At 41.6% G+C, this 72089-nt stretch overlaps 1 protein-coding gene, 2 long non-coding RNA genes and 1 pseudogene across 7 annotated transcripts; 2 read left to right on the top strand and 2 right to left on the bottom strand.

The window, feature by feature from the left end:
- Nucleotides 1-15720: 15720 nt before the first annotated feature.
- On the bottom strand, nt 15721-20037 carry LOC111852546 (uncharacterized). 2 transcript variants are annotated; one of them, XR_002840257.2, is made up of 4 exons: nt 19882-20037; nt 17753-17930; nt 15972-16097; nt 15721-15826 (listed from the first exon to the last, which is right to left on the bottom strand). It is a non-coding gene; the product is annotated as an uncharacterized lncRNA (long non-coding RNA). The 2 variants fall into 2 exon arrangements; XR_002840256.2 differs by having other exon boundaries at nt 15972-17930.
- Nucleotides 20038-20055: 18 nt separating this feature from the next.
- Nucleotides 20056-38654, top strand: LOC111852544 (protein bicaudal D homolog 2-like). Of its 4 annotated transcripts, XM_023828590.2 has the most exons (8): nt 20056-20573; nt 24151-24363; nt 32839-32991; nt 33296-33715; nt 33809-34711; nt 35073-35224; nt 35511-35736; nt 35918-38654. In XM_023828590.2, exons 1-8 carry the CDS (start codon nt 20343-20345, stop codon nt 35918-35920), a joined length of 2301 nt encoding a protein of 766 aa, XP_023684358.1. In that variant the 5' UTR covers nt 20056-20342; the 3' UTR covers nt 35921-38654. The 4 variants fall into 4 exon arrangements, with proteins under 4 accessions (XP_023684358.1, XP_023684357.1, XP_023684361.1 ...); XM_023828589.2 differs by having other exon boundaries at nt 35511-38654; XM_023828593.2 differs by lacking the exon at nt 20056-20573 and having other exon boundaries at nt 24329-24388; nt 35511-38654.
- Nucleotides 38655-54368: 15714 nt separating this feature from the next.
- LOC111852541 (uncharacterized) lies at nt 54369-55375 on the bottom strand. The gene is made up of 3 exons (XR_002840254.2): nt 55320-55375; nt 54801-54947; nt 54369-54446 (listed from the first exon to the last, which is right to left on the bottom strand). It is a non-coding gene; the product is annotated as an uncharacterized lncRNA (long non-coding RNA).
- A 10919-nt stretch (nt 55376-66294) lies between these two features.
- On the top strand, nt 66295-68881 carry LOC140592171 (uncharacterized; annotated as a pseudogene).
- The last annotated feature ends 3208 nt before the right edge of the window (nt 68882-72089 follow it).

Genomic DNA, 72089 nt, shown 5'->3' with positions numbered 1-72089 from the left:
TTATTTGAACCTTTTTCTCATATCGAAATATCCAGAAATACAGTGAACAAATTTACTGTACACAGATTATATTATTTGAAAACTCTCACCTCCACTGTTGAGTCTACGTTGCAGTTTTTACAGGAAACCTTCAAGCCTCACTGCACCCTCTAGTGGGCACCATGCTTATGCCTTCCAACAATGGAAGCTCAGTGTTGAGGGAAGTAGTAGTACAGTATGTATTCCTAGTTAGCAATGGCATAGATTTGGTTTCAGGGACAAAATCAGGCCTGAACCCCCTTCCCAGGGTCCTTAAAGTAGTCTCACGATATTGGTATAATATTACTTATGCCCTAGAGGCTTAGCCTGGTTCTTGACTTAACTTTGCTGACCCATTAATTGAATTTAGACCACAAGAAAACCAATGAATCCAACTGTTGATACTTTTTCTCATTCACTCGAAATAACTACTCACTGTGCCTAACACTGTAAGATCAGGACTGCCCATTTCAGGACAAGCTGCCTCAGCAGTTGAGTTGAATATGCATCGTTATAAAGTGTCCAAAAGCCAAATTCTAGCACTTTAAATGGTGTTATGTTAATGTGCAGGTAAAACATCTTCCAAGACACAGTAATATGTGTAGGAAATTTGTCCAGCATAGCCAAAAGGTCCCTAGCTGCATATAAGAAGGTAGCTCATTAGTAGCATGTGGTTATTTAATAACAGCAAAGCTTAATGGGATATCTTTTTATCCCTAAAGTGTATTTGTGGTTTTTGAAATGAGGACATGTGGAAACAGAAATATAGGACATGTTGCATTCAGGGAGGGAGCTGTTGCAACAGCAGATGCATTTGTGCTGACCAAAATCTACCAGTAGGGAGTACTTTTTCCAATGAGCATCACTACAGCCCGACACTAGAAATAGCTATTAGAAAGAGGGCAAACAGTCAGTAAAATGGTAATTCCTCTTAAAGTTTGATTACAGCACCCTGTAGAAATAAGGAGAGAGCGACTGCAGGATTAAAGCAGCAATTGACAGGAAGATCTTTGTGGGGACTTCCATTCAGGTATACTGTATGTAAGTGGTGCTATTGCACCCTGTGTATGTAAAATACTGAATTTCCTGTTTGCTTAATTCAGTTCAATTCAATTTATTTTTATATAGTGCCTTTCACAACAGAGTCACCCCAAGGTGGTTTATATGGGTGTGCTATGATACGTAGCATACAACATGATTAAGACAGAATAATACAAAAACAGGGAAATGGAAATACAAAGAAGTGGAAATACAAAGAAATTAAAAGACGAAAGAAAGAAAGAAAGAAAGAAAGATGATGATGGAGGAGAGGAACCAGAAACTCCCAAGTAGGGAGAAAAAAAACCTGGGGGTCAAAGGTCAACAGCCTGCCCCCCAGGTATGCTAACATTATAGAGAAAAGAAAAGAGTCCAAAAATGAGTAAATTTTCCATGCTGGCCTGTGCAGAGTGCAGATTGAAGTCTCCATCCATGATGTTACAGTTCGTAGGTCACATCCATGATGTCACCCTTCCATGGAACTGAACTAGCACTCCAGCTCAGATGGTGCCCACCATCTGGACATGTGAGTAGGAAAGCAGAGACTATGGGTGGTCAGAACATGCATAGACACATTAATGGACAAGCATAATAGATAAAAATGGCATGTACAGCAGCACCGGCAGCCATGGTTATAGTGTGTTACAGCAGGGGTTCTCAACCTTTTGCAAGCTGGTCCCCCCCAAAGCTGGCTCATTGCAGTTGGGGCCCCAGTGCCCCTCCCCCCCCCCCCACATCCCAAACACCACCTTGCATAGATAGATAGATAGAGATAGATAGATCTAGGCTATTATTTTTAGGCCCACATTATTATTATTATTATTATTATTTATTATTATTATCATCATCAGTAGCGGTAGGTAGGCCTATTATCATTACTAGGCTATTGTTATAATTGGCAGTAGCACCAGACTTCTAATGTGAGCTTGCAGACATTATTATTATTATGAGTAGTAGTAGGCCTATCATCATTACTAGGCTATTGCTATATAATAATGAGGTTACATGCTTTATTGTTGTTGTTATTATTATTATTATTATTATCATCATCATCATCATCATCATCATCATCATCAGTATAGGCCTATTATCATTACTAGGCTATTGCTATAATTGGGAATTGACACCAGACCTCTGATATTAATTTATGCTTTATTATTGTTATTATTAATAGGCCTAATAGTAGGCATCATCTGCATTTTTTTACAGAAGCTTGCAGGTAGGTGATGTTAATGTGAGACCTGAGCCTGCTTTGCCTTGCAAAGATCCTCAATTCTTGGCTCAATGTTTGATAAACATAGCCTCAAATCATCCTCGATTTGTGCACGATTGCGGTATTTAGTTTGAGTGCAGTCATTTTTGAGAATCCTGCCTCACACAAATATGTCGACGTGAAAGGAAGGAGAATCTTAAAGGCGACGTCACAGAGTTCAGGATATTCCTGCATCAATGCTGCCCAGAATGACGAAAGAGGGCAGGAGCTAAAGAGTTCCTTCAGTCTACTGTCACTCTTCAGCTCAATAAGCTGTTCCTGCATATCAATTGATAGCTCGTTTGCTGTGCACACAAACGGATCTCGAACCCACGCAAAAGAGCGATAATCCTCTTTAAAGTACATCGCAAATTGTTTTCACCACAAAAGTCTCCAAAAACACCAGTAAAAGTCACTGGATTTGTCGCTTTTGACAAAAAAAAAAAGTGGTCAGGAGGATGATTTGTTTGTGCTATAATCAGTGCTTGAAGTGGGGGAAAAAGGTGGCGGTACTCACTTTGCATTGGCAAATCATTACGTTTTTACAGTGAAAAACAAAACTTGGAGATATTGCTGTTACAACAATTTATTGTTGTTTATTTATTAACATAAATGTATTTTTTTATACACACACACACACACACACATATATATATACTATATACATACATATATAAAACTAAATACGACCTCACGTTTTATACGTTTGCAGCCTCTGCAACTTCCGTGCGTCATAAAAATTAATTCGGATGGTTCGATTTTCTGCAATTTTCGTATCCGTAGCAAATATTTTGAGGGGTGTTTTTGACAATTGAGAGCCACCAAATGACGAATATGAAAAACAAATACGACAGCTTCGGACTCAGTCAGGGTGCAAGGACCCTTTTGAGGCTTGCGCAGCTTCTCGAGGAGAAATCAAACAAATGAGCGCCGTTTTCTAAAGTCACACAAATAAACTAAATTGACATACTGCAGTTAAATTTCAAAATGTGGTGTTTTTATATTTATAACATTTGAATACAGTTCAGCAACATACATCACACAACCGGACGACCAAGAGAGCTGACAATTGACCATCACTTAATTTACCATCACCTCACGATTGAAAATGTGACACTGATTTCATATAACAGTTCAACAAACAAGTTAATAATATTAAGTCACTTACATTTTTGATGAAATAATGACCGTTTTGGTCTCTTTTAGCAGCGAAAATAGATCAGATGAATCCAAACAAATCACAAATTTTCAATTTTTTTTTTCAGTTTTTTTTTCTCCCATCCTGTAGCCTACTTGCGCCCCCCCGCGAGAGTGTCCGCGTCCCCCCGGGGGGGCGCGCCCCACCGGTTGAGAACCACTGTGTTACAGTATGTGTTAAGTTGCAGGTAAGCTAAACTGAAGTAAAATGTGCTTACACATTTTTGCTGACATTCTTGTTGCCCTCAAGTTTTTGAAAATAGAAATGGAAAAATTTGTATCAACTAGGGCCCTGTTTACATTGTCATTATTTACTATTATTATTATTATTCTGGCAACTATTTTTAACTCAGTGTTAACTCAATGTTAAAAATTTAACCTGAGATTATCAAAGACTTTACAACATTTGAAGCAATGCTAATTTACATGGTGTCCGAAATTATGCCCATCTATATTCTTATAGTTTACAGACCACTGGGATCATACGCTACATTTCTCACAGAATTCGAGGAACTTTGATTTGACTTCGTGATTAACTTAGAGAATATCATAATACTTGGAGGCTTCAATATAGATGTGGACATAGAGACTGATGCCTTCAGCAAAAGTTTCCTGTTACTCCTGGACTCTGTTGAATGTCACCAACACATAACAGGACCAACTCATGTTCACAATTATACACTAGACTTGATTATTACTCATGGAGTTTATGCTCATCATGTATCTGTCTGTCCACTGAATAACTCCTTTTCTGATTATTTTCTAATCACCTCTGTGATTGAGCCACCCTCTTTGACTATGGCAGAAAAGATTATTAGGACACGTCACCTAAATGATAGAAATTTGCTACGATTTGTTAATGCAGTAAGTAATGTGAACTTCATGTCTAGTACAGATGTCAATGAAGTCACCCATGACTTCAATAGAGTGGTTAGTCAGATTTTAGATGAAATAGCTCCTTTGAAAAATAAAGTGGTAAAAACCACCAGACAGAGTCCTGCATAGGTCCACTTTTGGAGACCTGCACCCGCCCGCACCCACACAGTACAGCACCACACCCACCCGTGCACCCGTGATTATTTAAAAGTTAAATCCGCACCCACCCGAGCCCGTTAACATTCCGCCCGTTACCCGCCCGTACCCATGATAAATTACACACAATTATTTTTTTCTATGCACCTCTCAACATGACAAGCGCTAGGCCTACATTAATTTTGAATTGAAACGAAAAAGTCCATTTAACACAAAATCAAATCAGATAGATCTAAGCTATCCATACTGTGACAAGCGTGAAAGAGAGAACTCGACGACACGCTTCAGCAAGGATTCAGACGTGTATGTGAATGCTTGTCGAGGCGGTTATCTAATGGTGCATTCGTTTTTCTCTTGGAACTCGGAAATTCCGAGTTGAGTGACATCATGTCCGACAATCTCCCGTTCGAGCTACCACATCTCGGAACCAACATGGTTGTCTCCATGAACACGCTGCTGTGTGTTGTTGCTTTATATTTTAGCAGATTTGGAGTGAGATTATTTTTTCAGAGAGACAAACAAACAAGAAACACGAACTAGTCAAACAACATTAAAAGCTTTATAAAATATTTTAACACATTCATAGCAATATTCTTTTTTCGAGAGGCAAACAAACTACAAACAAACCAAAGACACTAACAAGCCTGGTAAAAATCGCATGATAGGATACTGTTTACAGTCATGATATGGTATTCTCTAAATCTAACATGTGCAGTTACATTTATAACTATTAATACATTTAACAAAATAAACATTTTTAAAGATTTATAAAATAGAAATACTGTTGAGTGTGTAAGTCACCATGAAATTACGTCACAGGGGCAACTCGGACAACAATCTTGTACGACATCAACGTCATAAAAGAGGCGTGTTTCCAACGGGAAGTGACGTTTTTCATGACGTCAATTTGTACATGATAGTCTAATACATAGATATTTTCACCTATGTTATTTTTGCAGGCTAAAATACTGTTTTGATTGACCTGCTACCCAGCCGTGTGTAATGAATTACCCGCCCGCATACCCGCCAGTAAAATTCCAGAACATTAAAATCCGCCCGTCTCAGCAACTATCTGCAGGTACCTGACTCGGTGCAGGACTCTGCCACTAGATACTCCCCATGGTTTAGTGATCACACACGCTCTTGCAAACAGGAGTGCTGCAGATTGGAGCACAAATGGAAATCCATGGGCTTAGAAGTGTTCAAGCTGGCATGGTCTGACAACCTGCAACAATACAAAGTAGCCCTTTTTAAAACAAGAACTCATCTACAAATAAGCCTGAACCTTTGCTATTGAGTAATTTCATCAGACAACATTTTATGAACTTCTTTAATGATAAAATTACAATCATTAGATTTCAAATGTTCAAATGGCTCACAATTAACTTCAATGCAAAAAAAATCCCCATCAGCGCCATAAAAGGGGGGGACGTGGCCAGGTGTCAATGGCTCATGCATACATATTCAGTGATAGGAGCCAGAAATAGTGACATGAGTTAGGTTTTTCTTATTTATTTATCCAACTGAATGTTGCAACTACACCATTTAGTCATCTTCATGTAGCCAAGACTTTGGTGATCAGATATCTGGGATCAAAACAAACTTCCACCATTGCTTACAATGTACTTTTATAATGTTTGCTCAAGTGTTCCACACTGCATTTTGCAATGTCTATACTTTGATGTCAAATTACAAACTTCACATAAATCTGACATATTTACAAAGTACACTAAGATTGAGTTTTATGCCAAAACAAATATATAAGAAATAATTTATTTATCATGAATTAAGTTTATAATATTGAATGAAATGTGTGACCATGCCCCAGTCAGTGAAAGTGTGTTCCCTACCCCTAGAATCCAGAGGGATATTTTTTTTCCTTCCTTATTCACATTCTGTATTTCTTTCTAACAATGTTTTATGTATCACAACACATCCATGTAAAGCTCTTTGCGACCACTTTACAGCTGAATACAGAAAATCCTCAAATTTCATATAATTACATCATACAAATACCTGGTATTTCACGGGCCTTATGGATGTGACAGACAGTCCACTTTCCATTGAATTGCCCAGATATTGTTAGGAACACCAGCGCGCTGACACACAGGTGTGCACACAGGTGCTCACGGACACGTGCTCACGGACACACACTGTCCTGATCGGCTGTTGTTTCTGGGCATGGGTTGTAAGGCTGGTTGTGTGTGCTGTTCAACAACATTTAACGTTTGATGGTCGTTGTGATTAGTACAGATGTTGTATGTTGTCTTTCTCTTTTCAACAGACATGGAAGCAGATTATCTGTTTTGTTTTTTTCTTGGTTTTTTTGTTTTTTTTTGTTTTTCTTTTGTTTTTTTTGTTTTTTTTCTGTTTTCTTTCCATTCCTCTCTCTCCCTCTCTCTCTCTTCCCTCCTTCTCCTTTGTCCCCCCCCCCCTCTCCTTCTTTTGAGGAAGTAAATAAAAATATAAAATAAAATTAAAAAAAAATAAATAAATAATAATTTAAAAAAAAAAAAAAAAATAGATACAGTCCCCCGCAGAGGGGGGGTGGAGGAGGGAATTAAAAAAAAAAAAAAAAAAAAAAAAAAAAAAATTGCCCTGATATTGTTTTATCTGGTATACAGTTATGCTGGTATATGTTGTTGTATCTGTTTTGTTAATAAAACTGGATTAATTTTGTCAACAGAGACAAGTGTGAAAGACCCCCGGATTGAACGCGCAACTGGCATGTGCAAGAAAATTGTGAGCGCATTTTCTTATACTTGGAAAAGGAAAAGAACATTGGCTAAAGCCCAGGCTGAGCTACACCTGCCTCCTCACCACCTCAGACGCCGACAAGATTGGGGTCACAACAACAAATGATTGAGCGGGTGCTTGAACAGGGGAATGCCATATCACTGGTCCTGAAAGCAGATAAGAAAACCAGGCACCTGCTACCTACTTGGCAGGACCTTGATGTCTTAGAATGAGTAACCAAGACACTCAGTCTCCTGACTGAGTTCACAGATGCACCGTCTGGGGAAGAGTGTCAGTGTGTCATACCTAAAGCCTTTGCTCTATCTGTTAAATAACACAGTTCTTCCTCCAGCTGAGCATGACACAGAACTGACCAAGGATATAAAGAGGACCATCCTCCAGTATTTAAATGAAAAATATTCAGACCCTGCCACTGATGACCTGCTAGATATGGCCTCCCTTGTCGTTCCACGATTAAAAGCGTCATATATAACTGATGACCGAAGGGAATACATAAAGATCAAAGCAGCGGCAGAAATTCAGGCCCTGCTGGAGAGTGAGACACAAGCCGTATCCACTACAGAATCACTACCGCGTACAAGCACAGGAGCCTCTACAGCAACTGCACAGCCCAAGAAAGTGTAACGCAGTGTGTGCATCTTTTTCAAAAAGTCAGCCTTTCCTGGCCCAGATGCTCTTTCCGACTGCTAATAACTGAACTTTGCAGTCGTCGTCATGATCTCTACGCCATTCGAGTGCCACAATATTTATTAGACCTGCGGCATGGTTTTAATTTACAATACAAAGTTATATCACTAATAAACTGGCTAGTTGTTTCACTGCTGGCACCAGCAATATTAGACAATACTATATCAGTTACGGACTGAATCAATAAACAAAATATGTGGTATCTTATTACTGTAACCTTATAAATGCTACTTGATGAAGTGTTGTATAAATGCAATAACATACTCAAAATCATGTAGCTGTACTCCAATATGTCACGGCTGTGATTTGGTCATAGGCACGAAGCCACAGTGTTCTAAATCTGACAAAACCACACTCCTTCTTGTATGTTATTGCTTAAATGAGCACTGTACATCAGCTAGTGTTCAGTCACACATGGCTTATTTTCACCTAAACAAATTCAAATGGCAGAAGGACCAATGGCCAAGGAGCAATGCTAGCAGCAGAGTCTGCTTAGAGGCAGAGTGCTTTAGGTTTCAAAGTAGAGAGACACTAGAGATACTCTGTGTTTTTGGACCGTTTTTAAGGAGGTTTGTCTCTAGAGCCTGCGTGTAAAGACTTCTTGAAGAGATCTATATTTAGAAGTACTGTATATTTAGAGTGTGTGGTGTGTAATTATATACTGTTTCAGATGTGTGCCTCAAAGCAATATTTATTTATCCTTTTCAAAATGAGCATGCATTAGGAATGAGATTACTTGTTTAAGGGAGTGATTCAGTAGGAGTGCTGTGAGCTTAGGTGTTTTATTGTGGTGTTAGAGACTGTGTGTTTGGAATCCATGCTTATGAACATCATTCTGTGCACATGGCATTGCGTGCCGTGCTCTGCTGAAGGGTGACCCTGCAATAACACTCACATTTCTTTTTGCATCTCTCTGCTGGAGCTTGATTGATGCAAAGTGAAGATTCCAAAAATAGAACTGAGGTCAACAAGAGCAGTGAAATCTTTCCCACTGGGCTAGCAGCGGCCTGGCATGTCTCCTCACTCTACCAAACATAAGTTTGCTCAACTAGAGAGTCGGGGAGTTTCTTAAGCAGCAGTGGCTAGAGAATTTGCTGTATGCTTTTTTATCTCAGGGGGTTGGGAGGGCTGGCTTGTGTTTTACTAATCTTTAAGACTTGTTTTCAAGTAGGCCCTTGTAGGTCCTAACTTGGCACAGAGTTATTCCTTTATTCTTTGGAAATTTGATCATAGTCAGGTATGTGAGAACCTGGGAGCACACTGATGATGCTTGCCTCTGCTCTCTGGATAAGTAAGTAGTTATCTGGGACATGAGCTGCTGTGGCCAGAGTCCCACAGAGAAGGGTGGCAGAGAGCATGGCATTTCAGTACTTCTTTATGTTTAATATAAAGTCTGTACATATGTGTAATGTAATGATAATCATAAGGTATTTGCAAGTCAATGATTGCATGATGTAATTCTAATTGTGAGACACTAAACACCAGTTTCTATTCTGCTGTATATTTGAGTGTGTATTTCTGGGGAATTTCAAATCGGGTAATCTGGTAATATTCATAGCCAATTTTGTAATGGTAATAATTATTTTGTTAATACTTGCTGTTTTAATTGTTGAGTGTATAAGTTTGCAATCATCTGAATTACCCATACAGATATTCCATCCATCCATCTTCTATAATCACTTACAGTTACATTTATTTTATTTAGCAAGCACTTTTTCAAAAAGCAAAGCACAAGCGAGGCATATGGCACATTACAAACATATGGCACATTACAAAAATGAGTTGACCAGGCACAAGTGCAGCTAGGCTGATGTCATGTGACTATTTTGCAGTCAGACCAACAACTGTACAAAGTAATGAGAGTTGTAAGATTCATATGGAAGTAAATTAATGACAAAAGTCACTGATGCAAAAAAACACATTAAATTATACTTATCGAATAAAAACACTTTGCATTAATGATGCTTTGAATTTTTGGGGACTGTAATTTGACCTGATCTGACCTGACCTGTAATTTATTGTGTCTATACATTTAAACATTGCATATTTCAACTGAAAACATTTTCATTGTAATTTCATTGCTAAAATATTCAATACAAAAACATTCGGCTTCCAGAATTCAGTTCCAAAACATACAGTTTTTAAAGTGCATCTTTATAATTGATCCACATGAATTCAGTTAATTTATTTTCACCACAAAATAAATTTCAAAAGAGCACATTCAGCTGAAAATATTTTATGTGTTTTATCCGCATCTTTATTATTCAAGCGGTAATATTCAGTCCTCTAATTTTCACTTTTTTTAATATGTTGCCACAATTTCAGTTGTTTAAAATACGGTCCAAAATTCAACCTCCTACATCTGGGACTAGCAGGATAGAGTGCTGATAGAGTTCTCCTCTGGAACCGTGGTCAAAAGAGAGCAAGCAGTACTGTAAGTACAAGCACTGATTGACTTGGCAATACATTTTCTTTGATTGTATCATTCATGTTTCTTGTCATTTACTGGTCAATAAGATACCTTGTGACTCCATCTGATAGATTGTTATGTAAGTAATTTGATAGCTGCATTAAATATCACCAAAATAATCTTGCTATCATAAGCTGCATGCAAGCAACTACAGGGTCAGCTAGCTTGCAAGCTAACCAGCTTGGTAGTTACGATGAGTTTCGTTATTCTAGCAACAATAAGACGTCCGGTATGTCATTTCCTGTTCTTATGTCTGAACTTTAAAAGTTAAGGTAGACTCCTTAGTGCACACAAGATATGTGGAAAAGGAAAATAACACATAACATTTAGAACTTCGTATTAAGAATCAGAATCAGAAGACTTTATTAATCCCAGAGGAAATTGCTCAGAAAAGCAGGGGACATTTCTCTGTTGGAACAAATTAAACTATAATGGTAAAATATTTAAAAAGCTGAAGTTATATGCTGATATACTTTGATATAGTCTGTGTATTAAAAAGTACTACAAATGTATTTATCAATTTAAGGTATTTAAATTAAAGGTATTTATTGTGTAATTTTTGCTCGTACTTTAGTATAGGGGCATAAAACTCATTTGTATGCTTGTTAATTAATATATAGGTGTAGTAACATTAATAATAAACTATTTTGCTTTATATATAGGATTGCAACTGGGTATCCACACACTCAGAAACAACAGAAAACACCACTGGTTTGATCCAGGGATGTATTTAGGGATGAATGGATAGGGTGGCTTAGTCTTTAGTCTAGGCTAAAGGCGACAGTGACAAGGAATAGGCTAGGAGCGGGCAGATAGCAAACTTATATAATATAAAAAGCTATTCATGACTTAAGCCAATAAATACACATTTGTTTAAGTGGGTTAAAAAACATTTTAGGGGGGCTTCAGGCCTAATGATGCCCCTGGTTCTATCATATTTTAATACATATTTTAATATTTATATTTACAGCACTACAAATGTTGTTGTGGTTTAAACGCTGCCTGGGTACCCAATACAGCATTGTACAGAGACTGGCCATGTGACACTGCATATCCACACAATCCTCATAATAAAACCAAATAGGAAACACTCTATGTTTCATGATTGTAGTTAAAAGCCTTAACACTGTTGCTGGGGGTTGGTTCTGTGTTTTTATTTTTATTTGTCAACTAATTCAATTTTTGAATCATTTCATGCCTGTTCACAGATATAACACCATTTTCTCATAGATTTCACCTGAAAACAGCTTATCATGATCGTAGTTCTTTATTGAAACATTTTGTGCATCTACTCATTAATATATTCAGTTTAAACCTTCAAACCTTCATGAGCTCTTATAAATTATTTTTTTGCCTCACCATATCGCCAATGGAGGAACTGGATCTCAAATTCCACTAAAGAATATACTGGGAAAACAAAATGCTGAAAAACAACACAAACCCATTATAAGCAAAGTAAGGTGGTAAGGTGGAGGCTCCGTAACACAAAAAATAAAGCACACAACATTTAAGGCAGAAAAGTTAAATATAATGAAATTGCAGAGGCAATCTGATTTGAGGAATACGATAAAACTTTCAGATTTAGTTTAAAATGTTAAGATTTCATTTGCTTAATTCAATTTAATTCATTTCAATTTTATTTGTATGGTGCATTTTCACAACATTACATTGTCTCAAAGTGCTTTACATTATCCCTACCCAAACCCCCCCAGTGAGCAAGCCAGAGGTGATAGTGGCAAGGAAAAACTCCCTAGAAGGAAGTATCCTTGGGAGGAACCAGACACAGAGGTGGGTGGGGGCATCCTCCAGGGGCCGGCAGAGGACGTCAAATGAACAAGATGGCAAAGTTCTCATGCACACTGTCCAAATTTTAACATTTGAGTTTCAAAGCAGGGGGCAGGCAGGTGATGGCAGGCTGGTGCTGGTGTTGCTTCTGATGGCAAGAAAGTGTTACCCCGCTACTTGCTCATAATATCATGTTTCTTAAAGAGTTGTTCATTATGTAATTTCTTTATATTGAACTGAAGATGTAGATAAAAATTTAAATATTTTTGTATGTAATTACAATCCTGCTGTCCTGGAGTTATCTGAAACATCATAACGAAAAAAAAACAGGTGAAACACATACAAATCTTAGAACAAGGCTTGCAAAATAAAATAATTAAGGGCCATCCTAACAAAATGTACTAAATTATTGGATGATTGGTATCGATGTGCATCAATGCTCTAGGACTGGAGACAGAATATGTCCTTCAAACAACACAGCCAAGTTGCGTCGTTTAAGATATCACTCCAGCGGCCTCCATAAGGTGCATGTATGCTCTAATGCGTTCAAACTGCATGTGATGTCCATGGGCCTGTAATGCTGCTCTCACCATTCTGTATCCACAATGTGGCATGTGTTGCTTAATACCTGTCACACAAGCATCTAACTCTTCATCAGTAAAACTGCTATATCATGCTCTGACTGAGAGATTGCATTCTGCCATTTGTCTGCATACTCTGCATGGGCATACTCCTAGAATTAATGTTTGGAACAGATAAATTCATATCCATGAAATTTGCGATCTGTTCTGGTGATATAATCATATCATCTTTGCTCTTGCTGAATAGTCACAATGCACATCTCCCTATCTGTCAGGTTTTGTTGAATTAGTCAAAGAAATTCAGATGCACCATTCAAATACAGTCTGAAATTTAACCTTCTACTGTACATCCGGGACTAGCTGGATCAGTGATAGATTGCCAATAGAGTTCTCTTCTGGAACTTAGGTCAAAATGGAGCAAGCAGTGAGTACAAGCACTGACTGACTTGGCAGTAGATTTTCTTTGATTGTGCCATTTATGTTTCTTGTCGTTTACTGGTCAGGATATTTCTTGTATTGAATATTATAGCAATGAAATTACAATTCAAATGTTTTCAGCTGATATATGCAATGTTTAAATTACAATCCCCAAAAATTCAAAGCATCATTAATGCAATGAGTTTTTATTCAATAAGTGTAATTCAGTGTGTTCATTTGCATCAGAGGCTTTCGTCACTAAATTTATTTACATAGATTCAAGTCCCCCAAACTTTATAAAGGATAAATTCGGCATCATGAAACCATTAGCAGAAGTAAATAAGGACCTAACATGGAAGTGCCATTCAAAAACACAAAGGATACTTCCAACTGCTGCAGGCAGGGTTTGTAAAGAGACCCATATGCTCTATGAAGATTAATGAATAGTCTGGCTAATTCCAACAAATGGACACAATTCTATTGATTATTTGTCATGTAGCAGGGAAAAAGTGTTGTTATGCCAAGCCCTGGCAAAAAAAATATAAACCAGCAAGTAATCACTTCTTTAAAATGATAATCATTAATCTTGCACTAATGTTAATGTGAATACATTTTCTTGCAATCCGGTCACCATGAGGAGGATGGGGTCCTCTTCCGAGTCAAGGCTCCTCTCATGGTTTCTTCCTGCTAGAGGGAGTTTTTCCTTGCCACTGTCGCCTCAGGCTTACATGGTGAGGGTTCGGGCCGGTTATATGTAAAGTGCTTTGTGACAATGACTGTTGTTAAAAGCGCTATATAAATAAAATTGAACTGAATTGAAAATGAATAGATATGTGACTGTCCTTGAGACATTATGTTTTGACCTGGTTCAGACCCCTAGAACTGAGTCTGCACCCTGTTCTTATGTAGTGTCTCATTAATTGTGCAATGGAGAGTTTTAATGAACTCAAAAACCTCAGAAATAAATTAAAAGGCAATTAGAACTGACTTCGCATTCAATGTGACAAGGGGTTTTCTGCTTGTAGCCAGTATGGTGCAGTTTTCTTTGATTAGCTGTAAGTGTTTTCCAGAAAGACCTATGGATTGGAGATGCCCAGATTGTAGGACTTGGGGAGGCTCACACCCAGGGAGGTGTTGAAGAACATGCATTAGGACTGCTGCATTGAGCAAAAACATCTCATCTGTACCTTCCTGTCATATGGGTGATTTACTGATTGCATGGCTGATCATGACTGCAATGCTACATTTAAACACACATACAGTACACACATATACGTATATATGTAAACATACAAACACATTGGCTATTTTACCCATTCAACACTGCTCATTGAGGCAAATATCTAATTTGCCAATCAAATATCAGCAGGTACAGGTCAGGAGCTTCAGTTATTGTTCACACCAAGGACCATTGTTACTTTCTGTTACTGCTTTCTTCCCATTTGGCCAACAGAGGTCGCTGGTGGTGATCTCATCTCCTCCCTCTTGGGTCTCGTTCATACATGCCTCTCATTTGGTCTTCGACAATCCCTGTATATTAGTACCCGCTTGTGTTCAGTCCCCTAGATTAGTCATTGTCATTTTCTGCATCAATCTTTTAGAGGTGAATTTTGGTACTTGCATTAATGGCACACTATCACTCATTCTGCTAGTCCTGGATCTACAGTAGAATGGTGTTGCTGCAATATCTCAGTCCAATCTCAGAAGGTCTGCAAAAAATGTTTATAAATGTTTGCATATATATATATATATATATATATATATATGTCACTACTGACAAAGCTGTGATTGCTGGTGATTTTAATATTCAGATGGAGAATGACAGTGATCCTTTAACCACAACATTTGCTGCTATTCTTGACTCTGATGGTGTGCGTCAGAATGTAGTCGGGCCTACTCATGCCTGTAACCACTCCCTGGATTTGATTCTTAGCCATGGTGTCCTGGTGGAACATGTATCTATTACCCCACAGAATCCTCTACATTCAGATCATTACTTGTTAATGTCTGAAATACAATACAGGCTCCTTTGGCCCCAGCTCCGAAATACAGTACAGTCGTTTCATAGTTTCTTGACCAATTTTCACAATCCTTCAACCTTACACTGAAAATGCACTTGAACAAGTAACTGTAAACACTGATAAATCATTTCACAGCACTCTTGATCTTATACCTCAACTTAAGAAGATAAAGCATAAGGATAAGAAACCTGCCCCCTGGTACTCTGATCATATATGTATATATGGCGCTCAACTACTGTAAACTAGAAGTTTTCAGATCCGCCTGAAAAGAGAGTCTCTCTGAGTATAGACAAGCACTAGTGACTGCTACGTCTCTGTATCTCTCCAGACTAATAGAAGAATACAAAAAACAATCCTAAATTCCTGTTTGAATCTGTGTCTAAGTTAACAAAAACTTCTTCAATGTTAAACTCACAAGTCCCAGAAGCTCTTAGGAATGATGACTACATTTTTAATGGTAAAATAATTAAGATTAGATATACCACCTGGAGCATGTGTGTAGCGACATACAGCTATCAGTCTTCTCCTAGTCATATTAGGACTGATAATGATACCTTTGAATCTTTCTTTCCTGTAAAACAATCAGAATTTTTCAACTTTATTTCCTCCTGTAAATCTTCTTCTAGCCTTGTAGACCCAATTCATACTAAACTTCTTAATGAGATTGTACCACTAATTAGCACTACTTTGATAAACTTGTTAAATTTGTCTCTTACGCTTAAAGAGCTCTGCAGTGGATCCCAGTGGATGTGCGAGATTCAGTCTCTTGTGATGTCTCTCCTGCCTGCCCTCCTGCTATACTGTACAACTGTTCATCCTGTCATCAGAATCAGCACCAGGAGCTGCATGATCAAAATCAAATCAAATCACTTTTATTGTCATGTCCAACTTTCGTGAGGCTGTGCCTACTTGTCACGCCCACGGAGGCGGGTCAACCAGGTGTCGGGCATTAGGGACTAATTGCCTCCCTTATTTAAGGAGGGAGAAGATCACAGTCAAACTGCGAAGTATTGCGCTAATGACTAGCCTTACCGAGCATTCTTCTGTCTGCCGTTCTCGTCTGCTCCCGTTCCTTGCCTGTTTACCTTTTGTGAAACCCTTACCTCTTATCCCTTACCTCCTTAGTCCCACTCCCGTCCTTGATTCTCCAGTCCTGCTGAGCCCGGCTTCCCTCGTCGTCCAGCCCTCCTGTTACCCAGTCCTGTGTGTATCCGTCGGACGGACTCATCGGCTTTCGACCAACGCTCTCGTCTCTCGACCACGATTACTGCTCACCCCATTTGGACCTGGTTGCCAGATCACCACCACAAGGAGGGTGCCTCTGCCCTGCACCACCTCCCCGGTTACTCGGGCTGCAGTGCTCTCCTGCATTACCTGTGTGGAGGGGACTCTTGCCTGTAACTGCTTGCTCTTTGCCTTATTAAAACCCGGCTTTCCCCGTACTTCTGGATTTGTGTCTCCCTCGTCAGCTCGGTGTGACACTACTGTTGTGAAAATGTGCTATACAAAAAAAAATTGAATTGAATTGCCAATGCATGCTTCCCAACCTGACCTGACTGACCTGAAATTAATGGCTAGAAATAATTCATTCTTGTCACAATAATTCAATCACAGAGCTTTCATTGCCATTTTTAAAAAGAAATGCATTGTCTTTGGAATACGAACCCATGGCCACGTAAGCAAGAAATTATCATGGTGGTATCACACATGGTGTCATGTGCACCCATCTATTACACTGAACCACTAATACACTGTGTTCAACAATGTTTGTCCAGGAATGTATAGTGTGATTAAAATAAAATGAAACTAAATAAAATAAACATAATTACTGATATAACCTGTTTGACTAAATGCATTGTAATAGCTGATTGTTCTTCTATGTTTTCCTCTACAAGAAGTGCCCGAGCCTCCAGAACCTTGCCCAAGGGAGGCTGCCACCCATGCTGTTTTTATGTAGCACCTTTCACAATAGACTCGCCCCAAGACGCTTTACATGGGTGTGTTGTGATAAGTGCAACATCTTAAAGTGTCCCCAGGCTCCTGGCTCAAGAGGGGCCACACTTCCCACACCTGGTCCCACAGCAGCTGTGCCACCCAAACCTGACCTGAGAGATGTCGTTCTGACCCAGGTGAAACCATGCCTCTGACTAAGACACAAACTTTTTGGGTTGCTGTGTCTCACCTGCTGCCCCACAGAAAACCCAAGTAGTCTCATTGGTGGCACCAGGTGCCCCAGTTGTGCCCTGCTCACCTCCAGGTGCCCCAGTTGTGCCCTGCTCGCTTACAGGTACCCTGGCTGTGTCCTGCTCACCTGGAAGTTTGTTGGAGCATTCTGTACCTTTGGTTCGGTCACCTCCTACCTCATCTCCTGCCATCCTGTCAGCCCCCTCCATGCCTGTTGGTACCTCAATGGCACCCTCCTTATCGGTTCTGGCCTCATTGGGACCCTCTGTGCCTATTGGTGCCTCAACAGCACCATCATTGGCACTGTTCACACCTGTTAAGCCTGCCAGAGGTCATCAGCTCCCAACTCCCCAGCTGCTGCCTGGCCGGCTCCTGACTCCCCGGGTACTGCTTGACCAACTCCTGCCATTTCCACAAACCCTGTTTGGATGGACCCAGAGAATGTCCCACTAAAAGACTTCGAGTGGGGCTCCAGGTCGCAGGGCTCCCACCTGTGTTGGCAGGGACACAGGAGATGGGTCAGCCAAATCATTGTCTTCCAGAGAGGGAAGCAGAGACACAAGGCCAGAGATGGCTGCCTAGGCTCCCATCCACCCAAAACTGCCCTCTTGGGTTGCCCTCCTGCGTAGTCCAAAGGGACAAGATCCTCCATTCCTGCTTTCCCATCGGGGCGTTCTCTCTCTGCTACCCCACTGTGCCAGCATTTGCCACCTCTCACCCTTTGTCCAGCTGTCCTTGGCCCTGAGGGCTCTCAGGATATGCCCCACATCCTCCAGTCCCACCTAATGTTCCAACGCTCTATAGTGCCTTTGTTTTGCTCCAGTTTTTGCCCTTTCTTTCCTCCCTCCATTTTCCTAAATGAAGTTCCTGTGTCCTGTCCACCCTGGCTCTCTGTCTGGTTCTAGTGGATGTCTGGATCTGCCCGGATGCCACCAGTGCCCGAATTTAAGGAGACGCAGGCGGATCTGGCCCAGAATCACTTGCTATGTGATTGGGGGCCATTAAAAAAAACAAAAAAAAAACATTACAAATAAAAACTTCTCCCTCAAGTAGAGTATGTCAAGACCCAAACCTTAATCAATCCTTAACTGGGAGATCTGGCACTACACAAGTCCAGGTTATGTTCTGTCCAATAGGACATTAGGTGACTTGGACGCTATGCGAACATTATAACACAGTATAAATACCTATATGGCATTCTGCAATTATACCGTACCTACACTGCACCTGTACTCCCTAAAAAGTCAAGATACTTTAAATAAGAGAGAAAATACACGTTAAAATATAATCATAAAAGTGCTATCAAGTATTATTGGTATTATAAGTTAGGTAGTCAAGGTATTGTACTATCATACGGCTGACAGCGCAGTCATTTTGCTTACACTAGCTACATGTGGTGAATTATGGGTGTTATACTGTAAGTTAAACAGACTATGTACTGTAGCATTGGTTTACACCAGCTACACAAGACGCACTACAGCTGCTTACCCCTGTTGGGTCCTGTTCAGATTACAATATTTGGCATGTTTTTACTACCCAAAAAGAAAAGATTTTTTAAACACTTGTACAAAATTAATATTCTGAAATACCCACTATTTATGCTTTTACAGAGTCTAACACAAATGCACTTTTAATATGATTGACAGTGTGAGTTTTGGATATAGGCTTTCAGTGTCAAAACGGCAGTTTTTAACCCCTTCTGCCTCACGCACATACTGTATCAGTCACTGGCAGCCGAACTGTGGACTGTGAAAACAATTAACAAATCAGACTGATCAGTATGAGCTGCCATGGTTGGACCTGTTTATATGGTGAAGTTTTTTTATTATTCGCGTTTGAAAATAAAAAGACAAAGTATGTTTGCCAAAGTATATTTCTTTATTTAATTTCTTTTCTTCATTTTTTTCGTTCTGCATTTCTTTCTAATGATATTTTATGTATCACGACACATCTATGTAGACGATTCTGTTATGAATGGCGCTATATAAAAATAAAATAAATTCAATAATATCGGCAGATTTCCGGGTGGGGTGACATCATCCGAATTCACAAACGGTGAACTTCGCCAAGTTTTCTTAAAATGTGAACATTTTCATTGTTATTTAGGGAAAAAAAAGTAATCAATGTCTTAACGTTTGATTCCTTGTATTACGTAAACGTTTAACAATAAACGAATAAGCATGATTGTCTCATATTGACATTTCGTTTTATTGTATTGTAGTTTAAACAATATAACCATGGTTAAAATCTTCTTCATTCGAAAAATCAAATCAATGTCGTGATGTCTTATGCTTTGTAATAAATACATTGAGAACTTCAGATTCCAGTATTCCAAGTCACTTCATAGCAGCATAAGCAAGTTTCTACTAACCGCAAGATGCTATTTATTTATTTATTTATTTATTGATTTATACATACATACATACATACATACATACATACCAAAGAAGAGGACGTCTCTGCCGGCCTCCCGTATGTGCACAAATCCGCAAAGCACTTCGGGGTGTGAAGTTAATTTTCTCATGCTCCGAGACTGTTTTTACAGTTGCAGTACTTCCTTTCCCAGCATGCACTGTACGAAAATTGGGAGCCACCCTAAATAAAATCATTTCTGCCAAAAAAAAACATCTAGCCCGATAGACATTAATGGGCGGATGGTTACTCAGGGAAAAGATTAAACCGCAGTTAAGGAAGAAGTTTAAAATAGAAAAGTATGATGGTCGCAGGCGAAGTTAACCAGAATTTAATACGTCACTTAAAGCGGTGCCTGGAAGCGTGTCATAAAAACACAGCCATGGAATTTCGCAGTCACTGAAATAAAAACTTCCAAAAGATAGCTTCCCATCTCTGGGATCTCGATCTGTTATCGCTTGTCCTAAACCCTTCATCCGTGTCGGCACAATATGTCCGAATCAGAGTGGTCTGGCGTGACGCTGACGGACGCCGATCCGCGGCGGCTCCGGGCAGAGATCGAGCGCCTGTACCGGGAACTGAGCGAAACTACCCATGAAAAGATGCAGGCTGCAGAGTACGGGCTAGCCGTACTGGAGGAGAAGCAAGAGCTGCAACGGCGCCACGACGACCTGGAGCTGGAGTACGAAAGCATGAAACAGGAGCTCAATCAGCTGAAACAGGTACCCGCCTGCCCGTGTTCACGATCAGGTACGAGGACATGCATCGGCATGAAAAGGTACCTCTGTTAATAAACTGATTTATTACAGCCATGTTGTCCTGAGCTGACAAGCACTGTGAATAAAGTTTCGTCATATATGCTTTAAACAGTTATTTTAAAATGTCAGTTTAGGTATTCTGTATGCATTGATTTATTTTGTTTCTAAATTACACTCTATGCTTGACTAGCATCTTTTCAGTGTTATATATTTTAAGGCAGTTAATGTACTTTTCCGTCGTTAGGTAAGACCTGGTGCCAAAGAAAAGCCAGATTATGATTCAGTATTTTAATCTACAATAAAGAATTGTACACAGAAGAAGGGTGAAGGAATGTGCTTTGAAGTTGCAATTATGAGGCATGTAAGAATAGGGATTTATACCCTTTATTGCTTCAGAACCAGGTGACAGGGGGCTACCTATTTCCAAGCTAGAGGAGCAAAGAGTCTTGGGGGGGGTGGGGTTGTTACTCCTCTATTGCCGTGAGACTAATCTGAAATGTCAAAGTCAGAGTCCCAGTCGTCTGGACATGCTCCACTTTAGGAACAGTGGTCTAGAATGACGTAAAAATGCTGAGAAAGATAGCAGTGCCAGTCTAGAAGAGGTCTGTTGACGGCAGGAAGGGAAGTTTCGGAGGCTAGTTTTATGACTAACAAGCAAAACATATACTGATGAGGAACAGCCCTCTGAGGTTACATGAGGATCTGCTATTGTATCAAATAAATCAGTAAAATTAAGTTACTTTTGATAAAAACCAGTGGCTAATTAACAAAATAAATGAGCATTACCTGTCTGGTAATTTTCACAGTGTTGCAAAGTTATTTAATGAAAGGACCAGCCTTCAGATCCCAGATAACCAGGATGCCTAGTTTATAAATGGAGTAGGAGGTGGAGCAGGCCATGGAGAGTGTGCATTGGACAGGAAGTGACATCACTTCTACATTCCCTTTCTTCTATGTCTGAATGGGTGGGGTCAATAGACGACTGCTCATCTGATAAACTCATTTTTTTTCACTGAAACACAGTGGACTTGAAAGGAAACATCTGTTTATTTCCATGACAATGAAGCTGTCTTGGTTTTATAGACAGGAGAAAAATTACAGTGTACCTCATACATGAGTTACATTTAGTACCATTGCTTATATTCACTCATATTTACATCTATTCATTTAGTAGATGCTTTTTTCCCAAAGTGACAACCAAGTGAGAGCAGGGTCAACCAGTCCCAGGAGAAATTGGTGTTAAGGCCAATGCAGACATGAGGGAGGAAGACAGACAATATGGTATCCCCTTCATTTTAATTTTCAAGGTAATTTAAGTCTTTTCAGTTTTCCAACAAGAGTACATGGGGCTCCTGCTGGATTAATGAAGAAGAACAAACATGAAAGAGCAGATTATGCAGTTGCATGACACAATCTAAAGCAGGGGTGCCCAACTCCAGTCCTGGAGGGCCAGAGCCCAGTGTAGCTTAGTTCTTTCCCTCTTCCACCATAAATGATTCAGCTCAAGAGCTGTGTGGTAATTAGCACCAGGTGTGTTAAATGAGGGGAAACCCAAAAATATGCAGGGCTCTGGCCCTCCAGGACTGGAGTTGGCTACCCCTGATCTAAAGGTATCATATCTTAATAATATAAATAGTATGAATATAAACACTGACAGAAAAATTTTGCAAAAATCACAGTATTGTGAGTGTATTTTTAACCCTGTTACCTGAGCAAGAAGATCGTTAATGTGGTCAGTATGTTCACCAGAAGGCTGGTTACAGTGTGTGATCTCTTGTGTCATGGTATGGTTGTTTCTATAGTTACTTGCAGTATGCAGTTTACTAGCTGCCAAAATAAATTTATATTACCTTGTCAAAAGCAAAGTGTGACACTGATTGAATTAAACATGCATATGCACAGATATTAGTTAGAAAGCTGTGAACATGCACATTTACAGAAAGTAGTCATTAGCCCTCCCACCATACCTGTTTTTTTATTATTCATATTAACCACATTACATATTATTTTTACAGGTGTATGTCCGTCCATCCATCCATGCATCCATCTTCTGTAACCACTTGTCCTATTCAGGGTTGTGGATGGTCCAGAGCCTATTCCAAAAGCAATGGGGGCAAAGCAGAGACAACCCAGGATGGGGCACCAAAACATAACAGGGCACCCTCACACATGCACAGTTTGGTAATCCCAGTTAACCTCAACATGTTTTTGGGCTGTGGGGGGAAACTGGAGTAGCCAGAGCAAACTTAGTTCACATGGAGCCATGGCAGAGACTTGAACTCTGGTCCCAGAGTTATGAGGCAACAGTGTTAACCACTGCACCACCATGCTGCCTATAGGTGCATGTTTGCTAATAAAATATACATCATGCGTATGTTTGTGAAATTGAAATACAGTAGGATATATTGGTACTGAACGTAATTTTCTGGTCATTAGAAAAGTTTTTCAAGGACATGGACGAATACTGTACCTTGAAGGTTGTCCTAGAAGGATCATTTTCTAGTGCCTTTAGTGAAACTATTTGACCTGACCATGATTTAGTGTGATATGTAAGGGGTATCCCGGGATGGGCTCCGGGCCCCCCGTTACCCCAGTGGAGATTGAGTGGTCACGATAATGGATGGATGGATGTAAGGGGTATATCATGACGAGGTGTGCGGTTTTATGAAAATCAACATCCTGGCCTGATGCATTACACAGAGTTGGCTATTTTCATACAAACGCACACCTTGAAGTGGTTTATCCTGCTTAAACCTCAGTTAACAAGCAATTATTTCAGTTTGACAATGTCTCAATGTGCTCTTAAAAATATAGGCCTAGTCCTTGTAATGATAGAACATCTGGTCAAGCTAGTCACTGCGAGTGGCAAGTCCCTTAAGTTACCATAAGGCCCATCAACAGACAGACACTTGTATTCTGAAAACAAAGGAAAATTCCTGATAAGAATGACCATGTATTTGTCAGTAAAACACATTAATATAAAACTGTTATTAGGCTACTGGAATTACCTGTGGAGTTACAAAAAAATAATCAACACCCACGTGACATCTCTGAACCAATAAGAAAATAGTATTTGCCAAAACCGTGGTATAATCACTACTACCAAATATTTTAGGTCAACTATGTGCTTATTATATCAACAATAATACTATGCAGCCATAATGATTTTATGTTCTGTTTTTATTACAATAAAACCCTATTGTTGTCACAAGTTCTGATCCCACACTTGTGGCAAACCTTAAGCCTCACAACATGGTGCGCATGACTGAGATCCTCAAGTAAAATCTGGTTTTTCTGTGATTTGAGCAATATCTTAACTACATAATCATAATTACTCTTGAGGTCAGAATCAAGTTTGAGGAGTTCTGTAGCAAAACCTGTTCCTGCTAAACAAATAACCGTGATACCTGTGCCTGCTAACTTAACATGCTGTCTTGTCCCAGCTAAGATGAAGGTTGTGCCATCAATGATCTTGTCAGGCTAACTGTTGCTATGCCATGTTATGATGTCTTAGGATAGCTTTGGTGTAATTGTTGCACAGGCTTTCGGACACGCTCATTCCAACCACAGGAAGGTGACAGCGGATGGAGAAAGCCGCGAGGAATTGCTGCTGCAAGAGACTGCCTCAAGACAGGCATTATTTGATCAACGCCAGCTGGACCTCCAGGTGGAGCTGAGGCAGCTACAGAGTGTACTCATCAGTACCCAAGCTGAGAATGAACGTATGGCAGCAGTCATCCAGGATTTGAGGGAGGTTGGTCAGAAATCCTGAGGCCCATGTATGTGTCTGTCATGATTTAGCTTGATACCTTAACACAGCGTGTGTACATTTCCTGGTCTTGCAGCTGGCTTTCTGTGACAATAGGTGTGGTGTGTCATGTTCATGGATCATCTAGTGAGCAAAATGCAGTACAGGCTTTAGTTATGACTGTTGGGATATTACCCTCTTAACTCTAGTGGTGTGTCTACATAACGACTAGATGCACTGCTGAAATTCATCCATCCTTATTTTTACCCAGCCAGTGATGAATTTGTTTCTACTCCATGGTTGACAGAGCAGAATAAGAGAACCCTCCAGAATTCCCTAATCCAGGCAAATGACCTGCTGTTTCAACCAGTTCATGGTGTTTCATTCTAGATGATGTATGTGTGTTTAGTAGCATGTCAGATGTTATGCTAAAGTACCTTATATAGTTTAAAAACACACATAACAGTTTAAAAACACAAGAGTTCTCACGAGTTTTACAACACCGGATTAGGTGTTCTGGAATGGAAGTATAAGTTGCATTGGGTAGTGTTAATAGTTGGCAGGGCTTTGCACATCTGAAATATCCATCAGCTGCCAGCCCTGAATCTAGCCTTCAGTCTGCATTGCCAGGTACCTCCTCAGGGGCTTCTATAGGCAGTGACCACTGGACAAAGAGATAGCAGTGTTAGATTACAGATTTTTGATTTTCACCATTGTGGCTCTGCTTAAGGTCAACACACTTGTAAGTCATTGATCCATGAATTGACGCAAATGTCACACGGATTGTAGCTACACAATGCAAAATTAAAGTCTGGGGGAAAAATAATAATATTCTGTGGTCTTTTGTTATAAACTGTAGTTTGTCAGTACTTAGTCTACACAAGTTTTCTAATATTCAAGCAAGTACAGGTGTTTGTTGACTTGCGTCCGCATTTGGAGCCTGGACCACTGCACATAAGTCAATATGAGTGCATCCGGATAGTTATAGGTGATGGGCAAGACATTAAGTACTGTAATACATGCACAGTACTCAACAGCAAATGACAATGTAATTATATAATCACAACACATAATAAAAAGAGGCACAAAATTCCTAGTGTTTTGTAAGTTACTGAAAATGAGTAATTACATTTACTACTTAATTAAAAAAATAATTCAATTACTTTATTAATTATTGCATATAATTAAGCAATAACATACGGGAAGGAGTGCAGTTGTACTCCAATAAATCATGGCTGTGCTTTAGTTGTACAGTAGGTACGAGACTGCCGGCAGAGTGCCGAAGATAATCACAGTGATATATTGGAGTACAACCACACTCCTTCTCGTATGTTGTTGCTTTTATAGAACAGTTCATCAAGTAGCATTTATAAGCTAACAGTTATAAGATACAGAATATTTTGTTAATTTATTAAAAGATTTCCGTACCTCCACAAAACAAATAAATAAATAGTTCTCTCAACGTCAGTGAAAGTGGGACGGGCTATCGCGTCCAAACCTTCCGCATACCTGGAAAATTCAGTCTATAACTGATAGTTTTGTCTAATATTGTTGGTGCCACAAGTGAAACAACTAGCCAGTTTATTAGCAAAATAACTTTTCATTGTACATTAAAACCACGTCACAGGTCAAATAAATGTAATCTTTTATTGTGTGATCCTTAAAAGCACGATGAGAAAGAATAAACTTACTTTCACACACAGATGGGGGGCCTTTAAGGAGGCAAACGTGGATACAGGCAGTAGAGAGAGAACACAACAAATCATATTTTGAAAATTTCGGTTTGGCAGCTTATATAAACTTAAAATCTGAAATGGATCAAAATTAATCCGACAAAATTGAATACATATACTTTACTCTCACTTCCATCTGTGTTCATTTTTGAAACTGGTGGAAATGTGGGCTGGTTCTCAAAAGGCACAGAACAAGTTCCAGCCCAGCACCAGCTCCATGTTGCTGGAAATGAAGCATATGTAGCAGTTTTCAGATACACCTGTAACAGCACAAGACTGTTACACCCCACAGTGCAAGAAGGAGCGCTTCCGTCGATCATTCCTCCCCACAGCTATTAGACTTTACAACACATCACTGCAGTGACCATATAATCGGTATATATAATCCCTGTATATGTATATATGTGTGTGTGTGTGTATCTATATATATATATATATGTGTATATTTGTGTGTATGTACAGTTGAAACCAAAAGTTTACATACACTGTATAAAAAGACATAACTTTTTTTTTCTTACTGTCTGATATTAAATCATACAAAACCCTTTCAGTTTTAGGCCCGTTCGGATTCCCAAAATAATTTCTATTTGCTAAATGTCAAAATAATGTGTGAGAGAATTTTTTAGAGATTTTTTTATTACTTTCTTCAAAGTCAAAAGTTTACATACACTATGGTTACTATGCCTTTAAACTATTTGGGAAAGCCCAGATGATGATGTCATGGCTTTGGAAGTGTCTAATAGGTTAACTGACACCACTTGAGTTGATTGGAGGCACACCTGTGGATGTATTTAAAGGCACACCTCAACACACTGCTTCCTTTTATGGAGGGAAATCCCGGACATTTTTCAAAAGGAATTGCAAATTTTGCATTAACGTTTGCTTTTTCGCTTTCGCGAACGAACACTGACGACCACATTTCAAATAAAAAAGCAAAGTCCATTTGCAATTGCATTTCCCATGTCTTACAAGGGAAATCCCGGACATTTTTCAAAAGGAATTGCAAATTGCATTTGCAATTGCGTTTTCCATATGTGGACGCATATTGTAAAGCAGAAATAAGAGGACTGAATGTTACTGCTTGAATAAAACACATGGGATATTTTCAACTGAATTTGTTCTTTTGAAATTTATTTTGAGGCGAAATAAAATTAACTGAATTCATGTGGTTGAATTATAAACATGCACTTTATAATACGTATGTTTTGGAACTTAATTTTGGATTATTCGATAAGTGTAATTCAACGTGTTTCTTCCACACCCCTCTTGGTAGTCGACTGCGAGTGACGTCACTCCCCATACAATCACGCCCCACAGTATAGACCCACCCCTGACCCTTGTAAGACATGGGAAATGCAATTGCAAATGGACTTTGCTTTTTCATTTGAAATGTGGCAGTGTTCGTTCGCGAAAGCGAAAAAGCAAACGGTAATGCAAAATTTGCAATTGCATTTGAATTATGTCACACTTTATGCGTCCACATATGGAAAACGCAATTGCAAATGCAATTTGCAATTCCTTTTGAAAAATGTCCGGGATTTCCCTTGTAAGACATGGGAAATGCAATTGCAAATACAATTTGCAATTCCTTTTGAAAAATGTCCGGGATTTCCCTTGTTAGACATGGGAAATGCAATTGCAAATGGACTTTGCTTTTTCCTTTAAAATGTGGCAGTCAGTGTTCGTTCGCGAAAGCGAAAAAGCAAACGTTAATGCAAAATTTGCAATTGCATTTCAATTATGTCACACTTTATGCGTCCACATATGGAAAATGCAACTGCAAATGCAATTTGCAATTCCTTTTGAAAAATGTCCGGGATTTCCCTCCATATCCTTTTGTGACACCATGGGAAAGTCTAAAGAAATCAGCCAAGACATCAGGATGAGAATTGTGGACCTCCACAAGAGGGAGCAATCCTTGGGAGCAATTTCCAGATGCCTGAAGGTGCCACGTTCATCTGTTCAAACAATTATACGCAATTATAAACAACATGGGAATGTCCAGCCATCATACCGCTCAGGAAGGAGACGGCATCCTGAGTTCAAGAGATGAATGTGTTTTGGTGCGGAATGTGCGTATCAATCCCAGAACAAAAGCAAAAGACCTTGCGAAGATGCTGGCTGAAGCTGGTAAGAGTGTATCACTATCCACAGTGAAACGAGTCCTGTACCGACATGCGCTGAAAGGCTACTCAGCGAGGAAAAAGCCATTACTCCAAAAGCGACATAAAAAAGCCAGATTACACTTTGCAAATACACACAGGGACAAAGACCCTAATTTCTGGAGACATGTCCTGTGGTCTGACGAAACAAAAATGTTTGGCCATAATGACCATCGTCATATTTGGAGGAAAAAGGAGGAAGCCTTCAAGCCTGAGAACACCATCCCAACTGTGAAGTACGGAGGTGGCAGCATCATGTTGTGGGGGTGTTTTGCTGCAGGAGGGACTGGTGCACTTCACAAAATAGATGGCATCATGAAGAAAGAACAGTATGTTGAAATATTGAAGCAGCATCTCAAGACATCAGCCAGGAAGTTAAAGCTTGGGCGCAAATGGGTCTTCCAAATGGACAATGACCCTAAGCATACTGCAAAATTGGTTACAGAGTGGCTTAAGGACAACAAAGTCAATGTTTTGGAGTGGCCATCACAAAGCCCTGATCTTAATCCCATAGAAAATTTGTGGTCAGAGCTGAAAAGACGTGTGAGAGCAAGGCGGCCTACAAACCTGACTCAATTACACCAGTTCTGTCAGGAGGAATGGGCCAAAATTCCATTAAACTGTTGTGAGAAGCTTGTGGAAGGAACCCAAAGCATTTACGTCAAGTCATTCAGTTTAAAGGCAATTCTACCAAATACTAAGCAAATGTATGTAAACTTTTGACTTTGAAGAAAGTAATAAAAAAATCTCTAAAAAATTCTCTCACACATTATTTTGACATTTAGCAAATAGAAATTATTTTGGGAATCCGAACGGGCCTAAAACTGAAAGGGTTTTGTATGATTTAATATCAGACAGTAAGAAAAAAAAAAGTTATATGTCTTTTTATACAGTGTATGTAAACTTTTGGTTTCAACTGTATGTATGTATGTATATATATATATATATATGTATGCATATATTTATTCAGCAGCTGTTTATCCATATACCAAGCATTGTGTATATGTTTCTTTTTTTCTTTATATTTTTACTTATATATTTATACAGTTTTAGAAATTGTTTTTATTGTCTATATTTGTCACACCCTGCTCCGTTCGATCCTAATGTGTGCCACGCCCACCTCGTTACCTCGTGTTCAGCCCTGATTGCGATCGCCTGTGTCCTATTAAGTCTAGCTTGTCTTTTGTATTTAGTCCTCGTCTGAGTCAGTCTTCCCCAGACTTGTCATTGTAGTGTCCGTTGATGTCCGTGCCTGTTCGTCCCTCCCTAAATAAACCCCGTTTCCCTGACTACCTGGCTCCGATCGCCTGCCTACCTGCACCGCTCGTCCACGAACGTGACAATATTGTTATTTTTTGCTGATCCTATGGATCCTGTTATACTTTCTTTTTTTACTGTCTTTTTCATTATTGCTGCTGTTTCTAAAGAATTTCCCCATTGTGGGATTAATAAAGTCAATCTAATCTAATCTAATCTAATCTAAAAGCAGAGTGATACAGCTAATGTGAAATGTCCGAGTGCAGTTATACTCTGATAACCGTACTCATAGACCCCTCTTGTCCAGTCACATGTCTTGGTAGGAACTAACTGTAAAATTAGTTACCAGGGAAAGTAACTTTTCAACTCTTTTATGAATGCATGCATACCTGGACAGCACACACGTCGCCAAGACATTGCTTTAAGATCGTATCCATTTAGAAACAGTATGCCTTCATTTGGGGTAAACAGAACATATCTACCCTATACAATATAAACATATATAGTATAAACCTATTGTGGGTTAAATAGCCTAATTAGGAAAAATAACAGTAGGGTAAACATGGTATATTGAGCTCATTAACATTGTGTTGCTGTTGAAATACATTGCACAACCATCAGGGGGATGTTATAATTAAATGTTCGGTAACAATGTATTTTTCAAGTATTGCGGTGATATTGTGCCAATGCATGTGTGCTCTCTGGATAGTTGTATTGTTGTAGTGTTGCTGCTGTAACAGTGCGAGACAGATAAAATTTGACAGTTGTATTATCACTTTACCTATAATATCATCCATTCATTACGGCACAGTAAAGTCTGATCACATTAGATCATAAACAGATTATTAGGGGAATAGCTTGCATTTATCCATTAATATGTTCACGCAAGACAAAAGTAACAAATAACGAACCCATTTAAATTTCAGTACTTTTCATTGCGTTATTTGATTTGAGAATGTAATTAGTTACATTACTCATTACAGCCGACAGTAGTGGAATTATAGTAACACGTTACTACCAACACTGCAAATTGCACTACAAAATGAAAAGATGCGTGCCAAGCCGAGAAGGAAGACTGCTCAAAACTGCGGTGAAATATTTTATTGTACAGTAGGTTTCTTTTTATGTAATGAAATAGATACAGTACTTGTACTGCACTTGTTCTGCTTATTGAAGCAATCCATCACGTATACATTTCTATATGTACATACTGTATTGCAGGTTAAATTTGGACAGGGGTCACATATGTTATTATGGGATGTAGTGCTGCCCATTCTCTTGCGCTTGTTACAGTAAGCAATGTACCTGCTTATGTCCTACTGCGTCCGCTTTCAGGCGTCACTCAAACAGTTCATAAAACATACTGTGGACCTTGGACATAAAGACGATTGGATGTTACTCGATGGGATGTAAGTCAACAGATACTTGTATTCAGCCAATAATCTTTTTAAAAGTCTGATGTAAATGTCACCGGAACTGGATATTCTCCTCGTAAGGGTGTCTCAAATTCTCTATTGGCATCTAGTCAGCTGTGCTCATTTCTGTACCACCTTGTCTGAGCTGATACAGTAAATATCACTGAGATATTAATGTTCAGCCAATCATGAATCTGTCCTTTATTCATGGTGGACATCATAGTCTCCCTTCAGTGTTGCCGAAAGGTTGTGGGAATGCACTCGTCTAACCTTCAGAACCAAGTTGTTTGGATTGTGTCACATGATAGTACATTTTTTTGTATATAGTACAGTACATAGACTCTTTGTAACCGTAAAATGCATCACTTTTTTAACACTGTAATTCCCTATGACCAAAAATACACATTCTCTTTTGTACAACTGCACAATGGGCCTCATTCACCAATATTTTCTTAAGAATTCTCTTAAATTGGTTCCTACAAAATTTGTTAACAACTTACGTCAGATTCATGACGTGTTCTTAAGTAGCAGAACTGTTCGCACCTTTGTTCTTAAGAATGGTGAATCCCACATCTTCGTAACTGAGCGCGTGCCAGTTTGCCCTAATTAGCATAGGGAAACGCCCAGCAATTTCCCATAAAAGGGCATGAGACATTAGGGTCATGTGCAAGGAATGGCAAAGAGATGCGCAGGCTGTGAGCCGCTTGGCACTAAGGAAAAAAAACTTCAGTGATGCTGAAGTAGAAGTATTAATACAAAATCCCGTTATAGTGGACTCGTTTATAACTGAATATCGCCTATAACGGACGAGGTCCGCTGGTCCGGCTGTGCGCCTTTAAGAACATGCAGAACAAGCATCGGATATAGCAGACTCGCATATAACGGAATTTCGCTTATAACGGACAAACATCTTGGTCCCCAGGGCTGCTTTTAGCTGTAGTTTTGTTTTGCTATAACGGACATACAGGCTCCACCTACAAGGCGCATGGCATGGCGGTGATACACAGATACGTAGTCGGGATTATTAATAGTAACGCATCTGGTCAGGTAAAGTTGGATTACTACATATACAATATAATAATCTATACCACAAGTGTGTCTGCTGGTGTGTGGCATGAGTAAATGTTGTCCTGTTGTTGTGTTCTGGGCATACAGCAACTCTGGATATAACGGACTTTGGATATAACGGACTGTTTTGCCAGGTCCCTTGAAGTCTGTTATAACTGGATTTTACTGTACAGGAGGTAAATGCAAATAGACACATGTTATTTAGTAGCGTAACCAGTGGATATAAAGCCCCCAAGAAAGCTGATACATGGAAAGATATCACCTTCTCTGTGAACGCTGTGTGCCAAATAAATCTAAATGATGTTAAAATGTGCGTTCCATTCTCAGAGCATGATTGGCAAGCTCTTCAAGAAGTAACAAAAATGCCATTTTGATAGCAAGGCTAATGCACAGAAACAGACCTATTTATAATCTGCATGATCACCGTTACTACCATGAAAATAATTTTTACACTTTATTATTATTATTTTTTACATTTTACTTTTATAAATTATTCAAATACTATCATTTTATGAACTGTAGAATGAACAAAACTGCTATAACCGATTATTTTGAACAAAATATCATTACTGAAATGTTCGTACGTATGGTCTTGAGTGTGTGTAGATTCTGTTCTTAGCTAAGAACAAATTCAGATAAGAAAACATTGGTGAATGTCAGAATCTTTGTAAAAAAAAGTGCATACGTGTGGTTTAAGAACAAATTTGTTCGTAAGAACGGTTGGTGAATGAGGCCCAATGTTCTTTTCCTCCAAGTTTCATTCCATAACTAAAATGTCTGCATCATCACTATGCCACATTTGCCCTTGTATCCTCTCCAGACTTGGTTTGCTCTCCCTCTCTCCAGATCAACCAAGTGGGTGATATGCAGCGCAGTCGACTGCGCGATGAAATCAAGGAATGCAAGTCCCGGGAGGGCCGACTGCAGCAGGATTTCACAGAGCTAGAGGAGGAGAACATTTGCCTGCAGAAGCAGGTGTCACTCCTTAAGCAGAATCAGGTGAGCACAGATATGGGCAGAGTTGCAAGCTTTTGGTCCTAAAGATACATCAGGACAGCTAAAGTCTGTTGTATCAGCATGGATTTTTTTGGTCTAAAGGCAGATACATTTGCCTGCTATTCTTACAAATGCATTTGCAGATTTTTAGTGAGGTTACTCCAACCTAAATCCCTTTAGGTAGTTAAGTTGTGCTTTATGTTGTTGCCAAGAAAGGTTTCTTTTTTCATGTATAAACTAATAATGTGGTTTCCAAAGCCCATAATACTTTAACCATTTTCTAGTCTGGCCTATCACCTCTTTCTAGGTCGAGTTTGAGGGCTTGAAGCATGAGACCCGGAGGTTAGAGGAGGACCTTCAGTTTCTGAATGGTCAGCTAGAGAGTGCCGTACAGCTGAATGAGATCACTGAGCGGCAGCTGGCTGAGGCTCTGGAGACAATCTCCTCAGAGCGTGAGCAGAAGGCTGTGCTGCGCAAAGAGCTTTCCCAGCATCTGGGTGCCAGTTCTGTGTCCCCATGTTCCCTGAACTTGCCCCTAGATGGGCTCAAGGCCAATGCTGAGGAATCACCTGATGCCCATGACAGCAGCGGTAGCACGCCAGCGAACCGTGCTGAAGACACAATGGTAGATGATGGGCGCTTCCGCCCTGCCCCAAGTTTGGTGGATGAGCTACTGAATGAGCTCAGCATCTCCGAAATCCAGAAGGTGAACCAGCAGCTCCTGCAGGTATGTCCTTAGCCAGCTTCCACTCCTTGGGCCATGCCTGGTTAGTCAGTTGTGAAAACACCAGAGGGCTGAATGGTTTCCTGTGTACTGCAGGTGGAGAGGGAGAAAGGGGCCCTCGTGATCTCACTGCAGGAGGCCCAGGTCCAGCTCAAGCATACCCAGCAGGATCTAGCTGAGAAACAGGAGCATGTGTGCCGCCTACAGGAGACTCTTAGTGCCATGAGGAAACTTCAGGCAAGCAGAAGTCAAAAGAGGATAGCTGATGAAGAGCTAGAGCTTGACAACCAGCAGGAATTCAGTGACTATGACCTGGACTTTGACGGGCCTGAGATCCTGGCGTGCAAGTACCAGCTGGCAGCAGCAGAAGTTGGGGAGCTGAGAGAGGAGTTGGAGGGACTGCAGGCCAGACACCGGGACGAGCAGGCCCAGTTTGAGAAGGAGAGGATCGAGCTTAAGGCCCAGGTGCAAATGTTGACAGGGAGGTTGTCAAGCCTAGAGGAGAGTAACCGCTCAGGCCATAAGGAAGCAACACATCTGGCACAAGAGCTGGAGCGCATTAGCAGGGAGGCGAGAGAGTGGCATGGTAACCTCAGTGTGGCCCAAGAGGAGATGGCTGCCTTCAGTGAAGAGCTAGCCAGCCTTTATCACCATGTGTGTATGTCCAACAATGAGACCCCAAGCCGTGTCACGCTGGACTTTTACAGACAGTGTGGGGCCAGCAGCCAGGCCTCAGAACCTGATCCAAACTCACAGAATGAGCCTTCGGATGTGTACAACCTGGGTGCTATCATCCGGAAGCAGCTGAAGCACCTCCAGCAAGCCGTGGACCGTGCTGTGGAGATGTCCCATCAATGGGGAGCAGAGTCAGGGGCGTGTCTGCCAGCAGATTGGGACCAGGAAGCCTGCATGGAGGAGATGCTCAAGCTCAAGGCTCTGCTGAGCACCAAGCGTGAGCAGATAGCCACATTGCGGGCTGTTCTGAAGGCTAACAAGCAGGTGAGGATGAGGAAGTATGACCTTCAGGTAGCTCATAATGACACAAAACAGGATGGTGGAGATTGTGGGGATGGTGTCATAGATGTGTCTATCAAGGAAGCTGGTATTGCATGCTCTATATCTCATTTAATGTTGATTTTTGTCAAGACAAAAGATTATACCCAAGCCACGTGTGGGTAAGTCATTGGTTATTCTGAAGGTCAATAATCATAAAGGAACTTTTGGGACAGCTTTAGCCGGATAATCATTATAAGGCTATAGGTCACAGGGGGTCTGAAGTCAAATCCAAGGAAGTTCTGTTGATTGATTGGTTTGCTGGCTGGGGCACTGCCTACCTGAAGTGCAGCTTTTGACCACTTAGACTGCTGAGGTGGCCCTAGCTAGTCTGAAGAGCAAGTATGAGACCGAGAAGGCAATGGTGACAGAGACCATGACAAAGTTACGCCAAGAGTTGAAGGCCTTGAAGGAGGACGCCGCCACCTTCTCTTCACTCCGAGCCATGTTCGCAACACGGTAAGTGCATGACTGTCTTGTAGTCTGGGCTGTTGATAGCAGAAGCATATTAAGAACACACAGTAAGTGCCATATTCAGTTGAAGAGATTTTTATAAGAATCTTAACCATGCTGTTCAGTCTAAATAATGATATGCATCTGTGTGTAACTCTTGATGTAATGGTCATGTGTGTTTGATCTGTGACCATGTTTATGCATATGGAATGGTATACAATAAATCAGTATGGAAAAAGGTATGTGTATCTGTACTTCTGTTCACGTGTGCCCTGTCATATTTGTACTCCAGATGCGATGAATATGTCGCTCAGGTGGATGAGTTGCAGCGCCAGCTGGCAGCAGCGGAGGAGGAGAAGAAGACCCTGAACTTGCTGCTGCGTATGGCTATCCAGCAGAAGCTAGCCTTGACCCAAAGGCTGGAGGACCTGGAGTTCCACCAAGAGCAGTCAAGTCGGGGGGGTCGTGCCCATGGTAGGGTGCTGACAGGGCGGGGCAGGGCTACCTCGCATTCTCGTGTAAGTCCTTCCTACAAAGATACATAGCGATGGTGTTCTGCATTCATTTACTATTCACTACCTGTATCTGTGTTGTGTTAATAAAATCAAACTTCTTTGTCCTTTGAAAATTTTTGTTTTATCCTGTATATTACTAACAATGTATAATACTACCCTTTTTGTATTTTTCCTCATTGTGCAGTAAGGTATAGGCACCTAGATGGGTCCTCTAACTCCAAGTGGCAGCTGACAGCTGGTCTGTCTCCACCATGACTACTGGAACCCAAAAAAACCACAGTGCCAGGTTATCCCGACAGAGTCACTGTTACAATAAATACTCATCCAGTTCTTGATGCCACAAGTTGTAGGAATTTTATGTGTACAAACAGCTGAGGACTCATCAGGACAGTCCATGGTCCTGAGTTTGGCCGTAATATATATATTTTTTAGACTTTCTTGCAATCCTTATAATTTTTAACAGCCGTTATGTAGTCAGTCTTTTCATAAGCCTGAATCCATCTTCAGTATTAATTCAGGACTGTGTTAAATAATTGTAGTTTTATTGGATCCCCTTTGTGACGTTATACATAACTCCCTTGCCATTTTGGAGATGGTCTGATCCACTCATCTGAGCAAAATGATTTGGTTGTTGTAAAAGTCACTCAGTTCTTTATCCCAGTCCATTTCTTCTGCATTCAACATTTCTACTATAAGTACCAAATGTTAGCTTACCATGTAATATATTCTTTAACACACACCTTTTTTTACGAGATATATCAATGGGCCAAAACGAATTGACTATGTGTAATGTGAATTTTTTGTTTTGTTTTTATATGGACAGTGATGTTTGCATAGCATGCAAGAGTTTTCATGTTTTCTTCATGTGAAGTAGTGGAGAGAAGAGTGAGATTGTACTGTGGGTGGGATGGCAGTAACCATACCTTAAGAAGGACATTGCTGCCTTAGAAAAGGTGCCACGGAGGGCTACGAGAATGATTCCTGGTCTTAGAGGTATGTCTTATGAGGAGAGGTTAGCTGAGCTGAATCTGTTTAGCCTCAAGCAAAGGAGACTAAGAGGAGACATGATCCAGGTGTATAAGATTCTAACAGGTCTGGATGCTGTTCAACCAAATGGCTATTTCAATATTAGTTTAAATACTAGAACTCCTGGCCGTAAATGGAAACTAGCTGGAGAACATTTAAAAATGAATTTGAGGAAGCACTTCTTTACAAAGCGTGTAGTTGGAATAGTCTTCCTGTTAGTGTAGCGCAAGCTGAAACCCTGGGTTCCTTTAAATCAGAGCTAGATAAGATTTTAATAACTCCAAGCTATTAATTAAGTTCTCCCCAAACAATCTTGATGGGCCGAATGGTCTCCTCTCTTTTGTAAATTTCTTATGTTCTTCAGTTCTGTTACCTTTGTGAAAGTGATACATATTTACTGACACATAACAGCTTACAGGAGCTATGCAAATGCTGAACTGGTGCTCTTACCTTCCTGAAATTTGTTGTGTATTTTAATTTCAAACTGCACACAGGGTGAAATTATTTACATGTATATCACTAATAGTAAGTTGTCACAGAAAACTCTACAAAGAGCAAGTTGAGGGAGGTGTAAAGACAATTTCCCCACGGGGATTAATAAAGTATTATTATTATTATTATTGTCTTTCACTTGTTTTATGAACAAAACGATATATTTTTTCTAATTTTACCCAGTGTTGATTATTATTGTCAATGGAAAAAATGGGAATTTGGCAGTATGTCTTACTATAGTCACAATACTACATAGCTATGAAGACTTTTTGTAATGTAGCAATTAAGAAAACTGACATACCTGCAAGGTTAATGTAAATATTAAGTATTTTGAAAGCAATCGATGAGTATTACTCTAAAAATGGCCATTGTCAGTGGAGAAAAATTTAGTTCAGCATAATTTATATTCATACTAGATCTCTAAAGATCACTTTTGTCAGATTATTACATTATTAAATCATATGAATCTAAATTCCAAGTGCTGTTACAGAATTGTGTTTAGGATTCTGAAAATGGGTAGCATGGTGGCGCAGTGGTTAGCACTGTCACCTTGTAACTCTGAGACCTGTGGCCTGTACTACGAAGTGGTGTTACTGGCTTATCGGGGTAACTTGTCGGATTTAAGGTACCACAGTTTAAATGGACTTCATATTCGTTCACTTACATTTTGCCCAGACTACCTTAAATCCGACAAGTTACCCCGATAAGCCAGTAACCCCGCTTCGTAGTACAGGCCACTGGGTTCAAGACTCCAGCCGGGTTCCATGTGTGTGGAGTTTGCATGTTTTCCCTTTGTCATTGTGGGGTTTTCACTGGGTACTCTGGTTTCCTCCCACAGTCCAAAAACATGCTGAGGCTAATTGAAGTTAACAAATTGCCTATAGCTGTGAGTGTGCCCTGCATTAAGTTGGCACCCCATCCTGGGTTGTTTCCTGCCATTGTGCCTGTAGCCTCTGGGATAGGACCCCCATGACCCTGAATGGGATGAGCAGTTTCAGAAAATGGATGGCTGTATTACAAAAATGAACACTAAGGTCATTGTGTCTCATCCAAGCTGCTTTATTAATTTGAATTTTGCAGAGGGCAACCTAATTTCTGTTTGTTACTTATAATGGGTTATACAATATTTGATATTTTTTATTTCAGTGTGGTCATGATATGTAACTAGGCTCTATTGCTAAGCCAGATATAATTTATTATGAGATTTAAATACAAAACTGTGTTTAAGACAATGGAACTTCAGTGGAAAAGAAATGTTCCTCTGGGAAAGGGCTGTTTACTTTTACAATAACAATATAGAAAGTATTGTATTTTTATACAAATTTATTGTTGGTATTTATTTAAAATGTTTTTTAAAATACTCTGCTATTTTAAAGTATTATTAAAGTTATGCAAATGCTAAATTGGTACCTATTGGATATATTAATTTACTGAAGATTTAAATCAGTTTGTGTGTGGGGAGGGTGACAATAACATGGATGAAATCACTTGGCAGTTAAACTGGGGGTTGATTAAAAATAAACTACTCAAAGGATTGTGTCAGCTTCGGTGGGGAGTGCGAGCAAGGAAGCAGGCGAGCGAAGCCAGGAAGTCCGGTAAAAGGGTTTATTTAGAGGCAGAAGGACAGGTACGGACATCGACGGACTATACAACAATGACAGATCTCGGGTACACTGACTTAGACACGGACTAAATACAAGACACAGGCTAAGGGTAACGAATCACAGGTAAGAGACAATCAGGGAATCACACGAGGTAACGAGGTGGGCGTGGCACACATCGGGAGCGGACGGAGCGGGGCGTGACAGATTGACATAATTGACAGTCTGAACAAATATGAAAGTAAATGAGACATATTTCATATAGGGGTGCAACGATTATTCGACATTGTCGACAAAAATCGACAATAAAAATAGTTGCCGACAAATTTTATTGTCGATAATTGTCGCCAGACGTATTTTTAAATGGAGTGAGACGTTTCCCTTTCTACCTGTGCAATACTGCCGCTTTCCAATAGACTGCATCAATACGCGACACTGGTGAGATTTACTCTCGCGCAATAGCATTCAGCGACAGGTAGAAGAATGGTGGCCACAAATCAGGCATCATCGCGTATTAAACGCTGTAAAGTCTGGGACACATGGATTAAAGTTTTCCGTCGCTATGATGGATTTCCGTCAACTGAGTGCACCAAAGGTTAATAATGAGATTTATGTAGATCCGAAGGAAAAAATGGGGGGGGGCTGGAAAGGCTGTATATCTTTTGTTTAATTACGATTAAATTATTCTTCCTAAAAATAACAATAAACATTATGGTTTCGGCAGTTCGCTTAAATATTGACGGCTGCCGAGTAGCCTACAGGCTGCAAGCTACTTCCCAAGTTTAAGATGCCAAACTTCATAGTAAGGAGAAAATAATTCCCCAGCATTTAGTGCCACATCAGTCTCAAAGGATTTTAATGTCCCAAAACAAAGATGAAATCTGCAAAAGGGTGAATGGCACGGGCTTCTGTTGCCTGGCGTATCCAATAATAATAATAATAATAATAGGGCATAATAATAGGCTAGTAGTTAGGGTGTCCCAAAAAAAATATTTTTTTAAAAAATCAAAGTGACACCCCCTAAAAAGTTTCCTTTTGGTAAGTTGTACTCACATATAAAATTTCAGCTCAATCGGACTTCATTTAGAGGTGGCACAAGAGCTGCAAAGATTCGTAAAATACCGCTGAAATTGAAATAATTCGCAATGTTCGTGACCTTATAAGTTTTTATTTCAGTAACAAGGTGAAACTCACAAATACATTTACAGTGCATTGTAACAAAAGTAAGGCAATTTAATTAAACTTAAAACAAAATGACATCACTTCTGCTTCTTTAATGCTGAACGCTGATCACTGTAATCACTCAGTGTGACAAACTGGCAAATTACATAAGTAACACAGAACAGAAGTCACTAGTAGTAGCCTAGTCACTAGTCAGATTACATGCTGTGCAGTTCACTTAGGTTACACTGCTGAAAGGTACGTCTATGCTGTTCAACAACTTGAAGCATGTACTGCTTTTGTATTTCGTCCTTTGTTGATGCGCTAAAATCATGAATCAACGCAACACCACGTTCAGCACAGTCGTTCACACAAGCCAAATTTTGAACAGCTTCTTTGGCAGCAACAAATGATGGAGTTTCATCCCACAATAAAACTGGAACTGAGAGAAAGCTGTCATCAAGGCGAAGAACACTGAAAAACGATCTTGAAAGTGTAAGGTCAGCAATGTTATCAGGCAACATTACTAACAAGTGTGGTCCACGTTCTGGTATGTTTTTTTGTGGCATTCAAGTCAAACAATAACCTCATACTAAATGTAAAAGCTGGTATAGCTAAATAGGAGCCATTTTATAATTATACAATTTATAATCCGATTAGTCGACTAATCGTTTTAATAGTCGATGACTAGTCGACTATCAAAGTAGTCATTAGTTGCAGCCCTAATTTCATAACAATCATATTTCATGCATAGCATTCATCTGAAAAATGTTCCCTAGGGACATTCCCTATTGACTTGTGAGATTGTGACAGGGACCTGTCACTTGGTGGTGCTATTCTTCAAAAAATTGCCATGAAGAATAAGGAAGTGATGGAAGAGAAAGAGAGAAGTTGGCTTTGGATTGTTGTCACTTACTAGTGTCTGGAAGTTGAGAGATCAGAGATGGTACGTATCTCTTGCTTTTCGTTAAGATTTTGCATAATAAGTGAACTTGCAGAAAATGATTGGTTACTGAGGTTATTGCATACCTCATTGGTTCCGGGGTATGATTCCTGCCTCTGGTACAAAAGGTCCTGGGTTCAAATCCCAGGCAATCGCATTCCCAATTCAATATAACACTTAATCCTCAGGAGTCTGTGGCCTTTCAGCCACCTTTAGGGTAGTCTGACATGCCTTGACATTTTAAAATATTTCACCTATCTAAAGCACATTTATCCCAAAGTGTTACATTTGCTTTTATTCAGCACAAACTCAGCACCAGTAATCTGAGACCACTGTGTCACGTCACCGGGGGTGGGGACAGACAGGTGCAATCCATCCGGAAGCCATTAGCGTCGTTTTAAAAGGCAGATACACCAGTTCTGCAGTGCGAAGTATTGTGCTGATGATTCCACGCCTTACCGAGCACTTCTCTTGTCCTCTGTCTCCCCAATTCTCCATATCCTGCCTGTTAGCCCCGTGTCTGCTCCTTACCCTTGTACCTTCCTTCCTCAGTCCCGATCCTGCACCTGACCCGTCGAGCCCGGCATCTCCCGTCCGCCCGCTTCCCCGTATTCCTGTCTTGTGTGTCTTCGTTGGACTGACTTCCCCGGCTTCGACCCCTGCTTCTGGACCCCGACAACAAGTACTGCACGCCAATCCCCTTCCTTCCGACCAGCTCCACCGGAGCCGGGGCTTCGCCCCGCCTCTTTCTCGCTCCGTGAGGATCCGAGCCGCAACTTGCCGGCGGCTCACCCCCTTCTCTCGCTGCCTTCTACCTGTCACACTAATAAACGCCCACTTGCCCTGCATACCTGGATCCTTGTCTCTTTCCCGGACCGATCGTTACACACTGAAAATGTTATATTCTATTTTTTGTTAAAATCAACTTTAAACATATGCTTTTCAAAAACCTATTTTCAGACATGCTGAGACATTGTAAAAAAATCACACTATAGATATTTCTAGCCAAGACTTTTGAGCTCTGAAGCTTATAGACACAGGGGTTGGCTACACATAGGTGAAAGAGACATTCTGAAATTTTATGTGGTTTGACTACTAAAGTGTTAGAACTTTAGAGTGGCACTCTTTTTCTCAAAGTCAGTGGCCTGCACAATGAATATTGATGAGATAGGGAGTCCCCACACCTGTAGTAGTTTGCATACTGTCAATGGCCTATCAGTCTGGAATGTCACTGCACCCCACACCCATCACTTTGGAAAGGCAGTTTGAAACGCAAGAAAAGTAGCAACAATAAAATCCTTTTCACAGTTTATTGGTAGATGGAATGAAAAATGAAAAACTGTGACCCTATAAATATGATGCAGTGCCTATGCAGAGTTAACGTAAATAAAATAATTCACTATTATTAACGCTCTGGGGACGAGGCCATCGTCGACCGTGTATCTTTCTCGTGTATTTCAGTTTATATCTCGCTGAAATCATTATGTAGAATCATGAAAAAAAACACTGACTAAATTCGTAATCTGTCTTCTTTTCAAAACTTCCATTGTCAGAAGTATTAAAGTTTTTAAAATTAGGTTAAATCGGTAAAAAAGCAAACCATGTCACCTTCCTTGGCTCTAGTTATTGAGATAAAGTCCTGGACCCCCCATCAGGTCTGCAAGTGTTGGTAAAACATTACAAAATTATGTACTTTACTGAGACTGTACCACTCTACTTCTTCTGTGCTAGTGAATGGGTAGACTGATTCATATACAGACAGCAATAACATGCAGTAAAATAAATTTCATCTTTACTGTTTTCAGTATCAGGTAGGTCAACTATGCAGTGCACAAGTACGCGTATAATGGGAACTGTGTTTCCTTCAATATCTCAAAAATTGGAGCCAGTCTAACCAAACCAATTATGTATTTGGAATCAGTGACAAAATATCTATTAGAAAATGTTATAATATGCCTGGCAATAAAACCACTGTTAACCAGTGTTATCATCACTGAGCATACATTGATTCAATGTTGAAGAACCCACCATAAATCAATGTTGATTTACCATCACTGAGCGTACATGGATTCAATGTTCAAGAACCCAGCATAAATCAATGTTGATTTACCATCACTGAGCATACATTGATTCAATGTTGAATATTTTCAGTAATATCAGTGTTGATTCAGCATCTTATTTTCAATGATGAAAAATCCACCTTATATCAACATTGAATCAATGTTTTGCTACCATCAATATATTTTGAATATTGAAAATCTGATGAAAAATCAATTCAGTTTCAACGCTGATAATTTAACACTGACCATAAATCAACAAATTCAACCATATTTCAATGTTGAAACAATGCCATGGTGCTATCTGGGTTCATAACTACAGGCGTCAAAGCAATGGGTCTGTAGTCATTTAGTCCAGTCATCTTAGGTTTTTTTGGTACAGGGATGATGGTAGATGTCTTAAAGCATGCTGGCACATGGCATGACTCCAGTGAGGTGTTGAAGATTTCTGTGAACACAGGAGTCAGCTGGTCAGCACAGTGTTTTAAGTTGAACGGGGAGATTGAGTCTGGACCTGCAGCTTTGCGGGGGTTCAGCTTCTTGAAGACCTTGTTAACGTCCTCCTCTTGAATATGAAGAGGTGGGGTGTGAGGCTTCAAAGATGCCACACCAGCAGTAGGTGTGGGGGAGGTGGTCAGTGGACGGTGTGGGGGATGGTGAAGTGTGAACTGTCCAGTTGTCTTTCAAAGCGGCAGTAGAAGTCGTTTAGTTGATTTGCAAGGCACAGGTCATTGACAGAGTGGGGGGCTGTGGGTTTGTAGCTAGTAATCTGTCTGAGCCCCTTCCAGACAGACGCGGGGTCGTTGGCTGAGAACTGGTGTTGGAGTTTCTCAGAGTACAGTCATTTAGCATTTCTCACCGCCTTGCTAAACCTGTTCCTCAGTTTCTTGTACCTGTCCTTGTTCCCACTTGTGAATGCTGATGTAAGATGTTACAGCCTCTGTGTACTACTCCAGGCTATTGGTAGCAGTCCTGAACACATCCCAGTCAGTACAGTCCAAGCACGCCTGAAGGCTCTCTGCAGTCGTGTTGCTCCAAACCTCTGTAGTCCTTGCTGCAGGTTTCTTCAGCTTAAGTTTCTGCTGGTATGAGGGAATAAGGTGCACCATGGCATGGTCGGAGTGGCCCAAAGCAGCACGGGGTACAGCGTGATAAGCATTGGGGACTGTGGTGTAGCAGTGATCCGAGGTATTTTCCTCTCTGGTTGGGCATTTAATAAACTGTTTAAATTTTGGAAGTTCGTTGCTGAGGTTTCCTTTGTTAAAGTCGCCGAGGACAATAACTAGAGAATCCGGGTTGGACCGCTCCACACTCTGTATCTGGTCGGCCAGCGTGCGCTGTGCGTTTTTTACGTCCGCTTGTGGTGGAATGTAAACTCCGACTAGAATGAATGACGCAAATTCGCGAGGGGAGTAGAAGGGTTTGCAATTTATGAAAAATTATTCCAGGTCAGAGGAGCAGTGCTGAAGAATCACAGACACATCAGTACACCAATCGTTGTTTATAAAAAAGCATATTCCGCCACCCTTTGATTTGCCAGAGTTCCACGTCGCAGTCTGCGAGCTGCAGCGCGGACTCCGGTATGAGTCCACACAGCCACGTCTCAGTGAAATACAGGACGGAAGATGTGTAAAAGTCACAGTTTCTCACCACCAGTAGCTGCAGCTCGTCCAGTTTGTTGCACAGTGATCGTATGTTGGAGAGGAATATCGCGGGGAGCGGTGTGCGGAGCCCCCGCCGGTGTAGGCGTACGAGCGCACCAGCGCATTTGCCTCTCCTCCGGCGTCTCGCAGCGTGAGATAAGGTAAGAGCACCTTTAATCATAATGTCCAAGATTTCGAATGGCTCTTCTCTTGTGAAAGTGCAGCAGGAGACTGAATTAACAAACAAAATAAAGCAAAACAGTGCGCACCAACACACCGAGGCAACCATCCGCGGTGCCATCTTGAATTCTAATACAAATTTAATACAAAATAACCTCACATTAACATCAATACTAAGCTATTGTATCGAAATGGTATTATGGCATCAAATAGTATATATTATAGCTAATAATAATAGGTGCAAATATAGTAATAAATAGAAAAGAAGCAATGAAACAGAAGTTTCATAATTATTCCCAAGAATCAATGAGTGTCATGAGCAGTTGCAAAGCTATTTACACTCGGATGTGCCCTCATCACCCACCTACACACGGACTGGGGAGCCATATTCAGTCCTTGCAGGAGACCAACACGTGAGTCCCGAGAAATGCCGGGCGATGCGCGCTTTATCCCACGTCTGAGCTCCGGTCAGTACTGGGATCTTCCCCTTTATACTACATTTAGCGCTGCGTGCGGGAAGGGGATGAGCCGGCCGGGCTCACCCCTTCCCTCAGGCAATGTGTTCTCAAATTCCCACTCATCCAATTAATGCTATTTGCAAAATTTATTAGAAATAATAAGATAATTGGTCCATGTGCAATGCCTCCCCGTCCTCCTGAAGACAAGAGTCCCGCATACTGATCCTCCCCTTGCACTGAGGATGAGACCCAACCCTCTCTCCTGAAACCAAGATAAGCATTCTGCATACCAATCTAATGGACCAGATAAGCATCCTGGCTTTTTTATGAGACAAGTTATTCGTGAAAAAATAGGTTGTACTGGTGATTGGTAAAGAATAACATGTGTGTGCAGTTAAATAATATTCTGGGTAAATCATGGATGATGTATCTGAATTTCAGGATGATTAGTCCATACACAATCAGAATTAGCCCTTTGGGGTCTAGGGGTAGGAAAAACACTTTCACTGACTGGGGCATGATCACACATTTCTTCAAATATCATAAACTTAATTCATGGCAAATAAATTATTTCTTATATATTTGTTTTGCCATTACACTCATCTTTATTTTAATATATATTGTAAATGTTATGTCTCGGAGCGAGCGAGCAGGAGAGCAGGAGCCAGGAAGCAGGGTAGAACGGGGATTTATTGCGGGAAGCAGGACCGGGGAAGCACGACAACAAACAGTACATAACGTCAATGACCGGACTGGGGAAACAAACGGAAACGCGGACTAAATACAATGGACTAATGACAACAATCAGGAACAGCTGGCAAACACGGGGAATCCACATGCGATTAACGAGGGGGCGTGGCACACATCAGGATCGGACGGAGCGGGGCATGACAGAACCCCCACACAAAAGGCGCGCACACCGGGCGCGCCCGGGAGGAGGCGACGGACGAGACGAGACCGGGGAACAGGACCTGGAAGACAAAAACCAAAAACATCAACCAGACCAGGGAAACAGAACAGAGACACAGAACAGGAACAAAGACCAAAAGAACGACAAGACCCGACACAAAACAGGGAACGCAGACAGGCAGACCAAGAGGGAACACCAACGGGAGGAACAAAGGGGCCAGGAGTGAATGAAGGAGAAACAGGAGGACGAGGAGCATGAGGGAACACCAGCGAAGGCAGGTAGGAGGGGGAAGCCGCGGCAGGCGACGGCGCAGCCGGAGCCGGCGAAGGCGCCGTCCGACGCCCCGCCGAAGCAGGGGGGCCTGCAGGCAGCCACCAAGCGACAGCTAGGGGCCAAACGGGCAAGCCAGGGGGCAGGGCAGGCGGGACCCGGGCCCGACGCAGGTGTCCCCGCCCTTTCCGGGAGACTGATAGGCGGGGACCTGGCCGGGATCTGTCACACCGGGGTGACGGTGGAGGAGTCACAGGGGAAGTCACAGGGGAAGCCACGGGGGCAGTCACAGGGGAAGCCACGGGGGCAGTCACAGGGGAAGCCACGGGGGAAACCAAGGCCATCCCCGAGGGGTCCCACTCAAGCTCCCCCTCCGACTCCACTATGGAGGGAGGAGCATCAGGGCAGCAGTCAGGGACCTCCTCGGGGACAGGAGCATCGGGAGTCGTGGGGGGCTGAGCTGAGCGCTCAGGGGCCGCGGGGAGCTCAGGGGCCGCGGGCAGAGCGGCGGCAGCAGGCGTGGGCGCGGGCAGAGCGGCGGCAGCAGGCGTGGCCGCCTCAGCAGGCGTGCGGCCAGCAGGCGGGGCCGCGGGCAGAGCGGCAGCCTCGGGCACGCGGCCGGCAGAGGGCGCGGGAGTCACCGGGGGCGCCTCAGCAGGCGCGGCAGTCACGGGGAGCACTGGAGTCACGGGGAGCACTGGAGTCTGGCCAGGCGGCGCAGCTGCAGGCACGGGAGTCATTGAGGGCGCAGCTGCAGCCTCAGGAACCTCAGAGGACTGTGGCCTAGCAGGGGCTGCGTCCTCCTCTGGAGGGGCCAGCTTTGACCGCAGCTGGAGCAGCCGCCTCAAGGTCTCCTCCGCCCTCTCCAGCTGTGGAGCCTCAGGAGCCACGGGGGGCGCTGCCCGCTTCCGAAATTGCGGAACCCGCGGGATAGTGTCCTTAATGGACCTGGCCCCTTTAAGGGCCAGGCGCATCCCGGTGAAGGGGCAGGCTGCTGGCTTAGGCAGCGAAGCGGCGGTGACGTCATCCACGAACACTGCCGGTTGGAGAATCGAACGTGGATTCTCCCTACACGCAGCAGGGCAAGCGGCGGAAAGGTAGACGGCACCCAAACAGACCTCCTGCGCGTCTTCCGGTTTTCTGCCTCTCCGCTTTCTTCTCCGCGTTGCTGCTGCTGTGCGGTCAGGCACCTCCGGAGCCAGCTTTGATCGCCGGTCCGCTTCCAGCCAATACAAACTGGGGTCGCAGAACGCGTAGTTCGCGGGGATCATCTGTGAAACCCCAGGAGGATCCTCCCCCAGTTGTTTCGCCGGCGAAATACCTGGTCTTTTTATACTGAGTCCGGTCATTCTGTTACGTCTCGGAGCGAGCGAGCAGGAGCCAGGAAGCAGGGTAGAACAGGGATTTATTGCGGGAAGAAGGACCGGGGAAGCACGACAACAAACAGCACATAACGTCAATGACCAGACTGGGGAAACAAACGGAAACGCGGACTAAATACAATGGACTAATGACAACAATCAGAAACAGCTGGCAAACATGGGGAATCCACATGCGGTTAACGAGGGGGCGTGGCACACATCAGGATCGGACGGAGCGGGGCATGACAGTAAATATGTCAGATTTTTGTTAAGTTTGAAATTTGACATCAAAGTATAGACATTGCAAAATGCAGTTTGGAACACTTGCAGAAACATTATAAAAGTACATAGTAAGCAATGCTGGCAGTTTGTTTTGATCCCAGATATCTGATCACCAAAGTCTTGGCTACATGAAGATGACTAAATGGTGTAGATGCAACATTCATTTGGATAAATAAATAAGAAAAACCTAACTCATGTCACTATTTCTGGCTCCTTTCATTGAATATGTAGCAACTTTCATGTGTATGAATGAGCCATTGTCACCTGGCCACGTCCCCAACCCCCTTTTATGGCGCTGAAGGGGATGTATCTGGATCGCATTTCACCGTTGCGCTGTTAATCAAATTACCATGCAAATGCGATTTGAATACGCGCTAATGCGGCTATTTAGAATGTGAATAGCGATCTTCAGGTGAGAGCGGCACTACACGCCCCCGATGCAGGTAAAACAAAGTAAGATGACATGGTTTACTTTTCTGCCGATTTAACCTAATTAAAAAAACTTCAATACTTCCGACAATGGACGTTTTGAAAAGAAGACAGATTACGGATTTAGCCAGCGTTTTTTTCATGATTCTACATTAAATCGGTCGCACACACTATATCGTCCAATTCATCTGTGGACGTGTTGCTACGGAGTTTTATACGTGAAGCACCGCGCGTAATGTGTTATCAAGTGATATTGCTAACAATGGCTACCAATTAACCATTCTATAATTTGATTTCATGATTAGTCTGATTATTTGTCGGATTTAAGGTAGTTCGGGCTAATTGTAAGTGAACGAAGATAAAGGCCGTTTAAACTGAGGTACCTTAAATCCGACAAGTTGTCCGGCTAAGCAAAAAATCTTGCTTTTTACATATGGATCCATGGTATTGCTACTTCTGGGGCAAATGGAACGCATCCGACTCGGTAAATCTCGGATCCTGAGGCAAATGGAAATCGCAATTGGCTCTGGGGGGGTTAAAATGTAATTCAAGATATTTTAAATTACTGCTGGTTAAAAATACTACTTACAGGCCTAATCACAGTGAGGTGGTACTCATGCTGAATGGCACAGACTGTATGGACTACTTAAATTGAGCAGTGTTCCTTTAACTATATTTGATTTTGATAATGAACAGGTTGTCAAGTTAGCACAATACAGTATATTGCGTGTACCGGAGCCTGCGTGATCACTGCATTTTTTAGCCTTCTATGAGAAGAGACGGTTACTCTGTAATTTATGGTCATACAGACAGAAGCTAAACATAATTCAAAACTGTAAAATATTTTGTGAAATATATTTTTTTCTATTTTATACCATTTCATTGATTGATTAGTTGTAAAATAATGCTTACATTGTCCTTGAAATAGGCTACAGGAATTAAATGAATCCATAAAGGCTTGCTTTATGTTATGTTTGTTTATTAACCCGTGTTTTTTTTCATCTACAGAAAAAAATAAATAATGTTTGATGGTTAAGCTCCAGCTTATAGCGAATGTGTTAACGGGTTTTCAGCTTTTAAAATGTATGTTTTCTAACAGGAAATACCCCTTATATTTAACGATCAAAAAATGCTCCAAACGTTTTTCTAAATTAACTAAAAAAACTAAACTAAATTAGACTAAATATAATCACTTTGCCAATACATACAAAATTGAACTAACGGGGAAAATATTTTTGTCCCGTCAATTGCTTCGATATCACTGTCAGTCACCGCTCTTTCGAGAATGAACCCAGCATAAATATGCAGATGTAAATATATATATTTAGCATAGCCAAATGTATTATTTTAAATTACTGCTGGTTAAAAATACTACTTACAGGCCTAATCACAGCCTAATCACTTACTGGCCTAAAGCACAGACTGTATGGACTATTTAAATTGAGCAGTACAACGTTTTATATGTTCCTTTAACTATTTTTGATTTTTGATAATGAACAGGTTGCTATGTCAAGTTAAAAAAGTTGAACAGAGCTCTGGAAGCGGAACAGATACCTACGAGGTCAAATGCGGATATCGCGTTATTCACGCTCACATGCTGTGTTGCTGATAAACAAGATATAGTTTCAGTTCTGTTGCTTTTATATGAAAATAAATACGATACACAAGACATGATATTAGATAAAAAAATAAAACATTTTAGAAGAGAATGCAACATCACAGTTGTTTGAACAACTGTATCCTCAGCCAGTCGTTTCCCATCGATTCCGCGCAGATTTGGCTCATCTCAAACGAGCCTTTTACTGTACAGTGGCTCGCGGTGATGTTCACTGCCGCTTCAGTTCAGTGCGTTACATGACTGCCCCCTACTGATCATGTCTTTCCTGTGTCAATGCATTTTCTGTGTTCACGGGAAATTCTCCGGTGTCACGCGAGATCACTTTCCTTCCCGCGCGCAATTTGGATGGCCAGATCTGTACCTGGCTGTGTCGTTGCTCCTCCTGGTGATCCTCCGGGTTGGCTACCTGGTTCCTGGAACTCTTCGTCGTCGTCGTCTTCATCTCCCCTGCAAAAAAAAGCAAAAACAAATTAATTGACAAGCCCCAATCATAGGGATGACGAGTGGTGCGCAAGTGGGCGGATGCACGGACAGGCCCGGATAGGACAGTGCACAACCGTTGCCCTGGGACGCTGGGGCGCAGGATGTTAGGGCTCTGCCCTAACCTTAGAAACCTAACCATAACCGTAACCATAATTGTAACCAGGATTGGCCAGTGCCTTTCTGTGGCCCTGTGACGCTGGAGTCACAGGCCCTGGGGTTCCTAACCCCAATTCATATCCCTAACCATAACCTTAAGGCCTCGGCCTGAGTCCCTAACCCTAATTACCCTCCCAATCTCTAACTGTAATCCTAACACCTGACCCCTAGGCAAACCAGCTGGGGTCCTAACAACACTGACCCTAAGGCTAATCTAGCCTAGGGATCTAACCCTAAGGCCCAAACCCTAAGGGCCACTAACCTTAAGGCTTAATTAATTAATTAATTAATTAATGAATGAATGAATGAATGAATGAATGAATGAATACTTACATTTTTGGGATGGTCAAGTTAACACCGTATATACAGCAATTACGCACTGTGCTACCCGTCATTTCCCTCAGGACGCCGAGGAGGAAGGACCTGGGACACAGTGGCGGTGAAATTGGCCATATGGGAGATGTGATGGTTCTGGATGGATGTGGATTGACCTTGGGGGGGGGTCTTAGGCACCGGGAGGTGCCTCCGGGGGGCCCCGGGAATTAGTGATTGATGCCACAGTGAGTTTGCCTGCCTTATAGAGGGCTGATGCCAGACCTGTTGGGAGTGCCATTTATTAGGTCCAGCATTGGTTGGGGGCCATGCTAGGAACCATGTCCAAATGGCCAGGTCTGAGGGGGTGCCAATTTAGAAAGTCCCTGAAAAACAGAGGGCAAATAATTATACAACCTAAACAAAGGTCATTATAAGGGCATATACTTACCTGTGGTCGTCGTCACTGCTCCTGTGCGGTCCTCCGGGTTGGCTGCCTGGTGCTGGAACTCCTCCGGGTCTTCCTCTCCGTCCGGGCCTGCTTCTCCTGCAAAAACAAAGTGGTGAAAATTTAAAACCTAAAATTATGACATTTTGGGGACATCAAAGCCCTAATCATAGGGATGGCGTGCGGTGCACGTGACTATGGATATGGAGTTGGACTCCAGACAGGACCGTGCATAACTGTTGCCCTGGGAAACTGGGGCGCAGGATCCCTTCCCCAAACCTAACCATAACCTATCACCAAACCATAAGGCCTCGGCCTAAGTCCCTAACCATAACCATAACCTTCATTTCCCTCTGACCATCATAGAGGAAGGACATGGGACTCAGTGGTGGAAGAAAATTATTTATTGGCAGTCCATTCGGACAGGATGGTTGTGGATTGACCCTCGGGGGGGGTCCTGGAGGCTGGGAGGTGCCTCTGGGGGACACCGGAGATTGCGGGGATTCCACACAGGGGGGCGCTAATCCATCATATAAAGGAAATAAGGAATATAATTACAAAGGGCCAGAACCTAATTAAAGGTCTATTACTGGCAATTACCTACCTGTGTGCTCCTCCGTCGTCTTCCTCTTCCTCCGGGTTGGCTGCTTGGTCCCTGGATCCTCTTCATGGTCTCTACATCGCCATCTTCTCCTGGAAAATAAGAACAAACAAAAAATAACAATTAGTCATTAGTCATCATATCCAGGGGGGGTATGTGGGGTGTAAGCGGGTGGATGCTGGATGGGGCCATTCAGGCCCGTGCACAGCTGTATCCCTGGGAGCGGGGGTGCAGGACTGTCTCCTGGAAACGGGAGTCAGGACATTTAACCCTAACCGTAACCCTCCGGTCCCTAAACTTAACCATAACCACAAACCCCTTCCATAACCATAAAACACTACAAACCATAACCACAAACCACTTCCCTAACCATAAAACGCTACAAACCTTAACCTTAAAACCTAACTGCAACCCTAGGCCCTGTCCTAACCCCCAACCAACCTCCAGCCCCTAAACTTAACCGTTTCCCCAAACCACAAATCCTACCCGTAATCCTTACCTATCCCCCACTATAACCATACCACAATTTCCAAACCCTTACCCCCATCCTCAGCCCTAACCACAAAATAACCCCCATGTCTAACCTTTACTTACCCATAACCATAATCCTAATCGTAACCCCCTTGATAATGTTTTTGCCAGTTTCCTGATGAGGGCAAGGCAGCCCGAAACGCGTTGAGACTTGAAATGTTCCGCGATCTATAAGGCCCAGTGGGCAGATTCTAAACCATAGTGGGGATATTTGAGGCCTACTTCAATGGCATACTGGATGGATTGTTCTTTGTTGTTTTTCAAAATGTCCTGGAGATGTATTAAGCCATAGTGGGGATTTAAAAGCATAGTTGGCAATATTTGAAGGCCTAGTTGGCAACATTTAATTACTAAAGTGTCCTATATACTTACCTAAAGTCCTGGAGACACATTTAAAAGCCCTAGAAAAGGGAAAAGGTAATATGGATTATTTGCGGACTAGTGGGCAAAACCAAAGCCATATGTGTTTGGCAGCAATGCCAGGGGATGTGATGTATAGGGGTGGGCACCAGATGGTGTGAGGTAGGCTAGTGCCTTCCTGGGGTCATTCCCTAACCCTAAACCCCTATCCCAGCCTTAACCATAATCACAAACCCCCTGCCCTAACCATAAATCCCCTGCCCCAAACCATAGCCCTTATCGTAACCTTAAAACCTCTTTCCCTGACCACAATTATAACAGTAACCATAACCACTAACCATAACCGTAACCACAAACCTCTACCATAGCCCTAACCATAACCACTGCCATAACCTTAAAACATAACCCCTGCCCCTTACCACAGCCATAACCATAACCTAAACCGTAACCACAAACATAATCCCTGACCCCTTCCACAGCCATAACCTTAACCACAGCCCTAACCACAAGCTTAACCTCTGACCACTACCACAGCCATAACCTTACCCAAACCGCTACCACAGCCATAACCGATGACCTCTTCCACAGCCATAACCTTAACCACACCTCTACCGAAAACATAACCCCTTACCCATATCACAGCCATAACCATAAATCTAAGTCCTAACCATAAACTTAACCCCTGACCCATACCACAGCCCTAACCGCAAACTTAACCCTTTATCCACACCACAGCCGTAACCTTAATCTAACCACTAACCCACCTCCAGTCCATAACCGTAAACCGCTGCCCCCTACCTCAGTCCCAACTCCTGACCACAATAACCGTACAACCTGCCCCCAAACCAAAACCCTAACCCTAAATCCAATTTCAGCCCCCAAGTCCTTTCCCTAACCCTAACAGTAACCTTAACCATAACCCTAACCCCCTAACCATAACCCTAACCCCTACCTGCAGACTTTCATTTTCCCCTAACCGGCTCCTTTGCCTCCTCTCCTTTCACTCAGCCTCCCTTGCAACCTGAAAAAAATATATAATCAACAACAATCAAAACAAATTAAATCACAATTTAATACATAAATGCATAAAATTGACTATAAGAAATGCCTTGATAAAACATATACAAAGCTTGTAAAAGGCTCATATTGCCATAATAAAGCTTAACTTTAATTTTATCCTGTAAAAATAAATTGCTGGTAATTATATTCTGCTTACTTCTGATTATTTTAAAACAGTATTATATTTAATTTTACTTTTCTAAGGCCCTGGTTGGCTCTTTTTGGAAAAAAAAATGGCTAAGCCCCGCCCCCTTACCTTTTAAAAGAGGCCAGCTCCAACTGCCATCTACTTGAATGCTTGTTGCTCTATACAGAGACAGCATCTTATCCTGCTGGCATATTAAAGCCTATTCTCACAGTCTTTCAGTATACTACTTGCTTTGTCTACCACTTATTTAGTTCATATATATTTCTATATAAAAGATTTTTTTTTTTTTTTTTTTTTAAAGCTCAGTGAGCAAAACTTTTTTTAAAAAAACTACCTTTTGTCTGTTTTTTAAACAAGCCTACCTGAAGAAGGTCCAATAGCATTTTAGCCAAATAGCATTTTGGCCAAATAAATACATATTTTTTACTTTTTATAACTCTTTTTTTTTTTTTTTTTTTGCATTCAAAATAATTAAATTTACAAGTCAAACCTTTACCTACCTGCATTACCTTACCTGTATCACAACCATAATACTTACCTTACCATTACTTTATTGATATCCTCTTCAGCTTGATAATGACAACCCCACAATGGGATGGCTGGATGGTGGTCTCGCGCAGACGCGGGCCTGCCACACGTTGCAGAGACCGATCTGCTCCTCGTCCAGGCCGATATTTGGATTACCCTGCACGTAGACAAGATGTCTTTACCTATGTGGATGCGGTCAAAAACAGCATATATAGAGGACCACGTCCCATTTACCGCAATAATTCCCACCAAGGGTCTACTACACTACAATTTATTGAACCGCGGGCCCAATGGGAGCCCGCAAAAACAACTTCCTTCATGAATGCGCCTAGACAAGGCCCTAGGGATAGGGCATGGCACCAGCCCTCAGGGTTTAGCACCCTGAAACAGAGAAAACCATTTAATAATAATAATAAACAAAATGATAAGCCCCAGTACGAAGAGGACCTAGAGTTGTTGCAAACAACTCGGGCCATCTTCAACATTATCAAACTGGTGCACCACAAGAACAGTATACAGAAGGACCAACCTCCATCCACCACAAAACTACAGCAGCTCCTGGCAGAGATCATCAGGCCTGCATTGCCAACCCCCACAGCCCAGGCCCTAGTGGAGGGAAATGCCAGGAACTGGGCTTACACCACCATTCTAATACTCAGACAACATTATGAGGACACATTAAAGGAAAAATTAGCTGAGCTCCAGCAGCTCTCTCCCCGGGGCTGGGAAGACTGCTACAATGTCGCCATCAACTGGGCAAAGGGACACATTGGAAATAGGCTAAAGGACAAAATGCTGCATGAGGCCCACGCGTTGCTGCAGAGCCAGTGGCAGGTTTCAGTGCCTGCAGCTGCCCCTGGGGTGGGGCGTGAGGAGCAGCAGAGTACTACTGACCCACACCATAGCTCTCCCATGGTGATCAGACCTACATACCTGAGGGAGATCCAGGCTCAAGTCCATAGGTTGGCAGATGCGCAGTCCCAAGCCTCCCTACGTAGTCCAGTCAGAGTCAGGGATACTAGAACGGCCTCCACCATGACTGATCCGAGGCCCGATTGGTCCCCCTATAGAGAAATAGAGACAGAGGATCCCCTGGATCTCCTACTAGAGGCTGTGGCTGCCTCCACACCATTTTGACACATTATAGATGACCACCCACAGGAACAACTTACCCCACGTGGTTCACCTCAGGGGGAGCAGGCTGCTCCCTGTGAGGCACAGGAACAGGACCTGATCCTGGTGGATTTGCACGGGGATGAGGAGACACCCAGTCCTCCTAACACACAACAAACAACAACACTGAGCCCGGATAAGGTTGTCAGCCTGAGACTGGCTACCCAGTCCCGACTGAGTATTGTACCTACCGTGGCGGCATTGTCTAGCGCACAACAGCATTCTCCTGGGCTTAAACCTAACATACACCCACATACATCCCACAAACAGATAAAATGGCATTTGGATGTACATAAAAAATGGTTGCTTCTGGGGGGCTATAACTTTTCCAGGATCGAAACTTACATTAATAAGGATCTCCAAATTGAAGGCTACCCAGGTGCCACATTTTAAAATATAGAGACCGTCATAGGCAAAACCACTGGCTCAATGCGGGTGGAACATGTGATACTATCCCTTGGCATTAATAATCGAGCACAGAGTGCCAAGGACACTGCCTTCAAACAAATGCAGGCAGCGTTGAGAACAGAGAAACAAAAATTTCCCCTTTCACAGATTTGGGTCTCGGAGATTAATTATTCAACACTGCTCCCACAAAAGGAGCAGGCACAACTTAACATTTTAAATGATTATATCATCGCTAACTTGAAGAACATTCCGGCTCTTCCCCGATCTAAATTTAATACAGGCATTGACCCTGTACACTGGACATGTGAGATGGCAAATAACATGCTCAAACACTGGCTGGAGCATTTAAATAAAATTTCCCCAAGAGCCTGCAGTGGCAGTAGAGTAGAAATATCATGATTTTATCTTAAACCTTCCAGATCACCCCTTCCCAGCTTACCTTGCTTGACAGGGGCCTAACCTTCATCCCGGTGTTACACGGTGGTGCAAAGCGCCAGATAATGCAGGCAAGGTGGGACCTGCAACAGTACCACAGAAGGATCAAACTGGAGGCCTACTTCCAAAACCGCACAGACACAAACCCTCTTCCCTTCATGCTTAAGTCTGATTGGACCGCACCTGTGGACAAAGTACCCAGACAAATTACTTCACTGATTTAGTGTGACCTGGGGGGTATTCCAGAAAGCAGGTTATGTGGCATACCCGGGTAAGTTTAAGGGTAAGTTAGTGGATAACTTCAACTTTCGGTTCCAAAAACGGAGGTTAACTTTCTGGGTATGTACGTAACCATAGCAGCTTACTCTCTGAAGATAACCTGCTACTGAGCAGGTTATGTTCCAGGGTAAGTTTGTTGCAGAAGGTTACTGAGCATGGCGTGCCCTTTTGATGACGATCCTGTGAACGTGGAGGCATAAATTATACAAGGTTTTTTTTGCTGGGAGAGAGTTATAAGACTGCGTATTGATGTCTTGTCATTTCCTAATGATTATTTGAAAAAGCGTTATCAGTTTTCAAAAGAATCGTTCATTTACTTAACATCTCTTGAAACCGCACATTGCAAATGTCACAAACCCAAACCGCGGGTCTGCGCTTAGCACAGAAAACATTCTGTGCATAGCACTTCGGTTTTTTGCATCAGGGCATTTTTTGTACAATATGGGCGACGCAGAGCATATAGGAAAGGCAACTGTGTGTAGAGCCGTTCGCACAGTATGTCTGGTACTTAACGCTTCTTACACACGTTTATACAGTTCCCTGTCCATAAAGCTCTGCATGTTATTAAAGAGGAATTCCACAGAGTGGTAGGTTTGTCCTTTGTAGTAAAATCTATGATGCATATTTAATATATAGTCATACTATTTATATCTATAGCCTACATGTATTCATCCTGCACACACACACACACTTGATACTTCCCTATATGACTTTCTATTTCAGGGTTTCCAAATGTAATTTGGAATACATGTAATACATGTATAGTGACAATAAAAGGCATTCATTCATTCATAATTGGGTGCATTGATGGCACCTACATTCCTATTAAAGCTCCTTCAATAAATGAGGGAGACTATGTTAGATAGATAGATAGATAGATGTCTTTATTGTCACTATACAAGTACAGCGAGATAGCGGAGGAAATCTATTCATAGTATCAATGTGCAGGTAACTTGATTTTGTATCCTTAATTTTTTGCCTTGTTAAAATCATCAAACTCATTACTTTTTTCCACTAACTATAGGTAATCATTACAGGACAGTACAATGCTGGTTACCACTGGTTGCCCTCAGATGGGGTGAGGGGAGGTGGTGGTGGGCTCCCGCCAGTTAGACGGGCTTCAGCCTTTTTTCTATTAGCTACATGACAGAAAGAATATACTAAATCGTGTTTAACTCTTTCACTGTCGCCGCCTAGGGGTTCGGACGCATACGTCCAAATTTTCAATAACAAAAAAAAATGATGTTCAATAAAAGAAACAAATGTATCAAATCAACCAAAAACGGCTTGTTACACTACAAAAACCCTTTCAGATAATATCTGTAGAAAGTTGCGCAATTTTTGTGCCATGGTTTTTTTGTAACAAGTAAAAATAAAATGACCATGGTAGCCATCTTTAAACGGGTCGAGTGTCAGGAAGTAAAATATAAGTGTTAATAAAATGAAAACTAAGCACTTCAAACTATTTCTTTCACGGCCAATAATTCATAAACCGTCACAGTATTAAGACAAAACACGCATTTTTCCATAAATATGACTGTAATGCTCTCAAATAGCTTGCTCACTCATCGCGGAAAAATGTCAGTCGGCATTCTGTACATTCGTGCAATGTTTTTTATCTTTGGAGTTTTAGAAGAAAACCTGTGAATAAAATGACAAAGTTACCCTCGTTTGAAAGCTTGATCTCTTATGTACATAAATCAATCACTGTAATCCTTCATTGTCAAGTATTTTTTCAGATGTATGCTCTGCTTCCCTGCTAGCACATTATTTTTTACGCACTGAACCTTTGCCCATGGTTATGTTTCACCATAATAAACTTTTTACATGAACATCAAATTACAGTGTCATTTGCTTCATCCAATAGAGGTGTGTCTAAGGTTTGCAAAATGGTATGAGATGTGCTGATTGGGCATTGTTTTTCGCGCTGGGGACATGAATGCGCAAATTATTCTCTGCAGGTGCAGTATTTGTGGGAGTGTCTCGAGTACGCATTGCGCACGTAGTCTCCGTGAGTTTACCCAGTTATTTTCGGACAACAACTTTTTTGACTGAAGAAAAATGGCTCGGATGACTTTCACTGTTGAGAAAGCACAGAAGATGATTTTGAAGAGTGGTTCGGGGGAAGAAAGTGTCGCTTTTATCCATTGATTCGATGGAGGAGGACGCTTTTTTGCGCGGAGAGGATGCAACGCTCGACATAAGTACATTTATTTACAGTTTACATTTTACTCTTTTATTCTATAGATTTTTATAATTCCGTGATTCAGCAAATTACAATTAACATTTGCTTTGGTAACACTTGTATTGTGGTACATTGGGAAAAGTTCCGCATCGCCTTTGTCAAGCTTTGAAGTGTGCAAAGTAATGCAGCGCTTTTGGCTTTCATTTGGGCAAAGTTACGCGGGGCTTTGTTTGGGCAAAGTTATGCGGGGCACTTGTCGGGCTTTGTTTGGGCACAGTTATGCGGGGCACTTGTCGGGCTTTGTTTGGGCACAGTTATGCGGGGCACTTGTCGGGCTTTGTTTGGGCACAGTTATGCAGGGTTAGGGTTAGAAACAAAATGTTTCTTATGACCAATAAGTGGTAATGCATTTAGAAAGAAAGATGCTATCCCAAAACACTGCTAGTTACACTGCGGCCATTTTGGATACGTTTTGGATAGGTTTGGCACAAGTCGTGTGAATAAAATATAGATTTTCCTACAAATGTGTGGTGATGATGTGTGACAAATTGTTACTTATGACCTATAAGTGGTAATGCATTTAGAAAGAAAGTTGCTACCACAAAAAACACTGCTAGTTACACTATTGCCATTTTGGATAAGTTTCAGATTAGTTTAGGTTAGGTTTTGGATAGGAAAGGCTCCCAGTTGCACCATTTGTTCTTTCCTCCGTAAAACCTGTTGGGCTGCATCAAATGATATGAAATTGGGCACACATGTAGAAAACAAGTTTGGGAACCAGATTTTTAAAATTGGACCTATTGCATCATGTAGTTTTTGAAATATTTACAAAAATCCAAGACACAAAGACAGGTTTTTGTATTTTTCCAGCTGTTTTTGTTATATTCGCATGTCCATAAATTATACACAGGTTATTCATTTCGTTATTGAACTTCCTACAATCAATTTTAAAGGGGTCAACTTTGCTTTTAGGTATCAGGCATGTGTCTGTGACTTTTATATCTGAAGTTATAAGGCAATTATTCCAAAGAGGGAAGAAATGCCCCCCATGCAAGGGGCCCCTGGTTCACTCCATAGGGTTAAAGTACACCCAGGTCTGCAGTTTGTGGGTGTTGGTGAAGTCACTCCCCTTATAAGTGACTGTGTCTAGAAAATTCACTTCAGAACCGTGCAGGGTGTACTTTATGTAAATGGACCTTTGAAAATGGTTTAGATGATTGGCAAATTCTTGGAACTGCAATTCTGTGCCAGACCAGACACCACACATATCGTCCAGAAATCTACACTCACCTAAAGGATTATTAGGAACACCTGTTCAATTTCTCATTAATGCAATTATCTAATCAACCAATCACATGGCAGTTGCTTCAATGCATTTAGGGGTGTGGTCCTGGTCAAGACAATCTCCTGAACTCCAAACTGAATGTCAGAATGGGAAAGAAAGGTGATTTAAGCAATTTTGAGCGTGGCATGGTTGTTGGTGCCAGACGGGTCAGTCTGAGTATTTCACAATCTGCTCAGTTACTGGGATTTTCACGCACAACCATTTCTAGGGTTTACAAAGAATGGTGTGCAAAGAGAAAAACATCCAGTATGCGGCAGTCCTGTGGGCGAAAATGCCTTGTTGATGCTAGAGGTCAGAGGAGAATGGGCCGACTGATTCAAGCTGATAGAAGAGCAACTTTGACTGAAATAACCACTCGTTACAACCAAGGTATGTAGCAAAGCATTTGTGAAGCCACAACACGCACAACCTTGAGGCGGATGGGCTACAACAGCAGAAGATCCCACCGGGTACCACTCATCTCCACTACAAATAGGAAAAAGAGGCTACAATTTGCACGAGCTCACCAAAATTGGACAGTTGAAGACTGGAAAAATGTTGCCTGGTCTGATGAGTCTCGATTTCTGTTGAGACATTCAAATGGTAGAGTCAGAATTTGGCATAAACAGAATGAGAACATGGATCCATCATGCCTTGTTACCACTGTGCAGGCTCGTGGTGGTGTAATGGTGTGGGGGATGTTTTCTTGGCACACTTTAGGCCCCTTAGTGCCAATTGGGCATCTTTTAAATGCCACGGCCTACCTGAGCATTGTTTCTGACCATGTCCATCCCTTTATGACCACCATGTAACCATCCTCTGATGGCTACTTCCAGCAGGATAATGCACCATGTCACAAAGCTCGAATCATTTCAAATTGGTTTCTTGAACATGACAATGAGTTCACTGTACTAAAATGGCCCCCACAGTCACCAGATCTCAACCCAATAGATCATCTTTGGGATGTGGTGGAATGGGAGCTTCGTGCCCTGGATGTGCATCCCACAAATCTCCATCAACTGCAAGATGCTATCCTATCAATATGGGCCAACATTTCTAAAGAATGCTTTCAGCACCTTGTTGAATCAATGCCACGTAGAATTAAGGCAGTTCTGAAGGCGAAAGGGGGTCAAACACCGTATTAGTATGGTGTTCCTAATAATCCTTTAGGTGAGTGTATAATAATGCAGTGGCTTGATAGGCCAAGCTGCCAGGGCCCCCTCCTTCCATTTGGCCATAAAAACGTTGGCATAGGATGGGGCAAATATCTTACCCATTGCAGTACCCTAAACCTGAAGAAAATATTGACAGTCAAATTGAAAATCATTTTTGTTGAGATTAATTTCTAATAAGTCTGCCAGGTGTTTGTCAGGCCACTTTGGGTCTGGGTATCTGGCAAACCATTACCTTACTGCTGCTAGGCCCGGTGGCATGTCAATGTTATTGTATAAATTATCTACATCAATGGTGAATAAAAAGCAGTCGATAGGTAATAGGAGATTACTAAATTTCTCGAGAAAATCATATGTGTCCTTAATATAACTGCGGTGTCTGGTGCTGATCTGGTTCAAAAAGTGTTCTATGTATTCCTCTGTGGCATAAGTGTCGCTACCACAGTCAGATACGATAGGGTGGCCTGGAGGCATTACAAATGGAATGCTCCATGATTTAGGTTCTTCATTAATCTTGGGCAGGAGGTAAAATAATCGGGACCGTGGATCGTCGGGTGGAGACAGGTAAGTAATTTGTTTCCTATCTAGGAAACCCTCTTGTTGTAATTTACACAGGATTCTTTTAACTTGCATAATGCTATTTTGGCCCAGTGGTTCTTCCAGCCTCTGATAATAATACGGCTGGTTTAACTGGCGGTAGGCCTCATTTACATATGTCACTCTGTCCATTATAACCACCGCGCCTCACTTATCCACAGGTTTGATAATTATGCTCCTGTTACATCGTAGCTGGGTCAAGGCCTTCCTTTCCCTGGGGCTCAAATTGGATGGATAAGCATCGTCCCAAGGTAAGTGTCGAACTGCATAATCATCGGCCCTAATGATGTTCCTAATCGTTTGAGGAACCTGGGATAAGGCTGAGGTCCAATTTGATTTAAGGATGAATGGAAGAGGCTCCCGTTGCCTCCTACGTTCGAAGAAGGCTATCAACAATAGCCTTCTGCGGTACTGCTGAAGTTTAAAGGTAAGTTACTTTTTGTTATTGTTGTCCATTGTAGTGGTAGGTATAAACGATAAGCCCTTGTTTAATAATTGCCGCTGATCCTCTATGGGGGTGAAGTGTTTAGATAAATTAACTACTTCATTTCCCCTCTCTAGTTACAAAATCAGGTTTGAAAGACTTACCAGTTTAGGTGATTGCACCAGTGCTGGAGGATCGCCCTGGCGCATGTGGGTGTCCAGTGGACCAGATCCTCAGACACCTGGAACTGAGCTTCTGGCAGCAGAGGTAAGTACTGATAGTTTCTTACAATGTAAGCATTCAGGTCAGACAAAATGGATTGTTCAGACCGTCAGGGACTTTGAGAAATTTACTAAAGAGATGTAAATAGCCGCCCCCTGGAACCTATCCCTAGTGGCTTTTACTGCCCTCTGAACCTCCTTGAATGCCGTTTCCATATGTTTCTGGCTCTTATTGTTAATGCCAAATGACAAGATGACCACCTCCACTACAGTTTGTACAGTGGCCCTGGGAATGAAGGCCTCCGCGTGCCTGAATGTGGCTCCTGGGTAACTATCAATCTGTAGGTGTTTCAGATTAACCCCCTGGGGTCGGCGGTCCCGCCCACGGGATCTGACAGAAATTTCGCAAAACCGTTTAAATAACTCCGCTAGTTTTTGTCATATACACATTTTAAAAATACCCTCAGAAACCTTGGACGGTCTACTTTTCAAATATATATAGGTAGAAACTAAATATATTTTTACAGCTTTGTGATACGAATAGAAAGAAAAAGAGTGACTGACTTAAGTGTCTGCGTCTCGAAGCGGCTCTGATCGCCCACCCACTTGCAAATCGCGCTATTCGCATGATAACATGATAATCTGACAGTTAGTATTTGGTAAAGAAATATGTGAATACGCCCATTGTGACCGAAATAAACAAGAGCACATGTCTGGGTAGTGTTTACACTGATCGGCTACAATATAGCACACGGATACGTCTCTGCCGCTGAAGCTTTGCGCCAGTGTTGCCACTTTCAGCAGCAAAGCTCATACCTGTTTTTATGGCTCAGTGGGCTAAGCCTGTGTGCCTGCAATCACGTGGTCGCCGATTCAAACGCAGCGTATTTAGAACGAGAATAGCGATCTTCCGCTGAGAGCGGTCCTACATGCTCCCGATCCAAGTAAAACAAAGAAAGGTGACAGGATTTGCTTTTTTGCCTATTTAACCTAATTTTAAAAACTTTAATACTTCTGACAATGGAAGTTTTGAAAAGAAGACAGATAACGGATTTAGTCAGTGTTTTTTTCATGATTCTACATAATGATTTCAGCGAGATATAAACTGTAAATCCATTTTCCGTAATTTTGTTATTGTGTTTGTATGTATTATGTTATGTGTAATGTTTGTCCTGTTTTAGTGTAGTATTGTAATAAACGCATGCTGTTCACATTTTAAATATCCCTCTCTGTGCTTACAATAAGTCACTTTATTGGTCTGAATCCCGTTACTGAGCTTTGAAGTCCCACTCGCGTCCTCAAGTACAGAGAGAAGCTGACCCGGTGGACAGGCAGCTATCTTAGACTGAGTAGTGATACCAACGAATGAATTCCATTTACATTCTGGACTTAAATCATCCAGCTCTTTACCAAGTGGGACTAATATAAAGACTGTGATATCGGAACAACAACTCAAACCTAATATTCCATATTTAATTGTGTATGAATTAATCGTTAATTAACTCATAATCAATTCCCCTGAACATTGGTGGAAACCCACCCCCATTTGAGCTGTTAAATTCCTACAATGGATTTAGTCAGTGTTTTTTTCATGATTTTACATAATGATTTCAGTGAGATATAAACTGGAATATACAAGAAAGATACGCGGTCGATGATGCCCTCGTCCCCAGAGCGTTAATAATAGTCACTGCATCATATTTATCGCTTTCTATATTTATATAGTCACAGTTTTTAATTTTTCATTCCATCTACCAATAAACTGTGAAAGGGATTTTATTGTTGCTACTTTTCTTGCGTTTCAAACTGCCTTTACAAAGTGATGGGTGTGGGGTGCAGTGACATTCCAGACTGATGGGCCATTGACAGTATGCAAACTACTACAGGTGTGAGGACACCTACCTCATCAATATTCATTGTGAAGGCCACTGACTTTGAGGAAAAGAGTGTCAGCAAGCTCGGAGGGGACGTAGTTAGATAAACGAACATAACTGCAGTTTGGTTAGAGGTAGAGATCTGAAATTTGGAACACTGATGGGGTAGGGTGATCTGCATCATTGACCCGAATTTCAGATCTCTACCTCTAACCAAACTGCAGTCTAGGGGGTCTAGACCACACGGGACAGGTTTTATTGACCGTTTAGTGTCAGGTGGTCTCACGGCCGGCCCGTTTGAGCTAGGAGCATGAGATTTGGCACCACGGAGGTCTATATCACATACTGGAGAATCAGCCGTGTAGGCCTCACCGCTAGGCTGCAAAGTACATAAAGGATTTCTTACAGCACACACATGGGACATTGAAGACCACACCTGTAAAGTTTCATAGATGTAGACCTTACAGAACAGTTTTTATAGGCCCTCAGTCAGTGAGGTCGGCAATGTTAAGTCAATGGAGGCACCCCACCTGTCACTTCACAGCCCATAACTGCAGCTAGCAGAGGCCTAGGAACACCATTCAAAGTGCTACTAAAACTACAGAGTCTGCCCTTTAAGTATATTTATGTATAGATATCACCTTAATTAGCAGATCTTAATTTCGAACAAGCGACTTTACTTTTGGTGACCTTTCGTGACTTTTCCACAAATGCATCGTGCGGTTCCGGATATGCGCTTTATGGCCTCGGGGGGCTTCGGGGGGGCCTACGTCCGACCCGTACGACCTACGGGTCTGAAATTTGGCACAAGTAAACTAGATAGGTTCACGAATAAGTGTGCTGAGTCTGATGACTGTGGCCCTTACCAAAGTCCCGCAGTGGCCCTTTGAATTTGTTATGGTAGGCAATTAAAGTCAATGGCGACAAGTAGAAAAACAAGGCCTCAAAGTAAGCTGAGAGGTCATCGCGGCTGAGCCATACGAGCTAGCGGTCTGAAACTGGGAGGAGACCGATGCCTGATGAAGCATGTGCAGCATCATCAGTGTAGACCTCACTGAATAATTTTAATAATTCTTTTAATATTACAAAACCAGCTCTGTTAGTGATATTTCCGGAAATGTTAATGATGCTTTGTTATAGCTTCTAGTCGAGTAAGTTGCCTAGGCAACCTGGTCGGGCTCAGTGCTTGCAACAATGTTTCAACTTTGTGACACTGCAATTCTGTACCGTTAAGGTGACCGATCATTGATGGTGCAGTTCAGATTAATTAAGGTTACGTTCGGAACTGTTAAGGTGCCATCAGACGTTCATGATATCGCTAATGTAATTCTGTACTGTTAAGGTGACCGGTCATTGACGGTGCAGTTCAGATTAATTAAGGTTACGTTCGGAACTGTTAAGGTGTCGTCAGACGTTCATGATATCGCTGATGTAATTCTGTACCGTTACTTCTAGTCCAGTAAGTTGCCTAGGCAACCGGGTCTGGCTCAGTACTTGCAACAATGTTTCAACTTTGCTAGGGAACAGCCATGTTTTGCAGCTGAAGTTTAAACTTTACACAAAAACATTTTAACATCTTTAAACTGTTATAAGCATGGTTCAAAAGTCATTTTACTCTACATTTGACACAGTGAAAGTATATATAACCTTTTACTGCTTTTATGTCTTTAATGATTTTTCCATATTTATTTAAAGGTTCTGGCTTCAGTTTTCCATGTGTAATTGATTAAAAGAAATTTAATGAATTGCTTTAAAAATAAATTTTTTCTCTGCAAGGGGACATTTAAACATGCCTAAAATAATTGATTTTATAAACTGAGAGCATTCATTGGGGCTAGTATCTGTAAATCAGCAGAGTGGGTGGGACTGTATAAAGCTCTCGCTTACTGGTAGGCTGCTCACAACTCTCCTGATTCACGTAGTGTTAGGTTGTGGAAAAGCAGTAATCCAGGAGCAATAAGAAGCTACTTTCTTAAATTGCTAGGCATTATTGCAGGTAAATACTTATTTATTTTGATATGTAGTGTTAATTGAGAGTTATAATTAAGCAATCGGATAAATCTTGGCAAGCTTAATAGTCTCCTGATAATCTTCCAAATCCACGACGGATTAATCGCCTCCGCCCCCGGAATTTTTCCCCGCTAAACGTAAGTATATCACTATGGCTCCTGTCGTTTGCTCCGAGTGCAGTATGTTTAGTTATTCTTCTCCCGTCATTAGCGGTACATTTGTCTGCGATAAGTGTAAGCTAGTTGCCAGGCTGACAGAGAAGATCGCAGACTTAGAGGGACGCATCCGGACGTTACGGGAGATTCAGGAGAGTGACAGTTTTATTGATGCAGTGTTAGCGGCTCCGGATATGTCCACTATAGTGAGCCAGTCTCCCCCGGCTCCGGCAGCAGGGCCTTCGCAGCAAGGCGAGTGGGTGACGACCCGGCGGCATAGCCGTAAGTCCAAACAGGACTCACACCGGCACCATTCACCCATTCGCGTTTCCAACAGGTTCTCCCCACTCAGTGAAACACCCACTGAGCCGCCTGTTGAAAGCGCTCCGGTAATCGGCGATTCTATGCTAAGAAACGTGAGAGTAGCGGCCGTAGTTAATTGTCTCCCTGGTGCCAGAGCGACCGACATCTTATCAAACTTAAAAGTGCTGGCTAAGAGTAAACGTAAGTATTCACATATTGTTATCCACGTCGGCACAAATGATGTCCGATTGAGGCAATCGGAGATCACTAAAGCAAATTTCATAGCGGTGTGCAGCCTTGCGAAGAAGATGTCTGCGTCAGTAACATGCTCTGGCCCCATCCCTGCTAGACGTGGCGACGAAATGTACAGCAGATTATCGTCGCTGCATCGCTGGCTGTCGTAATGGTGCCCGATAAATGGTGTGGGTTATATAGACCATTGGCGGACATTCTGGGGTAGGCCTTGGCTTTTGAAGAGGGACGGTATTCACCCAACGTGGGCTGGTGCCGATCTCCTGTCAAAAAGCATAGCTCACAGTCTTAGGGCAGATTGCTGACTAACCAGAGCCAAGCCAAGGCGGCAGGCAAAACGGCTTAACCGACCACCTGCTAGTCGCTTAGAGTCGTCACCCAGGCTTCATATTATTGAGACTGTGTTTGTTCCCCGCGGTTTTAATCGTGGGGGGTCATTACATCGTAGTTCCTGTCTTACAAACCTTAGAGAAATTAGACCTATTCCAACTCTGGATAGTAGGTGTAATGCAAACCTAAAACTTGGACTCCTGAACATTAGATCGCTGGCTCCTAAGACATTGCTCGTAAATGAAATCATTACTGATTATATTCTTAGTGCCCTATGTCTTACTGAGACTTGGCTAAAACCGAATGAGTTCATGGCACTAAATGAATCCACTCCAGCTGAATATAGCTATAGGCATAATCCTCGACCCGATCGCAAAGGTGGCGGAGTTGCTGCAATATTTAAGACCGACCTAGGAGTGCGTGAAAATACTGGTTATAGCTTTAGTACGTTTGAATTTATTATTCTAAGACTTGCTAGCACATCTAAGTGTAGTTCTACACCTCCAATCACTATTGCCATTGTGTATAGACCGCCAGGCCCCTATAGCAATTTCCTTAAGGAATTTGCAGATTTCTTAGCCCCCTGGGGCCTGAGGCCTTTTTTCCACTTTCGAGGTAGTCTGACATGCCTTGACATTTTAAAATATTTCACCTATCTAAAAAACATTTATCCCAAAGTGATACATTTGCTTTTATTCAGCACAAACTCAGCACCAATAATCTGAGACCTCTTAGAATGTTATTATTCTATTTTTTGTTAAAATCAACTTTAAACATATACTTTTCAAAAACCTATTTTCAGACATGCTGAGAAATTGTAAAAAATCACATTATAGACATTTCTAGGTAAGACTTTTGAGCTCTGAAGCTTATAGACACAGGGGTTGGCTACACATAGGTGAAAGTGACATTCAGAAATTTTATGTAGTTTGATTACTAAAGTGTTAGAACTTTGGAGTGACACTCTTTTTCTCAAAGTCAGTGGTCTTCACAATGAATATTGATGAGATAGGTGTCCTCACACCTGTAGTAGTTTGCATACTGTCAATGGCCCATCAGTCTGGAATGTCACTGCACCCCACACCCATCACTTTGGAAAGGCAGTTTGAAACGCAAGAAAAGTAGCAACAACAAAATCCCTTTCACAGTTTATTGATAGATGGAATGAAAAATGAAAAACTGTGACTATATAAATATAGAAAGCGATAAATATGATGCAGTGACTATTATTGACGCTCTGGGGACGAGGGCATCATCGACCGCGTATCTTTCTCGTGTATTTCAGTTTATATCTCGCTGAAATCATTATGTAGAATCATGAAAAAAACACTGACTAAATCCGTTATCTGTCTTCTTTTCAAAACTTCCATTGTCAGAAGTATTAACGTTTTTAAAATTAGGTTAAATAGGCAAAAAAGCAAATCGTGTCATCTTTCTTTGTTTTACTTGCGTCGGGAGCGTGTAGGACCGCTCTCAGCGGAAGATCGCTATTCACGTTCTAAATACGCTGCGTTTGAATCGGCGACCACGTGATTGCAGGCACACAGGCTTAGCCCACTGAGCTATGAACACAGGTATGAGCTTCGCTGCTGAAAGTGGCAACACTGGCGCAAAGCTTCAGCGGCAGAGACGTATCCGTGTGCTATATTGTAGCCGATCAGTGTAAACACTACCCAGACATGTGCTCTTGTTTATTTCGGTCACAATGGGCGTATTCACATATTTCTTTACCCAATACTAACTGTCGGATTATCATGTTATTATCATGCGAATAGCGCGATTTGCAAGTGGGTGGGCGATCAGAGCCGCTTTGAGACGCAGACGCTTAAGTCAGTCACTCTTGTTCTTTCAATTCGTATCACGAAGCTGTAAAAATATATTTAGTTTCTACATATATATATTTGAAAAGTAGACCGTCCAAGGTTTCTGAGAGTATTTTTAAAATGTGTATATGACAAAAACTCGCGGAGTTATTTAAACGGTTTTGCGAAATTTCTGTCAGATCCCGCCGGCGGGATCGCCGGTCCCAAGGGGTTAACAAGCTTGGTGGTTACTACCGACAAGGCCTTGATTGTTGGTGATTTTAATATTCATATGGAAAATGAAAGTGATCCAGTAACAAAAGCATTTACTACCATTCTTGACTCTGTCGGTGTACATCAGAATGTAACTGGGCCAACTCATGCCTGTAACCACACCCTAGACCTGATTCTTAGCCATGGTGTCCTGGTAGAACACATATCAATTATCCCTCAGAATCATCTACTTTCAGATCATTACCTTTTAACATTTCAAATACAACATAACTCCCCTAAGGCCCCAGGCCAGAGGTACGATACTAGACGTTCCATAGCCTCATTATCCGCTGCAACTTTTCTGGAACAGCTCCCACAGTCCTTTAACCTAACCTCTGAAGTGTCATGCATAAATGAACTTGAACAGGTAACCGTGAACATGGTAGAATCATTTCGTACCACTCTTGATCATGTAGCACCACTCAAGAAAATAAAACATAGAGATAAGAAACCTGCCCCCTGGTACTCTAACCGTACACATGAACTTAAACAAGCTTCATGAAAGCTAGAACGCAAATGGCGGTCAACAAAATTAGAAGTTTTTAGATTTGCCTGGAAAGAGAGCCTGTCTAAGTATAGACATGCACTAATGACTGCTAGGTCTATGTATCTCTCTAAACTAATAGAAAATAACAAAACCAATCCTAAATTCCTATTTAAATCTGTATCTAGGTTAGCAAAGAATCGTTCAATGTTAAACTCACAAGTCCCAGAAGCTCTTGGTAGTGATGCCTTTATTGCGTTTTTTTAATAATAAAATAACCATGATTAGACATACCATCACGAGCACGCCCACGGTTGCACACAACCACCAATCCTCTGCTAGCGCTAGTGTTATTAGTACTAATGATAACACCTTTGAATGTTTCACTCCTGTAGTGCAGACAGAACTCCTTCAGTTAATTTCCTCTTGCAAACCCACTACTAGCCTTGTTGACCCAATACCCACCAATCTACTTAAGGAAATTGCACCACTGATTAGCACTACATTGTTAAATTTGTTAAACTCATCTCTTAGTCTTGGATATGTTCCTAAATCTTTTAAAATTGCTGTTATTAGACCTATCTTAAAGAAACCAAATCTTGAACCTAGTGACTTAGGAAACTATAGACCCATCTCAAATCTTCCCTTCATTTCTAAAATTCTAGAGAAAGTTGTTGCTCACCAGCTGTCTTCCTTTCTCCAAGATAATAATGCTAACGAGCTATATCAGTCTGGTTTCAGACCCAATCATAGCACAGAAATGGCCTTAGTCAAAGTGATAAACGACTTGCTTATGGCTTCCGACCGTGGCTGTATATCGCTATTATTCTTACTGGATCTAACTGCAGCATTTGATACTGTAGACCATAATATTCTTTTGGACCAGTTGGAAACATTGATTGGCATTAAAGGGACAGCACTACTGTGGTTTCGTTCGTATTTAACTGATCGTTACGTTTGTCCATGTGAACAATGAGTCATCCATAGCCACTAAAGTAAGATATGGTGTCCCGCAGGGATCAGTGTTGGGCCCACTACTGTTCAATCTATATATGCTACCGCTTGGTAACATAATTAGAAATTACAGTGTTAATTTTCATTGTTATGCTGATGATACACAATTGTATCTATCTGTCAAACCTAGTGATGCATCCCAGCTCTCTTCTTTAGCCGACTGTCTGCTAGACATCCGTTGTTGGATGGCAAGGAATTTCCTCATGTTAAATACTGAAAAAACAGGTTCTTTTAATCGGTCCTAAGGAGGCCCGCAATAAGTTTGTAAACCACAACCCTAGAGGCCTCCCTACTCAATTTAAAACAGTGGTCAGAAATTTTGGTGTCCTGGTAGACCCCGACCTCTGCTTCAGTGCTCAGCATTACCAGTACGGCATTTTACCATCTACGGAACATAGCCAAGCTTCGGAAGATGCTTTCCTTTCAAGATGCAGAAAAACTAATACATGCCTTTATAACTTCTAGATTGGACTACTGCAATGCCCTCCTTTCGGGTTGTCCATCTGGATCCCTACATAAACTTCAGTTAGTACAAAATGCAGCTGCCAGAGTTCTCACAAAAACTAAAAAATTTGATCACATTA

This window comes from Paramormyrops kingsleyae, chromosome 8 (genome assembly GCF_048594095.1).
Source record: "Paramormyrops kingsleyae isolate MSU_618 chromosome 8, PKINGS_0.4, whole genome shotgun sequence".
NCBI classification, from domain to species: Eukaryota; Metazoa; Chordata; class Actinopteri; order Osteoglossiformes; family Mormyridae; genus Paramormyrops; species Paramormyrops kingsleyae.
This window is presented reverse-complemented; position numbering and strand designations above follow the sequence as displayed.

What these genes read in the sequence shown, in the direction of transcription:
- LOC111852544 (XM_023828589.2), top strand. Translation starts at nt 20,343, where the DNA reads ATGTCCGAATCAGAGTGGTCTGGCGTGACGCTGACGGACGCCGATCCG. An exon ending in TCATCCAGGATTTGAGGGAG is followed by an intron (nt 24,364 to 32,838) that starts GTTGGTCAGAAA and finishes CCCTCTCTCCAG; the next exon opens with ATCAACCAAGTGGGTGATAT. An exon ending in TGAACCAGCAGCTCCTGCAG is followed by an intron (nt 33,716 to 33,808) that starts GTATGTCCTTAG and finishes TGTGTACTGCAG; the next exon opens with GTGGAGAGGGAGAAAGGGGC.